The sequence below is a fragment of the Hordeum vulgare genome, chromosome 7H, assembly GCF_904849725.1.
Source record: "Hordeum vulgare subsp. vulgare chromosome 7H, MorexV3_pseudomolecules_assembly, whole genome shotgun sequence".
Lineage (NCBI taxonomy): Eukaryota > Viridiplantae > Streptophyta > Magnoliopsida > Poales > Poaceae > Hordeum > Hordeum vulgare.
The window spans coordinates 386,007,813-386,079,901 of NC_058524.1; the positions used below are offsets into that span (position 1 = coordinate 386,007,813).

The 72,089-nt window shown below is 42.4% G+C and overlaps 1 protein-coding gene across 1 annotated transcript; it reads right to left on the reverse strand.

Annotated features, from left to right (window-relative positions):
• Positions 1–28,693: 28,693 nt before the first annotated feature.
• LOC123410275 (DNA topoisomerase 1 beta-like) lies at positions 28,694–35,472 on the reverse strand. The gene is made up of 16 exons (XM_045103184.1): positions 35,210–35,472; positions 33,388–34,759; positions 33,062–33,256; positions 32,773–32,853; positions 32,424–32,483; positions 32,242–32,336; positions 31,995–32,151; positions 31,785–31,910; positions 30,762–30,842; positions 30,586–30,676; positions 30,365–30,498; positions 29,940–30,008; positions 29,767–29,856; positions 29,567–29,670; positions 29,315–29,483; positions 28,694–29,113 (listed from the first exon to the last, which is right to left on the reverse strand). The coding sequence occupies exons 2-16, from the start codon at positions 34,705–34,707 to the stop codon at positions 29,045–29,047; spliced, it is 2,841 nt and encodes a 946-aa protein (XP_044959119.1). The 5' UTR covers positions 34,708–34,759; positions 35,210–35,472; the 3' UTR covers positions 28,694–29,044.
• Positions 35,473–72,089: the final 36,617 nt, after the last annotated feature.

Here is a 72,089-nt window from a genome sequence, read left to right on the forward strand (position 1 = left end):
TCTCTTATAGACAAAATAACTTCATCCTCTCTTATAGCTACTTCAGTTGCTTCATTCTCTAAAATTGCCGCATTCTCCTCTGCTGCTGCATTCTCCTCTGCTGCTACATGCTCCTCTGCATTTGCTATTCCCATTGCTCCTCTTCTCAAAATGATGCGTCAACTGGATTGTTACAACGCCTAGCAATATGCCCTAAGATACCACATATTTTGCACTTACGCTGTTTTTTACACGACCCTCTTCACCAGCTCTTATCCTGTTTTTCCTTGGTCTTCCTGGTGGTCTAGTCAGTACAGGAGAATGGAGTTTGAACCCTGGGTCTACTATGTTCCGTTGGTCTTTTCCCAAGAGTGCAGGCACATTTTCAGCATAAGCAACCCTAAATTTGGCAACAGAGAAATATTCAGAGCAATATTGATCAACTTCACCATCTTCACCTCCAATAACAGTCATGAGATGTAGGGCATGTATGCACGGCTTCCCATGGATCTGCCATTACCTAGAGCTGCATTCATTGGCTGCAAGGTTCACTGGATATCTCCATTCCCTATTTTTACTGTCAGTGTATGTCACCTTAGCCTCGTATGTCGACGGTCGAATGCATTTCATTCTTAGTCCTCTTGCCTTGGCATGCAATGCCTTAATCAGAGATGGGAGCATAAGATGGCCAACATATTGTGTTTCTGCAATTCTTTTACGAAGAGCCATCTTTACCATGATCATATGCCTGATCTTATCAAATGCTTGCCACAACAAAAGCCCTTTCACTGACTTGAACTTTGCATTGAATCACTCAGCGAGGTTATTGGTCACATAGTCTACTTGTTGGGGAATGTCGCATGGGAAACAAAAAATTTCCTACGCGCACGAAGACCTATCATGGTGATGTCCATCTACGAGAGGGGATGAGTGATCTACGTACCCTTGTAGATCGTACAGCAGAAGCGTTAGTGAACGCGATTGATGTAGTGGAACATCCTCACGTCCCTCGATCCGCCCCGCGAACAATCCCGCGATCAGTCCCACGATCTAGTACCGAACGGACGGCACCTCCGCGTTCAGCACACGTATAGCTCGACGATGATCTCGACCTTCTTGATCCAGCAAGAGAGACGGAGAGGTAGAAGAGTTCTCCGGCAGCGTGACGGTGCTCCGGAGGTTGGTGATGACCTTGTCTCAGCAGGGCTCCGCCCGAGCTCCGCAGAAACGCGATCTAGAGGAAAAACCGTGGAGGTATGTGGTCGGGCTGCCGTGGAAAAGTCGTCTCAAATCAGCCCTAAAACCTCCGTATATATAGGTGGGAGGGAGGGGACCTTGCCTTGGGGCTCAAGGAGCCCCAAGGGGGTCGGCCGAGTCCAAGGGGGGAGGACTCCCCCCCCCAAACCGAGTTGGACTTGGTTTGGTGGGAGGGAGTCCCCCTTCCTTCCCACCTCCTCCTTTTTTTCTCTTGATTTTTTCTTCTTGGCGCATAGAGCCCCTTTGGGCTGTCCCACCAGCCCACTAAGGGCTGGTGTGCCACCCTCAAGGCCTATGGGCTTCCCCGGGGTGGGTTGCCCCCCCCGGTGAACTCCCGGAACCCATTCGTCATTCCCGGTACATACCCGGTAACTCCGAAAACCTTCCGGTAATCAAATGAGGTCATCCTATATATCAATCTTCCGGTACGCCTGAATTTTAAACTCGAATGGAAATATATATGATTGGTTCTGAATTTTATACGACCTCTTGTAAACTTTTATTCCCTTTGTTGATCTGCTTCATCTGGTCGCTAGGACAAAAGTGACAATGGTGGCGAAAGCAACATCTTCTCCACCTTGGAGCTCCAAATCTGGTGCCTCGACATGAAAATATTTGGAACATGAGGATTAGATTTTGAATAGTATGCATTGGATGTGTCAGGAAGAGATGTCTCGCATTCACTATTGACCAGGAGGGTTGGTGGTGTGGCAGCTTAGGATGCTCTAAAGACTAATGTAGTTTCCACAGTTTCTTATACATTTTTGTTTTCACTCAGGGCACACTATAATTTAATTATAACTTTGATTTCATGTATCATGTAAATTGTACGATCAAATTATGAATCTTAATGTTTGCTTCATTTTCAACACTTTTTGTTGTTGTTTTGCTTGCAGGTTTTAAATGATTTAGTACAACGAAGATCTTAATTTATATTACTTTTTGTATTTTTGTCGTGATACGTCATTTAGGTTGGGATGGGACCGGGAAGGAGTGGGTGCTTGGTTGTTGCGGAAAGGGTAAACAGGGAGAATGACATCGGTATTCAGCGCGAGTAAATTGGATTTATGACATGTTATTTATGGGATCTATCATTAATGTCTAACATATTCATATTTTGTCTCGTGGCAACGCACGAGCATTTAACTAGTCTACTTAAAGGGTAGTCGAGGGGACCAGTTTTGAATGAGGTTATATGCAATTAAGTTTTTTGATTCACATGTTGAAAGACTTTTTGAATTATCTCATACTAGCGCATTGCATGTTCTATGTGTTTAAACTAGGGATGAAAAGCAATTTGTCCATTCTACTGAACTCTAAAACCGCTTCACTACTGAAATTCAGAAATTTGTCGTCTGCCATGGCAGACGGCAAAGGGGGCAACCACGGACGGCAAAGGATTTGTCGTCGGTCAGCAGACGGCAAACTAGATGGTAAAAAAATCCGGCAAAGAGGGGAACCTGCCCCATTTTAATTTATTTTTTATTATATCCAGCATTTTTAACAATAATCAGGATATATATATATTTGACATAAATAAATTTCTTTCCGTACTCATAACCATATTAAAATAACTCTCATCCATAGTGCATACATATTATGCAAGTTGCATCCGTACCAAACCATATATTACACCAGTTTCATCCACATGCATACAAAGTTTCATATATATCCATATACTACAATAGTTTCAATACAAGCCATGGTACAAGAAATCATATTCAAGCATTCCATCAATATAATCCAAGCTTCCCGTGAAGTGAAGGTAATCTGCAAAATGACACATAAGAAAGTTAGAAGAATAATACTAGATTAAGAAGTGTATATATAGGTTATTTCGGAGAGAAATTAGCTAAGTATAGACCATTTAGGAGCTAACTAAGCTAATTATGTCATTTAGGTGGAACCCTAGCTAACTATAGGTCGTTTCGGAGCTAACTTGGGTAAAATAGGTCATTCCGGAGCAAACTATGCTTATTAAGCCATTTTGGATCTAGCTAGGCTAATTATAGTCCATTTAATACCTAAGTTAGGGGGAATAGGTCATCTTGCAGCTACGTAAGTCTTATTATGTCATTTAGGAGAGAACTTAGCTAACTGTAGGTCATTTTTTTATTAAATAGGTTATTTTGGAGCTAACTAAGCTAATTATGTCATTTCGTAGGATAATTAGCCAATTTAGCCTTTCTTGGATGATTCTAAGCTACGTAGAAGAAGAGAAAGAGAAAAAGAAGTAAAAGAAGGAGGAGGAGGAGAAGAAGAAGAAAAGAAGAAGGACAACGAGAAGGAGGAAGAAGGAGGAAGAAGAAGGAGAAGGAGGAGCTCCTTCTGCTTCTTCTCCTCCTTCTTCTCCTTCTCCTTATCCTCCTCCTTGTCCTTCTTCTTCTTCTCTTCTTCTTCTTCTTCCTTCCTTTCATTTTTCCTCTTTCTTCTCCTCTTGTCCCCTTCTTTGGGCTAAATTGGCTAAGAATGCCTTTTTGGAGCTAATTATGTCATTTCGAGGATAATTAGCTAAGTATAGGTCATTTTTTATTAAATAGGTCATTTTGGAGCTAACTAAGCTAATTATGTCATTTTGTAGGATAATTAGCCAATTTTGCCTTTCTTGGATGAGTCTAAGCTACGTAGAAGAAGAGAAAGAGAAGAAGAAGTAAAAGAAGGAGGAGGAGGAGGAGAAGGAGAAGGAAGAGGAGAAGAAGAAGAAAAGAAGAAGGAGAAGGAGAAGGAGGAAGAAGGAGGAAGAAGGAGAAGGAGGACCTCCTTCTCCTTCTTCTCCTCCTTATTCTCCTTCTCCTTCTCCTCCTCCTTCTCCTTCTTCTTCTTCTCTTCTTCTTCTTCTTCCTTCCTTTCATTTTTCCTCTTTCTTCTCCTCTTGTCCCCTTCTTCGGGCTAAATTGGCTAAGAATGCCTTTTTGGAGCTAATTATGTCATTTCGAGGATAATTAGCTAAGTATAGGTCATGTTTTATTAAATAGACCATTTAGGAGCTAACTAAGCTAATTATGTCATCTAGGTGGAACCCTAGCTAACTATAGGTCGTTTCGGAGCTAACTTGGGTAAAATAGGTCATTCCGGAGCAAACTATGCTTATTAAGCCATTTTGGATCTAGCTAGGCTAATTATAGGCCATTTAATACCTAAGTTAGGGGGAATAGGTCATCTTGCAGCTACGTAAGCCTTATTATGTCATTTAGGAGAGAACTTAGCTAACTGTAGGTCATTTTTTATTAAATAGGTCATTTTGGAGCTAAATAAGCTAATTATATCATTTCGTAGGATAATTAGCCAATTTAGCCTTTCTTGGAGCTAACTAAGCTAATTATGTCATTTAGATGGAAGTCTAGCTACTTTTGATTAAAACACTAGAAATAACATACCATTATCGTCATCACAGCGGTGAAGCACGGTGGCTCTAGCTTGTTTCACCTGGAGAAGGCTCGACTGTAGAAGGGTCGTGCGATGCGTTTCGGGAGATATTCTGCACCAGACATCGTTTGCAATGTGTAGTTAGCATGAGGACACTCTTAAGATCACTTCACTAAAATGAAACTCACCGTCCCCGCCACGTTAATGACTGGCATCGGCGGAGGGACTTGGCCGTTCTTCTCGCACATAATTGTACATTTGGTTTCGACAAGTCAAACTTTTTATTTATTAATGAAACGGACATTCAAATGCAAGATTTGAAATAACATGAAGAAGAAACTTACCACGAAGAGCTCGTAAATGGCCCTGTTAGACGCATCATTTCGTGCCCTCTCCGCCTCCACCAATGCAGTCGTCCTCTCCTCCAGCTCCCTAATTTCCTTATCCTTCTCCGCCATAGCCGCCTGCATTGCCTCTCTCTCTTTCTGAATAGGAGCCTACAACACAACTCATTGTTAGCAATGTAATCATATTGGTTCCAACGCACAACATAATGTGGAAAGATAGTTGAGTCCATTAAACTAACCTCGATGGCGAGCTCGACTGGCCGTGGACGGCGTGTTATCTCCGGACAAGAGCTCGTTTGGTGTGCCTTTATCTGCCGAAGAGTGCTAGGACAACATATAAGGAGAAATTACCCAGAACTTTCGGATCACCATGTCCGTCCTGGTGTCGCACAAAACACCGTCGATCTCCACCTCCGGCGGGGCCGGGGCACCCAAGTAGTGCTCCCAGGTCATTCCTACCTCTCGCTCCCGACCGGGCAACGTAACAAACCCTGGGAAGTTTTTACGGCAAAGAACACCAAGGACGCTCTTGGGCTTGCGGACACCCTTGGCAACAATCCAACCCCTACAATATGACAAATTAAAGCCAAAACATTAGATATTTGAGAAAACGCGAAGGCAAAAGGTTAAATAAGAGTAAATTAACTTACTTGTCCCCATTTGTCCTAATCGACCACCTCTTCTCGGGGGTAGCTGGCACGAGCGGGAGCCCCGAACTACCACGCTGGTAGACGGTAGCCCCCTCACCCAGCTCCTCGTCGCTACCAGCATGGCCACTTGGCTCAGCCCAGGTATCCCACTGGGTCTCTTGGGACGTACCCTCATCCCTGCTTTGCTCCGGAGTTGCCTGGAATGAAGCCTTTGGGACACGAGTCTCGTGGGTCGAAGGCTCGTCGACCTGAGGCTCATCGACCCGAGGCTCGTGAACCGGAGACGTGTAGCCTCCACCTCAGACGAATCCACCCTAGAAGTCATGTGCTCAGGTGAATCAGCTTGGGGTGGTGGCGGAGACCGTGTAGCCGCCACCTCAGAAGGCGTGGCAGCCACCGCCCTACCTCTCCCGCGGCCACGTGTACCTTTAGTACAACATAAATACCAACATGAGTAATAAAATGCATATAAATACCAATATGCATACAACATGAGTACAACATAAATACCAACATGAATACAACGTGTACCTTTAGTGCCTCTCGGCTTCGCGGGGGGTCGACCTCCTCTCACGGGGGGCGCTCCTTGCATAGTAGAGAGCAACACTCTCCGAAGAGGCGAGGCAGGAATGGAAGTACCCATCCCATCACCCGCCGATGAAGAAGGAGCCGCGGAGTGCTTTCGACCCTTTCCCACCATCTTTCAACACCTGTCATGACAAAGAGGAAATGAAATTAGTACAACATAAATACCAACAGGACTAATAAAATGTATATAATTTAAGTGTATCATCGTCATAAATACCAACATGACTAATAAAAATTGAATACCTAACATGAACTCAAAATTTATATATAGTATAATAGTTGAATACCTCACATGAACTAATAACAATCGTGCTCGTCTATATATGCTTCGGGGTCAATAAATGCATCATGATCATCACTATCATCAATAAATGCATCATCATCATCACTATCACGAAGAACATGTGGAAGGCCACCATTATGTAATCGGTCAAGAAGTGACAGGTCATCCGCAGCAGTAACCTCTTCTTCTTCCAGCTCTTCCTGTTCGGGCTCAGGGGTTAAGACGGATTCACTGTCGCTGTCTACTTCAATGTTCTAGGGTGAAGTAGAGCGTTTCTTGAAACATTTCTTGGACATACGTGTTTCTTGGAAGAATTTTCCTTCATATGTGTCTGGGTTAATGTGAGGTTCGTAATCCTCTTCATTGAGGGTAGGTGGTCTAAAATGTGGTGGCACTTCATAAACGACATCCCAACCTTTGAGATTTGGATCAGTTTGGCAGGCCCACGGTAGATAGAAAACTTGTGTCGCCTGTTGAGCCGTAATATAGACATCGGGAACATCTAAGTGTGTGTTTTGGTTGATTTCGACTAGTCCTATATGTTCATGAGTCCTTCTAGTCTCCCTCGGCTCAAACCAATAACATTTGAAGACTACGACGATCGGTGGGTTTTCACCATAGAATAGAAGTTCATAAATTGCTTCAACTCTTCCATAATACTCGGTGTCTCCTTCGCCGATAGCAGAGACAGAACAATTTGTAGAATTTAGGTCGGGCATAGATAGCTCTTTGCCAAAGGTACGAAAGTGATACCCGTTGATGTTGTATTTGTCAAATGAACGGACCTTATAGTCAAAACCATTAGCGACTTGTCTCAACTCGGCGTCCATAGACTCTGCATCAGCCTACAAGTTTAATACGAAAGAATGGATGCATTAGCCGCAAATTAGACCAAGAAATCAAATGGGCCCTTAATGGTAATTAATTACCCTTTGTTTGAACCAAGAGATGAAACCGGGACAGTCGCCTCCATGCTTTGCGAGAAGCTCATACTCTTCGACGGAATCCTTTCCGATGACCACTCCATCCGAGAATTCGGCGACGTATCGAATATATCAAATATCCGGGAATAAGAGTAGTTCAAAGCAATTAGAAGTTGTGGAACAATAAATTACCGAGAACTTACTCGATGTACGACCGCACTTCTGTTAGGTTGGTGAAGATATACAATGAAATGGTCCGCCATTCTTCGACATCCAACAATTTCCCTTTTGAAGCACCAGATGGTGCGAGCTTACCTTTGAATAGGCTGAGGTTGGATCGAACTTTTTTTCGATCGCCATCATTGTACCGAGGCTTCGGGTTATGCAAATGATGATTTTTGGCTTCGTAGTGTGCTGTCACGAAGTTTGCCGCCTCCTCAGTAATGAATGCCTCGGCCATCGATGCTTCAAATCTACGTTTATTTTTACACTTAGCTCGAAGCGTCTTCTGCATCCTCTCAGTTGAGTAGCACCATCGATTTTGAACGGCCCCCCCATTCTTGCCTCGGTCGGGAGATGCAAAATGAAATGTTGCATTGGATTAAAGAAGCCCGGTGGAAAGATCTTTTATAATTTGCAGATCAACTCCGGCGCCAACTCTTCCATTTCATCTAGCACGCCAGGCGATAGTTCTTTCGCTCAAAGAGAACGAAAGAAATAGCTCAGCTCTGTCAGTACTAGCCATTCATCCTCAGGGATAAAGCCACGCAACATCACCGGCATTACCCGCTCAATCCATATGTGCCAATCATGACTCTTGCGCCCAAATATTTTCAATTTCTCCAGACTCCCTCCCCTCTTTAGATTCGCAGCATACCCATCGGGGAACATCAACCGCATTTTCACCCACAATAGCATTTCCCTCATAGCTGGCCTTTCAAGATTGAACCATGCCTTTGGCTTCGCTATGCTTTGCTTTCCTTTCCGTTGTCGCAAGTTTTGCAACGGTCTATCACATAGAGCCTCCAGGTCGATTCTAGCCTTAGGATTATCTTTTGACTTCCCCTCTATGCCGAACAATGTACCAAAAATGGCCTCCGCAATATTCTTTTCAGTGTGCATCACGTCAATGTTGTGTGGGCAAAGGAGGTCTTTGAAGTAAGGCAGATCCCATAAGCATGACTTGTGAGTCTAGGCGTGTTCCGTATTATACCCTTTGAAGTATCCTGGACGCAAAGGATCAGGCTCGAGAGCGTTGAACTGACCAAGGGTCTGTTGTCCTGTCAACGCAGCTAGTGCAGTGTTTTTGACAACTCTACCTTTGATGAAATTCTTCTTGTCTTTTCTGAACTTATGGTCAGGATCCAGGAATTGTCTATGCATGTCGAAGCAAGAATACTTGCGACCAACCTGCAGCCAACGGAACTGAAGAGCTGCCTTGCATGTGGTGCACGGGAACCTTCCATGCACACACCAGCCAGCGAATAGCGCAAACGCCGGATAATCATGCGTCGAGTACATGTACCACACATGCATGTTGAAATTTGTTTTGGTAGCCGCGTCATAGGTCTTGATCCCATTATCCCAGGCTTCTTGCAACTCATCCTTAAGCGGCTGCATGTACACATTCATATTCTTCCCCGGATAGTTCGGCCCTGGAATTATCAACGTCAGGAAAATGTTCTTTCTTTTCATAATCTCTCCGGGTGGCAAATTTAGTGGAATGACAAATACAGGCCAACAACTATATTGTGCTGCCGTCATACCATACACATTGAACCCATCCGTGCTGATGGCAACTCTAGGTTGCCTTGGATCTTCCGATTTAATGCATCGAAGTGCCTCCACGCAAAACCATCTGAAGTGTGTACCAGCATCTTGTTCCCATCCGCATCTAGTTCGGTTCTTTTGCCCAATTTGTGGCATGTCATCTGTCTGGCCGTCTCTTCGACCATGAAAAGACGTTGAAGTCTTGGTACGATTGGCAGATACCAAAGAACACTAATGGGGATTTTGGTCTGATTCTTCTCACCCATGTTGTTGTCTACCACAATATACCTGGAAGAATTGCAAATGGGGCAATAGTTCAAGGACGCATACTCAAGCCTAAATAAGGCACATCCATTCTCACAGGCATGTATCTTCTCATAGGGCATCTTAAGTACACGGAGGATTTTCTCTGACTGGTACAGGTTTGCACGCAGTAAATGGCCTTTGGGTAGAAAGCGTCCAAATATCGTCATCATCGCGTCGTAGCATTCTCTGCCTAGGTTGAATTGAGCCTTCACAGCCATTACTTGCGCGATGGCATCCAGCTGACAAAGCTCAGTCTGCTCGTGGAGAGGACGTTTTGAAGACTCCAACATTTCATAGAAGGCCTTTGCAGATTCCTCCATCTCATCGTCCGAATCCCGAGCATCATCAAAGTCTTGCACCATGTCTTCAATCCCGGTACCATGCTCGTCGGTGCGACGAAGAATCACCTCAGCTCTGGCACGTTGGTCAGACTCACCATGAAAAGTCCACACCGTATAATTAGGGGTAAAACCCCACTTCTGCAGGTGTTTACCCATTTCAAACTCTGTCTGCTTTTTCCAGTTGTCGCAGTTGGGACACGGGCACCATGTTTTTTGCTGGCCATTTGCAAATGCGGCTCTCACAAACCCCCTGGTTTTTGTTAACCATTCATGGGTCATGTCTTTCTGACTAGGGTGACCAGTGTACATCCAAGCACAATCACTCATGTTGCCTAGCTATCTATGGGGGCACAAAACACAAATATATAATTCATCATCTATATTCATACGCTAATCAAGTTTGTCAGTTTTATTACGTCCATGCAACCTACACGCTAATAGGTAAAGATAGGTCCTAATCCCACCCGAGTATGTGTAGATTGGGTTCGTTTTCCCATGCTCTGCTCCAGATGCAACGCAAAATTTCGGCAGCACCTCCCCGCTGTTCTCCTGATACACGTCTCTGCAATAAGCAGAGAGGATGTGTACCCGGAGAACAACAGGGGAGGCACTGATGAAATTCCGCATCGGATCCGGAGCACAGCATACGGGAAAACAAACCCAATCTACACATACTCAGGTTGTCCATGGATAATGTTGGACAATTCAAAAGGATGGCGGTTATAAATATGCAAAGAAATGCATATTTATAGATGTCGCCCTTTCGAACGGGAGAATACTGGTCACGCATACTCAGGATTGAAGAAACCTATAGCTAGCAAGTTTCATCGGCACGAAGATCGGGACAGAGCAAATTAAGGGGTAGGAGGAGAAGTCATTTGTGCTCACCAACAAACGCAAGGGCGGAGCTCGTCCAACGCACGTGGAGGTCGTCGAACAACCGCACATTGAAATTCACACGATCAACACAAATACGATGTTTTTATAATTAACATAATCGGGAAATATGTGGCCTAACTCATAATTTACAAAACTATGACCTCGTGGGCCTCTGGAATGCCGAAAAGCACCTTCTCGTTCAAAATAAGGCAGAAGAGGTGTCGGGGGTTGGGGCTTAGTGGCGTCGGGAGTCAGTGTCGTCGAGGGTCGGTGGTGTCGGGTGTCGGTGGCATCGGGGGTCGGGGGGTTAGTGGCGTCGATTGTGGGGGGTCAGTGGCGTCGGGGGTCCACGGTCAGTGACGTCGGGTGTCAGTGGCGTCGGGGGTCGAGGGTTGGTGGCGTCGGGGGTCGAGGGTTAGTGGCGTCGGGGGTCGGGGGTCGGGAGTCGTGGGCCGAGGGTCTGGGTCGGGGGTCAGTGGCGTCGGGGGTCGAGGGTTAGTGGCGTCGGGGGTCAGTGGCGTCGGGGATCGGGGGTCGGGGGTCAGTGGCGTCGGGGGTCGATGGTCGGGGGTCAGTGGCGTCGGGCGTCAGGGGTCGGGGGTCGAGGGTCAGTTTCGGGGTGTCGGGGTTCCCTTTTCCTCTTCTTTCTTCTTCTCCTCTCTCCTCTTTTTCTTCTTCTTCTTTTCTTCTTCTTCTTCTTCTTCTTCTTCTTCTTTCTCCTCCTACTTCCCCTCCTCTTTTTCTCCTCCTATTTTTCTTCTTCTTCTTCTTCTTCTTCTTCTTCTTCTTCTTCTTCTTCTTTCTCCTCTTCCTCCTCCTCCTCCTCCTCCTCCTCTTCTTCTTCTTCTTCTTCTTCTTCTTCTTCTTCTTTCTCCTCCTCCTCCTCCTCCTCTTCTTCTTCTTCTTCTTCTTCTCCTTCTTCTTTTCGTTCTTCTTCTAATTATTTTCTTCTTTTCCTTTTTTCTTTTTCATTTTTTTCCTTCTGCTTTTCCTCTTTTTTCTTCTAACCTAACTAACTAACCTAATTAGCCTAATAATCTAACCAAATAAACTAACTAAATGACCCTATATATAATAAAAAACTAACCTAATAAACTAACTAAAGTAATTAACTTTTTTAGAAAGAAAAAGAAGAAGCAGAACTCACCGCGGTGGACGACGGCAGGGGGCGGCGGCGGCGGCGGTGGACGACGGCAGGGGGAGCAGGGGGCGCGCGGCAGGGGGCTCGCCGCGGGGACGGGCTGGCCGCGGTGGACGGCGGTAGGGGGCGGCGGCGGCGGTGGACGACGGCAGGGGGAGCAGGGGGCGCGCGGCAGGGGGCTCGCCGCGGGGGTGGGTTGCCGCGGGGAGGGGCTCGCCGCGGGGGGGGGGGGGGGGCTCGCCTTGGAGAGAGACGTACAGTGAGCGAGTGGCCAGGGGGAGAGAGAGACAGTGAGGACGAGGGGGTTAATGGCCATTATAGGGCGGCCCCTTTGCCGTCCGCCCCCGATGGCAAAGGGCCCCACGGCAGACGGCAAAGGCCCGCGGACGGCAAAGGACCCCGGATTTCGGACATGGCAGGCATGGGACCCACCCGTCCTCTTTGCCGTGTGCCCTGGGTCTCTTTGCCGTCCGCTGGCATACGACAAAGGGCCGACACATGGCAAATAGTATTTTTGCCATGTGTCAGTCCTTTGCCGTCTGCCTTGTGTCAACTGATGGCAAAGAGGTTCTTTGCCGTCAACCAGCCGACGGCAAAGAACTGGCTGACGGCAAAGAACTGGATTCCAGTAGTGCTTGTTTAAACCATTGTAAGATGCACCGTGATGATGACATGGACAATATATGGAGCAGGGCGTCACGGAGGTCACTTGTCACGAAGTGCCTTATTTGCTTTGAGCTGCTTGATAGCGACGGAACAACGTAGGACCCATGATGACATGGACCCATGATGCCCATGATCCATGCCTCCATGGTGTTTTTCGAGATGTCATAAGCTCGGGGAGATATGTTGTAGATAAGTTGAGTAGAAGTATGATATTTCCATGAAAGCTTCATCTTCTTATTCTCTATTTGTGTTTTTGGAAATGGCAATCATTTCATCTTTAAATTATGCAGCTACCTATCTAAAAACCTTAATTAGCTTGTGAGGTTCTGATGCAATGCAAAAAAGATTGTCATTGAAACAAAGTAACGGTACTATTTTATTCCAATAGTTTTTATACTCATTATAGGATTTGTCCCTAATTCTCTTTCCATCATTTCTACATGTTTTGTTGTGTCTCAAAGTTGATCTTTTTACAAGTCATCTATTCTATATGTTGATGCTTTTATTTTTCAGATGTATTCTCAAGTGATACTCATATCTTTGCCTCTATGCAATGAAAGGAATGGAAATATATATGATTGGTTCTGAATTTTATACGACCTTTTGTAAACTTTTATTCCCTTTGTTGATCTGCTTCATCTGGTCGCTAGGACAAAAGTGACAATGGTGGCGAAAGCAACATCTTCCCCACCTTGGAGCTCCAAATCTGGTGCCTCGACATGAAAATATTGGGAACATGAGGATTAGATTTTGAATGGTATGCATTCGATGTGTCACGAAGAGATGTCTCGCATTCACTATTGACTAGGAGGGTTGGTGGTGTGGCAGCTTAGGATGCTCTAAAGACTAATGTAGTTTCCACAGTTTCTTATACATTTTTGTTTTTACTCAGGGCACATTATAATTTAATTACAACATTGATTTCACGTATCATGTAAATTGTACGATCAAATTATGAATCTTAATGTTTGCTTGATTTTCATCACTTTTTGTTGTTGTTTTGCTTGCAGGTTTTAAATGATTTAGTACAACGAAGATCTTAATTTACATTATTTTTTATATTTTTGTTGTGATACGTCATTTAGGTTGGGATGGGACCGGGAAGGAGTGGGCGCTTGGTTGTTGCGGAAAGGGTAAACAGGGAGAATAACATCGATATTCAACGCGAGTAAATTGGATGTATGACATGTTCTTTGTGGGAGCTATCATTAATGTCTACCATATCCATATTTTGTCTCGTGGCAATGCACGAACATTTAACTAGTATCGCCAAATTGGACCTATTCCAAGCACTACATTTGCAAGGACTATGTTTATTTGTGTTTAGTGGACCTAGTTATGTAATATGTATTGTTGTCCTATTTTGTTTTTCATTATACAAGGATTCAAAGTTAAGTAATCAAGATAACACATTTGTCCAATATTGTTTTTGTGTCGACTATAGCATATTTTAGTGTTGGGAACCTGGATTTGCAACAAAAAAAGCCTGATTATTAGTCGACCAATAAAATCAATTAATTTCTCGATTCGTAATTAATCTCTAATCCTCACCAGATGAAAATGCTAACTATACGAGATATCCTCAACATTGAATAATTGTGAGCATCTTTTTGGGAGAACATGGATATTATTTAGAGAATTGTGAACATATATGAAATTTGTGAATTCTTTCTAAACATGAACATTTTTAAAACAGATTTTTTATATTCCATTTTTATAAAATAAATAAATATTTTACGTGATTTGTGAACATATTCAAGTTCTAGAAAACAAATTGGGAAAGATGAGAATAGAAAAAATAAATAAGTTAATTACAAAATCCTGATAAATAAAGCAATAGGAGACCAGACTGGAAAGGTTTCAAAACCAGATTCCAATATACGATAATTGGTCTAGCCCACTCGTGGGTCGTTCTGTGGGAAATGTTGACACCTTGTCACATATGGATATAAATAGATATTTCCTTTTTATATGCAGTTATTTTAATTTAGATAACCTATTGAGTAGGTCACAGTCACATCATCAATAAATTCACTGAAGGTTGTTGCAAGTCCTATTTTGTAAAATTAACGATAAATAAAATTTTACCTGTTTTTACCAACGCAAGCATGGTTGAGGCGCTTGCAATGCAACATGATCCAGCTCGGGCTCTTCAAGTTTGGTGCCACAACCGTGTAAACTAAATCGGACTCTTTGAAGGTTATTAATGCATGTATGGAGAAGGTAGATTTTTTTCGAAACGAAGGCAAAAAATTTGCCTAGTCACATTAATAAAGAAGAAGAGAATTGACTAGTTAATTAACGAAAAACCGAACAAAAACCGCTGAAGAGGAGAAGATAGATGGTGGAGTATAGTTTTTTTCTAGAAAAATAACAATCTAATTATCATCTATCATGGCAACAGTACACACAGGAGGGCAGAAGTAACAAAAAATACAACTATATCAGTGACTATAAGCATTGGATGTATGACATCGATATTCAGTGCGAGTAAATTGGATGTATGACATGTTCTTTGTGAGAGCTATCATTAATGTCTAGCATATTCATATTTTGTCTCGTGGCAACGCACGAGCATTTAACTAGTATCGCTAAATTGGACCTATTCCAAGCACTACATTTGCAAGAACTATGTTTATTTGTGTTTACTCGACCTAGTTATGTAATATGTATTGTTGTCCTATTTTGTTTTTCATTATACAAGGATTCAAAGTTAAGTAATCAAGATAACACATTTATCCAATATTGTTTTTGTGTTGACTATAGCATATTTTAGTGTTGGGAACCTGGATTTGCAACAAAAAAAAAGGCTGATTATTAGTCGACCAATGAAATCAATTAATCTGTCGATTCACAATTAATCTCTAATCCTCACCAGATGAAAATGCTAACTATACGAGATATCCTCAACATTGAATAATTGTGAGCATCTTTTTGGGAGAACATGGATATTATTTAGAGAATTGTGAACATATATGAAATTTGTGAATTCTTTCTAAACATGAACATTTTTAAAACAGATTTTTTATATTTCATTTTTATAAAATAAATAAATATTTTATGTGATTTGTGAATATATTCAAGTTCTAGGGACATTTTTTTAGAAAAATCTGAAAACAAATTGGGAAAGATGAGAATAGAAAAAATAAATAAGTTAATTACAAAATCCTGATAAATAAAGCAACAGGAGACGAGACTGGAACCTTTCAGAAAGGTTCCAAAACCAGATTCCAATATACTATAATTGGTCTAGCCCACTCGTGGGTCGCTCTGTGGGAAATGTTGACACCTTGTCACAGATGGATATAAATAGATATTTCCTTTTTATATGCAATTATTTTAATTCAGATTACCAACGCAAGGATGGTTGAGGCGCTTGCAATACAACATGATCTAGCTCGGGCTCTTCAAGTTTGGTGCCACAACCGTGTAAACTAAATCGGACTCTTTGAAGTTTATTAATGCATGCATGGAGAAGTTAGAATTTTTTCAAAACGAAGGCAAAAAATTTGCCTAGTCACATTAATAAAGAAGAAGAGAATTGCCCGGTCAATTAACGAAATTAACGAAAAAACGGACGAAAACCGCTCGAGAGGGGAAGGTAGATGGTGGAGTATAGTTTTTTCTAGAAAAATACCAATCTAATTATCATCTATCATGGCAGCAGTACACATGAGAGCAGAAGTAACAAAAAATACAACTATAGCAGTGACTATAAGCATTGGACTGTCTTGATTCCTGTGGGTCAAATTTAATGAAGAAAAGCATAGATCAAAAGTATCAAACCCACGAACAAGCAACCTAAGAGACTCTCAATCATGAAGATCATGGTGCTTAATATGCACAAGTGTGGAAAAAGTGGTAGCATTGTCCCTTCTCTTTTTTTCTCTCATTTTATTATTATTATTATTATTGGTGGGCTCTTTGGACTCTTTTTTTATTTTGGTGGGCTTCTTTGACCTCATTTATTTCCTCACATGGGACAATGCTCCATTAATGATGATCATCACACTTTCAACTCAAATCCTAGAGCAACTATGACTCCATATGGAATGCCTTCGGTAGTGTACCGTGGCAATGATCTAGCATGGCATAGACATCAATGGAAACATCATGCTAGCTATCTTACGATCATGCAATGGCAATGTAGACGTGGTGGCACATGTCATGGTGGTAGTTGCATGGCAATATATCTTGGAATGACTTTGAAAAAGCCATAGTAGGTAGGTATGGTGGCTGTTTTGAGGGAGGCTAATGGTGGGTTTTGTGCACCGGCGAAAGTTGCACGGCACTAAGAAGATAGTGATGGTAGAAGGTGAAAGTTCATCTAAACCATGGACTCAACATTAGTCATGAAGAACTCATATACTTGTTGCAGAAGTTTTATTAGTAATCGAAACAAAGCATTCAACGCATACTCCTAGGGGAAGGGTTGGTAGGTATAAACCATCGCGTGATCCCGACCGCCACGCAAAGGATGACAATCAATATACTAATCATGCTCAGATTTCATCACATAGCGGTTCACTATACGTGCATGCTACGGGAATCACTAACTTCGACACAAGTATTTCTAGATCCACAACACCTTACTAGCATGACTTCAAAATTACCATAACCACAACTCAAAACTAACTGAGATGAATCAAACTTCTCTAACTATTCAATGCACATGAAGGTGGAAGTTTTCGTATCCCTTTTGATACTACTTTCAAAGCATAGATCAACTACCAAGCCACGCACCGATGTGCTCTAAAAGATATAAGTGAAGCACATAGAGCAAAAATATCTAGCTCAAAAGATATAAGTGAAGCACATGTGAGCTGAATTGTCTACCAAAAGATATAAGTGAAGCTCGACAAAATCACGGTGAGTTCATTTCTCTCTCTCTAGGTGTGCAGCAAGGATTATTGTGACACAACAACAAAAAATAAAAGACTCCTACGATACAAGACACTCCAAGCAAAAACACATAACATGTGGTGAATAAAAATATAGCCCCAAGTAACGTTACCGATGGATTGAAGACGAGAGAGGGGATGCCTTCCCGGGGCATCCCCAAGCTTAGGATTTTACGGTATCCTTGAATCTCTTGGGGTGCCTTGGGCATCCCCAAGCTTGAGCTCTTTCCACTCTTTATCTCTTTGTCCATAAGGACTTCACCCAAAACTTGAAAACTTCACAACACGAAACTAAAACAGAAACTCGTGATAACATTAGTACAAGAAAGCAAACCACCACTTCCTTAGGTACTGTAGCAAACTTAAATTCTACTTATGCTGATGTTGGGTTACTATATTTTCAATTTTCCATGGCTAATACCCCCCGATATTATCCATAGTTTCATCAAAATAAGCAACCAACACAACAAAAACAGAATCTGTTAACAACAGACCAGTCTGTAGCAATCTGTATATTTCGTATACCTCTGGTACTTCAAAAATTCAGAACAATTATGACAGTCTGAAAAATTTGCGTAGCAATCAGCAGCAAAAAGAATCAACTCAAAAGCTCTTACAGAAAAGAAATGAAAATTCTTTTCGTGAGCAGAAAGTTTCAGTCTTTTCCAGCATGACCAAACGATCATCCCCAAGACTAATCATAACGGTTTTGCTTGGCACAAACGCAAAAAGAAACACAAAAAACACAATCATAACAGAATTATGAAAGTGTGGAAAACACAAAACAGAAAGAAAAAGGATAGATTCGTTGGGTTGCCTCCCAACAAGCGCTTTTGTTTAACGCCTTTAGCTAGGCAAAAAGTGACGCTCTCACAGAAGACAAGAATTGAAGCACAACGAGAGCATCCTAAAGCATGTGCAAATCACGTCTAAGTCTAACATACTTCCTATGCATAGGCATTTTATAGGAAAACAGATTGTCAAGACAACCAATAACTGCCAAATGCAAGGAAGAAGAAAGAGACAAGGGCAGTCTCAACATAACGAGAGGTGATTGGGTAACATGAAAGTTTCTACCACAATATTTTCCTCTCTCATAGCAATTACATGTGGGGTCATATTAAAATTCAACAATATAGTTATCCCATAGGATATTCTTTTCATGATCCACATGCATGCAAATTTGACGCTCTTCAAAAATAGTGGGGTTATCATCTAAAGTCATGACTTCTCCAAACCCACTTTCAATAATATTGCAAATATCATATTCATCTTGAGGCTTGAACAAATTTTCAAGATCAAAAGAAAAATCATCACCCCAATCATGATCTTTGCAACAAGTAGTGGTCATAGCAAGACTAGCATCCCCAAGCTTAGGGTTTTGCATAATTTTAGCATGATCGTCACTAATAGAATTTATAGTGAAACCATTGCAATCATGCTTTTCATTCAAGGAGCCCTCGTGAATCACTTCATGAATTTCTTCCTCACAGTTTTGAGATTCACGCATCTCAAGCAAAACTCCATAAAGATAATCAAGTGCCCTCAACTCACTAGCAATTCGTTCCACGATAGTGGGTCTCTTAAAGAGATTAACAAACGAAGATGCAAGCATATTGAAGGCACATGGCACACAAGCGAACAGAAAGCAAGCGAGAGAAAAGGGCAAACGGAAAAAGGCAAAGGAGAAAGGCAAATGAAAATGGCAAATGTGAAGTGGGGAAGAGGAAAACGAGAGGCAACTAGCAACAAAAGTAAATGCAAAAGATGAGTTTGTGAGACCTACTTGGATAGATCTTGATTTCTCCTCCCCGGCAACGGCGCGAGAAATGCTTCTGATGTCAGTTGTGCTTCCCCTTGCAACGGCGCCAAGAATAGTTGTGTAGACGGCACCACGAATCCTTCAGCTACGGCTACGCCTTAAGGGACTTCCTAGGCAAGTATGCAAAGGATTTCCCCCGTGGCCTTGGAGCCTTGCGTTGGTGTTCCCTCGAAGCGGAAAGGGTGATGTAGCACAGCGACGGTAAGTATTTCCCTCAGTTTGAGAACCAAGGTATCAATCCGGTGGAGGAGTATCACAAGATCCTGCACAAACACAAAAGCTTGCTCCCAACGCTATGAAGGGGTTGTCAATCCCTTATAGATTTTTTGACAAGTGAGAACTGAAAGCAACAAAGTACCAAAGCAAAGTAAAAGCGGAGGTGTAAACGATGGATGTGAATAGACCTGGGGGCCGTAGTGTTTATTAGTGGCTTCTCTCATGAAAGCAAGTAGACGGTGGGTGAACAAATTACTGTCGAGCAATTGATAGAACCGCGCAAAGTCGTGACGATATCTATGCAATGATTATATCTATAGGCATCACGTCCAAAACAAGTAGACCGATACTTTATGCATCTGCTACTATTACTCCACACGTCGACCGCTATCCAGCATGCATCTAGTGTATTAAGTCCATAAGAATAGAGTAACGCCTTAAGCAAGATGACATGATATAGAGGGATAATCTCAAACCAATGATAAAACCCCATATTTTTACCCTTGATGGCAACTACTGGATGTGTGCCTTGCTGCCCCTACTGTCACTAGGAAAGGTCACCACATGGTAGAACCCAAAACCAAGCACTTCTCCCATTGCAAGAATCATAGATCTAGTTGGCCAAACAAAACCCAAGACTCGGAGAGACTTACAAGGATATCAAATCATGCATATAAGAAATCAACAAAGACTCAAATATATATCATAGATAATCTGATCACAAATCTACAATTCATCGGATCTCGACAAACACACTGCCAAAGAAGATTACATCGGATAGATCTCCATGAAGATCATGGAGAACTTTGTATTGAAGATCCAAGAGAGAGAAGAAGCCATCTAGCTACTAACTACGGACCCGTAGGTCTGAAGTGAACTACTCACGAGTCATTGGAGGGGCGATGATGATGATGAAGAAGCCCTCCAACTCCAAAGTCCCCTCCGGCAGGGCGCCGGGAAGGGTCTCCAGATGAGATCTCGCGGAAACGGAAGCTTGCGGCGGTGAAAAGTATTTTCGAGGCTCCCCTGGTTTTTTGCTGAATATTTGAGAATATATAGGCCAAGGATCTAGGTCAGGGGCGGCCAGGGAGGCCACAAGTCCTAACACCGCCGCCTCCCCCTGGTGGCGGAGTGGGGGCTTGTGGGATCCCTGGAGCCCACCTGGCTTGGCCCAAAGGCCCCGTGATCTTCTTCCGTTCGGGAAAAATCATTTCGGCGTTTGTATTCCGTTTGGACTCCGTTCCAAAATCAGATCTGAAAAGAGTCAAAAACACAGAAAAAACAGGAACTGACACTTGGCACTAAATTAATAAGTTAGTCCCAAAAAAGATATAAAAGGTACATAAAACATCCAAAGAAGACAAGATAACAGCGTGAAACCATTAAAAATTATAGATATGTTTGATACGTATCAGTGTCACGCCCCAAGGGGCCTCATGGTCTGTCGGAAGAGATAAACCAGCCCCTAGTGGTCTGGAATAAGTTCCCACTAAGGCCCATGAGGTTTGAGAAGGAAAAAAACACAAGGTGGAAAGAGTTTCCAAGTGGGAAGGAGGAATCCTACTCTAAATAGGATTGGAGGAGGACTCCTCCTCTCCTCCTTGCGCAAGGGAAGAAAGGGCTGCCCTAGGGCGCAGCCCTCTCCCTCCTCTCCTCCTATATATACTAAGGGTTTTGACGGTTTTAGACACAACAGAAAACAGCCACGTGCTTCCCTCTCTCTCTCTCTAGATATGTTTCTCCTCTAGTTTCAGCGGTGCTTAGGCGAAGCCCTGCTGGAATAGCACCACCACCACCACCACTACGCCGCCGTGCTGGAGAACTCATCTACCTCTCACCCCCCTCTTGCTGGATCAAGAAGGTGGAGATCTTCATCGAGTTGTACGTGTGCTGAACGAGGAGGTGTCGTCCGTTCGGCACTAGATCGGGACGGATCGTGATGGGATCGCGGGACGGGTCGCGATGAGATCGCGGGACGGGATGCGATTTGGATCGCGAAGATGTTCCACTACATCAACCGCGTTATATACGCTTCCGCTTAGCGATCTACAAGGGTATGTAGATCCGATCCCCCTCTCGTAGATGATCATCACCATGATAGGTCTTCGTGTGCGTAGGAATTTTTTTTGTTTCCCATGCAACGTTCCCCAAGAGTGGCATCATGAGCTAGGTTCATGCGTAGATGATATCTCGAGTACAACACAAAAGAGTTTGTGGACGTTGATGTTCAATTTGTTGCCCTCCTTAGTCTTTTCTTTATTCGACGGTATTGTTGGATTGAAGCGGCCCGGACCAACTATACTCGTACGCTTACGAGAGACCGGTTTCATCGACAGACATACAACTTGTTGTATAAAGATGACTGGCGGGTGTCTGTTTCTTCAACTTTAGTTGAATCGGATTTGACCGAGGCGGTCCTAGGAGAAGATTAAATAGAAATTTGCATATCACCGTTGTGGCTTTGTGTAAGTAAGATGTGATCATACTAGATACCCATAGCAGCCACATAAAACACGCAACAACAAATTAGAGGATGTCTAACTTGTTTTTGCAAGGTATGCATGTGATGTGATATGGCCAAAGACATGATATGATATATTGGATGTATGAGATGATCATGTTGTAATAGTTAAATATCGACTTGCACGTCGATGCTACGGCAACCGGCAGGAGCCATAGGGTTGTCTTTAAACTAACATTTGTGCTTGCATATGCGTTTACTATATTGCTAGGTAGTAGCTTTAGTAGTAATAGCATAGATAGCACGACAACCTCGATGGCGGCACAATGATGGAGATCATGGTGTGGCGCTGGTGACGATGAAGATCATGCCGGTGCTTTGGTGATGGAGATCAAGAAGCACAAGATCATGGCCATATCATGTCAGTTATGATTTGCATGTGATGTTAATCCTTTTATGCACCTTGTTTTTCTTGGAACGATGGTAGCATTATAAGGTGATCCCTCATTAAAATTTCAAGATAAAATTGTGTTCTCCCCGACTGGTCACCGTTGCGACAGTTCGTCGTTTCGAGACACCACGTGATGATCGGGTGTGATAGACTCAACGTTCACATACAACGGGTGCAAAACAGTTGCACATGCGGAACACTCGAGTTAAACTTGATGAGCCTATCATGTACAGACATGGCCTCGGAACACAAGAGACCGAAAGGTCGAGCATGAATCATATAGTTGATATGATCAACATGGAGATGTTCACCACTGAAACTATACTCAACTCACGTGATGATCAGACTTGAGTTAGTGGATTTGGATCATGCGCCACTCGAATGACTAGAGGGATGTCTATTTGAGTGGGAGTTATTAGTAATATGATTAGCTAAACTCAATTATCATGAACATAGTCAAAAGGTCTTTTGCAAATTATGTTGTATCTTGCGTTGTAGCTCTACTATTTTTGATATGTTTCTAGAGAATATTTAGTTGAAATATGATAGTAGCAATTATGCGGACTAGATCCGTAAACTGAGGAATGTCCTCATTGCTACGCAAAAGGCTTATGTCCTTAATGCACTGCCGGTGTGTTGAACCTCGAGCGTCGTCTGTGGATGTTGCGAACATCTGACATACACGTTTTTTATGACTACGTGATAGTTCGGTGCATAATGCTTAACGACTTAGAATCAAGGTACCAAAGACATTTTGAACGTCACGGAACATATGTGATGTTCCAAGAGATGAAATTAGGATTTCATGCTCGTGCCCTTGTTGAGGGGTATGAGACCTCCGACAAGATTCTTTGTCTACAAAGTAAGGGAGAAAAGCTCAATCGTTGAGCATGTGCTCAGATTGTCTGAGTGCTACAATCACTTGAATCGGGTGGGAGTTAATCTTCCAGATGAGATAGTGATGGTTCTCCAAATTCACTGCCACCAAGCTACTAGGGCTTCGTGATGAACTATAACATATCAAGGATTGATATGATGATCCTTAAGCTATTCACGATGTTTGACATAGCAAAAGTAGAAATCAAATAGGAGCATCAATTGTTGATGGCTAGTAAAACCACTAGTTTCAAGAAGGGCAAGGGCAAGAAGGGATACTTCATGAAACGGCAAACCAGTTGTTGCTCTAGTGAAGAAACCCAAGGTTGAACCCAAACCCGAGACTAAGTGCTTCTGTTATGAGGGGAACGGTCACTGAGGCGGAACTACCCTAGATACTTGGTAGATGAGAAGGTTCGCAAAGTCGACAAACGTATATTGGATATACCTGATATTGATGTGTACCTTACTAGTACTCCTAGTAGCACCAGGGTATTAGATACCCGTTCAGTTGCTAAGTGTTAGTAACTCGAAATTATAGCTACGGGTTAAATTGATACTAGCAAGGCTGAGGTGACGATGTGTGTTTGAAGTAATTCTAAGGTTGATGTGATCAAACATCGCACGCTCCCTCTACCATAGGGATTAGTGTTAAACCTAAATAATTGTTATTTGGTGTTTGCATTGAGCATGAACATGATTAGATCATGTTTATTGCAATACGATTATTCATTTAAAGATAAAAATGGTTATTCTATTTGCTTGAATAAATACCTTCAATGGTGTTAGAGCATATATCTCCATATGTGGTTTTGGTAATTGATGACAATTCCTATGGACTAATGGTTGCCTTAAGTTACATTTATAGGATTTGTCCATATGCACTTCTTGAAGTCCATCTGTTGGGTTCAAGGAGTTTATATGATGACCAAGATGGTATTCAAGGTATTATCCGAAGAATGGTCATAGAGACTCATGGTTGATCAAGATCTCAGACAAAGAGTAAATCAAGATGATCAACACACAAAGCGTACAAGATGTACCGAGAGGGATCAAGTGATCCCATGGTATGGTAAGAATTGTCCATTACGTGTTTGTGTACTAACCCATGGTCCTCGTGAGAGTTCTATGTGGGGGTTAGGTGTGTTTCCATGGGCTTGCGTCAAAGGGAAGATCTCATACAACCCATGAAGTATGACGTCAAGTTGTGGTCGTCATCAAGATTGCTATGTGCAAGTTCAAGTGGATCAGCACAAAGATATCATGCTTGAAGCTTGCCGTCCATTGTGGTGGCAATGGACTTGTGAAGATATGCTGAAGAGTGGCTCACCCATAGTGAGTATGGGGGAGCAATCAACTAATCTTCATCAAGCCAACGCAATCAAGAAAGGTGGTCCATCTTGAGGAAGCCAAGATCATCATCATCTAGCTCAAGAGGACGAGGTGCAAGGTATAGGTTTGCCCTTGATAGGTTTTCTGTTTAGGATAGATTGTTGTACTATCAAGGGGGGATCTCAAGTGAGTAGCTTGATCGTATCGTTCGTTGAGAGCTCAAACCATTTGCATCCTTGCATCATACTTCTTGGTTCTTGTTTGGTGTTTCTCTTTGTGAGTTTTAAGAGCTTATGGTCATCTTCGTGACAAGCTCGAGTTCATCGAAAGCGGAGTCCATATGCATCTACTATGATGTTTTCGATGCTGGAGTTTTTGCCGGTTCTTCAGTCATAGAGGACTCACATCTCTATATCATTGGCATTTTCATATATGTTTGGATAGCTCTTGTCTTCCTGAATCCGACAAGCTTGGGTTTGCTCGATTCGGAGCTCGTATGCGAAAGTTATGGCTGTTTCAGTGGCGAGCGGTAGTACCGCTCGACCTAGCGGTAGTACCGCTAGAGTTGGCAGTATTACCGCTGGCCCTAGCGGTAGTACCGCTAGAGCTGGCGGTAGTACCGCTGTCCCAGCGGTAGTACCGCTGTCCCAGCGGTAGTACCGCCCCTGGTCAGCGGTAGTACCAAGATTTTAGTACCGTCATCTTTGCGGCTGTACTGCGTCGGACATTTTTGCGAAGACTTTCTTGGCGGTGGTTGGCCCGGTAGTATCTTTGCGCTACCATGGGCTCAGCGGTAGTACCGCTGCAGCCAGCGGTAGTACCTCCACAGGGTCAGCGGTAGTACCGCTGCAGCCACCGGTAGTACCGTCGGAGGGTTAGCGGTAGTACCGCCGAAGGGTCAGCGGTAGTACCGCTGGGCTCGGGCTGTAAGTGGGGGTAACGGTCTAATTCCTTCCCCCACTATATAAAGGGGGTCTTCTTCCCCCTTGGTCTTATCTATCCATCGAGCTCTTGTTCTACCTCCATTGTTGACATTCTTAGAGCTTGCTTACTCTCAATCCCTCCAATGATTCTTGCTTGTTCTTGAGGGAAAAGAGAGAGGAGATCTAGATCCACATCTCCACCAATCACTTTCTCCTCTATGTGAGGGGAACCCCTTGGATCTAGATCTTGGAGTTCTTTGTGAGCTCCTTTGTTCTTCCTCTCATATTTCTCCATAGCTTTCGTTGCTGTGGAGGGATTTGAGTGTGAGGGACTTGACCACTTCGTGTGTTCTTGCCATTGCATTAGTTTCATCGGTTTGAGTTCTCCACGGTGATACGTGGAAGTGAGAAGTTGAGAAGCTTACTACCTTTGGTACTTAGTATCCTAGATATTGTTCTTCGTGGATGCTTTGGCGTCCTAGAAGCTTGTTGGTGCCTCACAGCTCAATCATTGTGGTGTGAAGCTCCGGGAAGCGTCGGGGTCTCCAATTAGGTTGTGGAGATTGCCCCGAGCAATCTGTACGGGTTCGGTGACCGCCCTCAAGGGTCCCTTAGTGAATTATGAGATTATGTTCATATTGTTATGAGTTATATATTTGATTATCCTTTTATTTTATGTTCCTTTGTGATTCATGCATGTTCTCTGTTGCTATTTATTGCTTTGGCTGAGTAGTAGACTGTAACTCCAAGAGAGAGCGTTATGCATGATTGTGGGTTCATGCCCCTCGATGTCTAGCTTGAGTGACACAAACATGAGACTAGGGAATGTGTTGTTGCAACTAGGGAGAAAACAACGATGCTTGTGACCACGATTGCAAGGATTGTTTACCTTACGCATAGTTCGTTAATGCAGTTGTCCGTTGCTTTGAGTTTACACTTTGGGTGGGGCTCGCAACTTAATACCGGCGAGATGTTCTGGATAGATATCTCAAGGTGGATGATTAGTAAGTAGATGCTGATGAATAAACGGTCTACTTGTCTTGGCGTACTGCCCATTACTATTGGACCTCTAACTATCAAGTAGCATAATTAGCATTGCGGTGCGTTCATAATTCTATCAATTGCCCAACTGTAATTTGTTTACCCAAGCATAGTTGTTTATCGTCTTTTGGGAGAGAGACATCACTAGTGAACATCATGTGACTCCGGTCCATATCACCATCATTGTTTACACCTCCATCATTTATCGTTTTCATTTACTTTTCCGTTGCAATCACTATTACTTTTCCCGCTTGTGTTTTGATCCTTTGCAAACTACAAGGTCGGAGAGATTGACAACCTCTCTGTACTCGTTGGGAGCAAAGTTATTTGTTGTGTGTGCAGGTCCACGTCTTCTGCTAGCCAGAACAGTAGACACCTACTTGTTGATCCTAGGAGTCCTCCTAGTTCGATAAACCTTATAGTCTTCGTGTGAGGGAAAACTTGCTGGTGACTACATCTCAACCTTCCACTTGGGGTAACCAACGAGGTGCGAGAAGTATATACATCATCTCGTCATCACCATGTAGGAGCTCGGAGCTCGAGCTCCATTCCTGCATCGCATGGCCGGACGCGGGCGCTGCTCGTTCACCCGGCCCTTCCACTATGCTGCCGGAGCTCCGCCGCTCGGCGAGTTCTCTACCTCAAACGCCACTACATGTTGTTGCTCCCCGGGGCTGTTGTTGCTCGTCGTTGCTCCCTGCGGTGTCTCCTCGCCACTGCTCCCTGCGACTGCTGCTGCTGTTCCTCAGTGCTTTCCGCTACTCCCTACGGTTGCCGTTGCTCCGCGCTGCTCGCCGCTGCCCGCGGCTGCTACTGCTCACCACCTCCTCTTCTTCTTTGTGTCCGCCCTGCCGAGGCTCATGCTCCCTGCCACGGCACCCCGACGGTCAGCAAGGTCAGGGCGTCGTTGTGTCGGCCGAGCTCGCATTGCTTCACTAGTGCCCCACGGGGGAGGGGCTGATTGCTTTTCTTTTTCAAATATAGGGGTGTATGTGTTAATTGTTTGTTGAGTCGGCTTCTTACAATTGGGTCCCACTTGCCAGAAAGTGATCAAACATGCCAAATCACTTTATCATTGCTATCTGCAAAAAGTTTACTGAATGTGCGATGATTTTTGCAAATGATTAGAGATGAGGTGGTTTTCTGCAGAAGAAGCCCGAAATGTGGTGGTTTTATGCAATTAACTCCGTTGGAAGCAGAACTTCATGCTCTCATGCAGGGAATGGCCCTCACGGGTCAACACACTATGATGGTGCAATTCAATTCTTCTCAAGCTTTATCAAGTCTCATCAATGATCGCTTATGTATATCTAAATATGGACACTTAGTGGGTGAGATCAATGCTCTAATGCAGAATTGGGAGTTTATTCCTCATCAGATTAAACGTGAACAAAACAGGGTAGCGGATCTACTCACTCTTTATAGTCGTACGGAACAGGCCACTTCTGTGTGGCTTAACCGTGATCCTCCATGTATCGAGGAATTATTGCCTCTGGATTGTAACCCTTTACCAATGGAATAAGCTCTTTTATCCTTGCAAAAAAAATGTGGACCCGAGAAAATATGAACAACAACAGCTTTCATGGGGCTACTCTGTGACTCCTCGACTGAAATAACCGGCCTGGAGTTTATGCAAGCAAATGAATGGTAGAGTGTTTGGCAGGACCATGGTTCGAAACAAATGGGATACGATCGACGAGTAACGTTGGGTGCGTGGAGTGGGGGCTGGATTAAGATCGACTCGTGACTCCCAACTAACAATATATGTAACCTCGTATACATATATTCTGCCTTCTATAAAACTATTGATATTATCATTGACGTACCCTCAAAAAGAGAAATAACCGGCCTGGAGTCAGATGAGCAGCCCCATGTGTTTTGGCATGCGGCCGTCGCCGACGTAATCTTGGTGTGCCGCCAAGATGAACGTTGAATCTGCCCGGCTAATTTACAGCTTATAGCCAGGGACGGGAACTAGGATTACTACGATGGGAATTGATATTTGCTTTGAGATTGTAGGTGCCACATGGCGTTCGTCGGGGTGGGTCGAGCCCCCACCCTCCCCCCCCCCCCCCCCCCCCCCCAAACACTTAACGATTAAAACTTACACCTCAGCATGCACTTAACTTGGTTCACACAACCAGTTCTCCACTACATCAAACAACACAGTTTGCTTCCTCGTCCAAACGAATCCACAACCATCACTCTGAGAGGTCATCTATATTTGAGATTAATCCGGTATAAAATGAATGTCCATCAGTTCTCAACAAGCTAAAATTTGTCGGCCCAAATGCAAACACGAGTTTAGGCAATCGGACCATAGCAAGTACGGAAGAGAAGATGGGTAGAAAAAAAGCCTACAAAGAGAATGCCGGGTGCTTCCTTCTTCCAGGAGCAGGGAGACTTCAAAAAACAAACACCGAGCTCTTCCTTTACTACTAGTTGCAGTTAGGTGTCCGGGAGAAGGCCTGGAAGCTGAATCGAATTTACCAAGGGGGCATTGGCTCATCCAGAATCCAATACTCTTAGAATCTGAAATCCGGCTCGACATCCATTGCCCATCCAAACTTTGCAAGAATCGTCTTGCTGAAAATCTGTCAGCAAAAATTGCCAAGCCAAGCAAGTACAAAATGAGATATTAGCATAGGAAAGCAACAGAGTGGGCCACCAACTACGAAATGCTATAATTTGGTGTAGACATGTAATATGATCACTGAGCTAACAAAAGAAGCAGCTATGCAATGAATTTGTAGAACCTAGAAAAGAAACAAGTAGTGGTCCTTAAACTATGATACCTTCTCAATAGGGACTTCATGGGTTTTGCACCATGCTACCGTAATTCTAGGATCAAGGTAGTTGATCTTTGATGTCCCTAATGCCACCGTCTTCAAATCCTCTTTCGTCTTCTTATCCATCTCCATTTTCTCTATCTTGGTTTCTATCTGAGAGATCTTCTTCTCAATCCTGCAAGTAGATTTGTTGAGACTGTTTGCTCCACTCTTTGTTCAAATGTACAAAAATATGATATATCTGTGTTAAGATATTACGCTTCAGGTGCCAAAGTTCTCTTTGGCTTCCCATCTGCACCGTTGCCTAGAGGCTTTCCTCTCTTCATTTTACCCAAATCTTTGTTCAGCTCATCCACCTGGGCCTGGAGAAAATAAGCAAATGATGACATCAGAGCTTACAGGGCAAAGAAGTAGCAATAATTTAAGTTCCGACCTAATCATTTGCAACCACGACCAACCTTTAATTCATCAATCTTTTCATTCAGCTTAGTCATCTGGGTATCGTGTGACTTTGACACAGCACGCTGATGGTTACAGATTATAGCAACCTGGGTAAACAAAAGGCACCTTAGAGAGTTGAAAAAGATGATAATGCATGATTTTTCTTCTTCTTAAGAGTAACAGACTCTACCTCTTTATTTGCTCGTTGATAGACAGCAATCTTTTCAAGAAGGGTTCCATCTTCTGTTTCTTCGTGCAACTGCAATATCAGCACATGTAAATTTTTATTTGGACCAATAAAATACATAACATGGTAATCACATGAAACATGGTAATGCTAAGCGTTCTTTTGGGAATAAGAAGAAAAAATCAGGTAACTGCAGCAACTGAAGATACAATGGTGACTGTTAAATTGATAGACCAAATATTTAGTGCAGTTACCATATTAAAGTACAATAGCAAAACATTACAAAAAATGCTCTTGATTGTCTTAATAGCGGCAAAGGACAAATAATCACTTCACTGAGCCCCGAGTCAGTGCGATCCCAAACAAATCAACAAAATAGTAGAGAACAGAGTCCTGGTAAGAAATGGTGAGTTCTACTTTGAACTTACGATAGCATCCAAGGTAATCGAAGCATTATAAGTACGGAACACTTTTGCAGTAAGGCCAGGCATCAAGTCCTTCAGGTGATGATTTAGTTTTGTTGTATCAAGCTTGTCAAAGACGGCATCTCCGTCCTTTTTGCCTATAAAGACAAGAGGAACACATGTGAACAAATTTTCCAGGGCAGCAAGAGAGGGACAGACGGAGGGAGAGGGAGCACAGGAGGTACCAGTACGGAATTCCTCAATCGCATTGTACACAGGTAATTCAACCTCTACAGTGTTGAAATATCTTATAGAATCTTTACCAAGGAAGTCAAACTGCAAGTCACCAAACATCAGATTAACATCAAAATTGCTTTATCACAGTGAGTAACCATCATACAAAAATGATGAATATCAAGACCTGAAGCTTATTTGGAGGCACACAGGTAACATTATCAACCTTCAACGTACAACAACCAACAGTATCAGCCTCATCATCATCCTGAAAAGGGAATCAAGTAGCATGAAATATATGTGAATGAAGCTCGAAGTTAAATACTCCCTCTGTCCCAAAATTCTTGTCTTAGTTTTGTTTAGAAATGGATGTATCCAAATACTAAAACTTGACTAGACACATTCATATCTAAACAAATCTAAGACAAGAATTTTGACGGAGGGAGTATAAGTCTTTCTAGAGATCCCACTACGGACTACATACGAAGCAAAATGAGTGAATCCACATTCTAAAGTATGTCTACATACATCCGTATGCAGTCCATAGGGAAATCTCTAAAAAGACTTATACTCCCTCCGTCCGGAAATACTTGTCCTAAAATTAAATATAATGAATGTATCTATAACTAAAATAAGTCTAGATACATTTATCTCTAGGACAAGTATTTCCGGACGGAGGGAGTATTTAGGAACGGAGGGAGTACAAATGAAAAATAATGCTGAAAGAAAGAATTTTTTGGTAGAAGATTAGCTTATCATGTAAATAGTTGGTGGCAACTAATCTTTATAGTCTTGCCACAAAAAAGCAAAAAAAAAATCCTTTATAGTTTGACGGGAAAAGAGTAATTTATTGTGCTGATGTTAATGATGCTGATGAGATATATTCTCTCCGTTCACAAATATAAGATGTTTTGGATATTTCAATATGGAGTAAATAAGTGAACAAACACACTCAAATGTGACTATGTACATCCATTCAGAAAAAAGTTAGAACATCTTATATTGTGAACAGAGGGAGTACCACATAAAAGCAAGCATAGTTGTGCATTAACAGAAAAAATATATTTTGTGCATGCTGTTTGAATGTGTTCTTTGGCAACAAGCATAGTTGTGAATGCTACATTGCCAACACAAATAACATGCCAACCATCCCAAATAAAATTGAGCGTCAGTACATAACTACAAGCAATTAGGTCCAGTAGGAAAATACCTTCTCATTACCAGCTCTAAGGGCTAGTTTATCTATGAGGTATGTTGCCACTGCAATTTGCTTCTTTGAGACATCTTTGCTCTTGAAATCCTTTGTGTAATTTACACGTATATTGTGTATGTGATCCTGCCAATGCCATGCAGAAAGATGGTTATCTGTACTTGTCGACTTAAATTAACATGACACACACACTGAACTGAACCTCCTCACCTTCAACTTTCGGGACTTCTCATATTTCTCCTTGTCACTCTGTCCCTTTAGTGAGCTGCTTGCTGCCAAGAAAACATACTTGAAATCTTTTTGGCTAATCGGGTCATTCCAAAAGGCCAACCATGTAACAGTATTGTCATGTTTGACTTCTTTCCAGCTGCATAACATGAGCAATCAAGAGTTTATACATGCTACCAGCTCCTTCACAAATACATAATTTACTAACAGAGAAAAAAAATTAGGGTACCTTTCTCCCTCTATTGGACACTCTGGGACTGGAGTGTCTTTTCCAATGTTTATTGTAATATCACTTGGACGAATACGTCTCTTCAGTTTTCCCATCTGAAACGATGTAACAAAAAGCCTTAAACTGAAGGCTCTCCCTTAAAGAGGGTAAAATGTATCGATTAAACATTTTCATATGTGCACCTTGGGATGCTCTCCTCGTCCCCTGAACAGGCCTGGTGGTTCTACTCTGAAATTGCCAACCTGAATTGAACAAACAGTTTAGTCCAGAAGACAACTGTTACGCATGTACAAGAAATCGGGAACAGGAAGAGCAGTGCAAGATAAGGAGATCATCATTTAATAATAACAGTAACATGCCATTCTTTGCATCCAATGTAAAGATCTTGATTGATTAACTAGCATGGTCAGCCTCTCAATTGCTGACTGAGAATGTGTATCTAGCAGAGTACGTTAACAAATTAACAAAGGAATTATATATGATTCAAGAAGGCAACAAGTGAGTAAGAAAATCACAGTACAGAAACAGAACCTTCTCTCTAACACCATCAACAACAGCCCACATATACTTCTCCTCTTGCTTCAGTTTCTCTTCCCGCAATGCTTTCTTCTCCTGTAAGCAAAAATCAAGATTAATCACTCGAGACGAAGAAGGCACAATAAACATGCATTCTCCAACCTACTAACATTTGGACACAATATCTAGTCATGAACTCATAATCAACCAACTTGGCAAGATTACAACAGTATGAACAAAAATTTCATTCCATGGAATAATTCCGCCATGCAGAGCTATGCTATAACAAGTCGGTAAAATCTACCTCCGATGTCATCTGTTTCTTCTTCTCCTTCTCTCTGAGGTGCCATTCAAAAATAGGGGTGAAGTCACAAAGCTCAAATTTCTTGATGATATGGTTTTTACCAAGAATTTTTTTCCAGTCACCAAAGAAGTTGTCGATAAATGTTTTCTTTGTCGCATACTCCGTGTCTTTCATCACAGCAAACATGGTTGCAACCTGCAACGCAGAGAATTAGCAAAGGAACAATTTATTCGTATTCAAAGCGCCCTGGACACTACATCATTCTCATTGCGATGAATCCAGACTTGCAAAACAAAATGACAAATAGCAAATGCTTTAGAGATCACCTCCTCCTCATCTGGAGTCAGCTCAACAGGTTGCCCGTTGTAAAGCATTTTGACGCCATGGGGATTGTATAGAGGGGGGAAAATAACACCATTGTGCTCCAAAGTAGACCATTTCTTTCCACCGCCAGATCCTGGAGGCTCCCTCAGTGATTTTGAGAACTGGGAACTTTTCATTGCTTTCTTTGTTTTTGTTTTGAATTTCTTATTGTCCTTCTTAACAGATAAAGGACTCTTCTTTACAATATTCTTTACAGGTAGCTTGCTTTTTGAAGACTCCCCCAGTGTCAGTTTTCGTTCAACAGGTATGCTGTTACTGTCATCGTCCTTGGATTCTCTTTTGACACTTCCTGAGACAGAAACATCAGAATATTTGATCTTCTTAAGAGCTGAACTTGTTTGATTATTGTTATCACCTGGCCTTTTAACTGAATTCCGTGGAGCACTCGAATTATTATTTAGCCCCTTGTTGTTAGACGGGAGCTTGTCCTTAGAATTTGAGATACTCACAGATGTACCTGCAGTACCTCTCGAAAATCGAGCAGACAGAGGCTTCTCATCCTCTGAATCAGATGCGCTACCTCTACTTTTTGAAGCAGCATTAGTGGGTAACCTGCTGGCAAGTGGTTTCTCATCCTCTGAATCATCATCAGATTGCACAATCTTAGGTTCAGACTTCAATAAAACGGGCTTATTTGTGCTATTACTAGAAGCCCCTTTTGCTGAGTTGAACCTCTGACCAAGTGGCTTATGATCATCATCTGAATCATCATCAGGTTGCACTGTCTTAGGTGCAGTCTTCACCAAAACAGTCTTACTTGTGCTATTATTAGAAGCCACTTTTGCTGAGTTGATATTCATACCAAGTGGCTTATGATCATCATCTGAATCATATGCGTTCTCACCTCCTGCGACGACTTTCTTTAATTTCGTGTCAGGCTTTTTCCTAAACGCAAGTGGCTTGTCATCATCTGAATCATCTGACTTGTTACCTTCGGCATGAGGTCTTTTCATTTTACTCTTATCCACTGTGTTGCTCTTTTGACTCCGTTCTACAGAACTGTTTGGCTGAACATACCCTGAAGGCCGAGGGTTTGAGTTGGTAAACTGTGGCTTCAGTGGCAGCGGCGACCTAGAAGCGCCATTAATCCCATTCCTCTGGTGATTCGAGGCCGCAGCTTTAGGGCTCCTAACATAAGTGATATTTGCCGATGCGCCTTCCTGCTTCGAGGGGGCTGGCCTGCTGGTTGACGACCTCTTGAAGGATAGTGGGGTATCATCATCGTCATTGTCGTCGTAGAATGGAGGATTGACAACAGACATTGCTTCCCCGCGGTGGCGGGATGCCCGATGGAATAGACCAATTCAGCCGCACCTGCAAGCACAGTTCACCCGTGTAAGAAAACTGCAGGTGATGAACGAGTGGAAGAATGAACTATGCGCAAATCGCGGCATCTTGAGAGCTAAACCGTGCTCCAAATTTTGGATTGCCGTCATCCCATTTCTGTCAAGGTCAGCAGAGATACTAGCGGTCTAGAGATAGCTGTTCAATATTATCCTACTAACATCATTAGACACGACGCAACAAGACGCCAACCCGGGCCACAGCTCTGCCACGCAAGCGCCCCCTCCCAGATCGACAGCCCCGCGCCGAGAAACAGAAGGAAGCAGCCTCTCTCATATGGCGCGAACACGTCGACGCCCCCGATCCGCGGGGCGCGGCCCCGTCGGGCCTCCACCACGGCGCGCGGACCCCGAGCCCAGCTCGCGCGAGAGACGGAGAAGGTGCAGGGACGGAGGGAGGGAGGGAGAGAGCGAGACGCACCTCGTCGCGTGTCCGGCGCGTCGGCCGGCGGGCGCGGAGCGAGGAGACGGAGTCGCCGGACGGATCTCGACGCGGTCCGCCCTCCGTCAAGGCGGCAGCGGCAGCGGCGGCGGTGGGGGGACGGGACGGAGTTTAGGGTTAGGGCTGGCGCGGCTTATCTGTGTCCTCTCCTCCCGCTGCTCGCTCGTATTTCTATCTCTCCCCCGCCCTCTCTCTTCTTCTCTGTCTGGTCTCGGTTTTTTTCTCTCTCCCTCTCGCGCTCACGCTCACGCTCACGCCAGAGAGATGGGTGGGGAGGAGAGAGAGAGGGGGGGGGGGGCAGCGGGAGGATACACTTGACCAGTGGGGCCCGACCGCAGTGACAAATACGGCGGGGAGGAGAGATTAGCGTCAGGGCATAGGTGGGGCACACCGGAGAGAGATAGGGGCCCGTGCGCAGACAGAGAGCTGGCGGTGCGTGCGATGTGTGCTCCCCGTTGGGTGCATCAGAACTGCCCGAAAGCCTGAAGAAGGGCACCGTCGGGTGGGGCCGTCGTGTCAGCGGGGGCCTTCGCGTCCCCCTTGTGTGGATATAGACGGCTAGCGTGGTGGAAAGCGACACGTACATGAACCCGTCATCACGTTTCCGGTATGGAAACACGAAAAGCTTGGATGGATAGTTTTTTTTTAATGCGTGCTTGGATGGATGGTTGATGTGTGCATTACATTCCCTAGCTTTTCTTTCTTGCCACTAGTTTTTTTTTTCTGCGTGGTAATACGTGTCTCATTCATATGATAAAATATAAAATACAACTTACGTAAAGACCGATATGTTAAAATTAAAAAGATAGCAGAACATCGCTAAGCTTCACACTCACGTCCGTCTAGCCAACAAGGGGAAAAAAATAACAGATCACCTCCTCATCCGAGCTTGACGCGGCTCCATCAATGATATGCAGCTTTACAGACCTCCAAGGTGGCTCACAAAAAGTGAAGTCATTGTCGTTAAACGAATGAAACCGGAGCAACACCCCGGACATGCCATCGATCTCTAGATCTGGCACCCCACCACGACTAAGACGTCGAAGGAGGAAACCACACCTGTCATCCATCAACCACGAACCCAGCACACGTTCCGTCTTCCAAATATCGTCGATACAGACCACGATTCACATCCGCTCATGAACTAACTCCCAAGCTCCACAACGGCGTTGGAGCAAACACCATCGCAACGACGGAGCCCGAGGACACAGGTCCACCGCAAAGATGTCGCCGCCACACCATCCTTACTTGAACAGACATATTTCCAAATTCATCCTAGCTTTTCTTTCTTGCCACTAGTTAGCATGCACGTGTAATGCACATATTTCTTAAAAAATAAACATTCATTTTAGTTTTTTTTAATACAGTATACACGTGCATACACTTACCTCTATGAACCCACGCACGCACACTTTATCCTTATGAGCATCTTCAATAGACTGAGCCGGCATATCATCTTCAAATTTACAAAGTTTTCGTACGCGCCTCGTCGTCGACGGGACTTTCATCCTAGTTAATAGGTAAATGTTTAAATAAAAATAAGCAAAACAATTCTAGTAGTGCAATACTAATGAATATTACAAAATTAATAGTTGATAATAATGTACTCAAATGTCCATCTAAAAAACATGAGGCTTCTCATGTGAGGATTATATATTTTGCTTTACCAGCTAATAATTAGCATGTAATCTAAGAGCTAGGAAGGAAAGTGATCAAACGTGGTCATTTTATTAGTATGGATAAAACAAAGCAACTGCATGGTCTCACAACTCTTCCACTACGAAAGTGAAATCATAGACGTGAATCTTGTTGCCCTATTTCTGCAGAATGCCGATAACTGGACAACATATACAAATAAAAATGAAAAAACACGCAAATAAGTTCATATAGTGATAACACTACAGGAAAATCGAATTCCACACTAACTAACAGACTTTGGTGTGGGAATAGCTTGAATGCATAGTATAAACATGCACTCTACAATCTCAGAAGTAGAAACCAAAACTTCACTCGAAAACTAAAGATTGTGAGATACAAAAAGGTTACATACCTCTATCTTCCTGCATATTCACTTCCTTGTCCAACTTCACATATTTAGAGGCAATTGATAATTGAATATCAATGAGATACAATGAGATAATTTCTCAATAGCAACTTAAAGGAAAACCATGTCCATCCATTAATACCGCACTAATAACACTATATAGAACAAAAATATATCAATTTCCCATGATGTGCAATAGGAATTGCACATACCAAGCAACCAAAAAAAGCCAGTTTACCTGCTCATTTGCTCAACAACCTCACGATAATATGAGGATTACTGGCTTCAATAGTAAGGTCAAGACTCAACCCAGGACGCGTGTTAACATTTGAAAGCATATCAAACGCAATAAATACAAGCCTAAAATCATTGAACTCCACATCGGCGAGAGCTCCATCCCTGTCGTGGTCACACAGAATGAGTATTTCCTTCTGAACCCTCACACGGTATGGCTTTAAAGATTGGGTCTATTAATAAAGGAGTAGTCAGGTGAAGCTTTGTCTTCTCAGCATGGTAGAATAAGTTCGGCATGTGTGGTTCATAAACAATATGTTTTAGTAAAACTACTCGAGCATAGTATCTACAATTCTAATGAACAATCAAAATTACAACAAAAAATACAATGTTGGAACATTATGTGAGGTTGAGCAATCGCGCGTATCAACATTTTGAACATTCCAATTCCATGGCGAACAATCGACGATTTGACATAATTAAGTGTTACCTACGCAAATTGATATGATGGGGGTCTTTTTGACCTCGATCTATGAAGCGCATAGCACTCTAATCTCAATGCAGGTCTTGATCTCGCGGAACGACTCCATGATGGGTGCCTGATACGTCCATTTTGCGTCATGCTTTTATGTTGATATTTATCGCTTTATGTGTTGTTATTACACTTTACGGTACAATACTTATGCCTTTTCTCTCTTATTTTATAAGGTTTACATGAAGAGGGAGAATGCCCGCAACTGGAATTCTGATCTGAAAAGGGAGCAAGTTTGAGATACCTATTGTGCGCAACTCCTAAAGCCGTGAAAATCAACGAGGAATTATTTTGGATTTTACAAAAAAATACTGGGCGGAAGAAGTACCGGAGGGGAGCCACCAGGAGGCCACAAGCCTGCTAGGCACGGTCAACCCTCCTGGTCGCGCCTGGGTGGCCTGTGGGGCCCCTGTTGCCCCTCCTGCTCCCATCTTTTGCTATAAGGAGGGTTTCGTCCTAGAAAAAATCAAGAGGAGGCTTTCGGGAGGAGACGCCGCCGCCACGAGGCGGAACTTGAGCAGAACCAATCTGGAGCTCCGGTAGGGTCATCCTGCCGGGGAAACTTCCCTCCCGGAGGGGGAAATCATCGCCATCTCATCACCAACACTCCTCTCATCGGAGGGGACTCATCTCCATCAGCATATTCATCAGCACCATCTCATCTCCAAACCCTAGTTCATCTCTTGTAACCAATCTCCGTCGCGCGACTCCGATTGATACTTGTAAGGTTGCTAGTAGTGTTAATTACTCTTTGTAGTTGATGCTAGTTGGATTACTCGGTGGAAGATTATATGTTCAGATCCTTAATGCTATTCAATACCTCTCTGGTCATGAACATGATTATGCTTTGTGAGTAGTCAGTTTTGTTCCTGAGGACATGGGATAAGTCTTGCTATAAGTAGTCATGTGAATTTGGTATTCGTTCGATATTTTGATGCGTTGTATATTGTCTTTCCTTTAGTGGTGTTATGTGAACGTCGACTACATAACACTTCACCATTATTTGGGCCTAGATGAAGGATTTGGAAAGTAATAAGTAGATGATGGGTTGCTAGAGTGATAGAATCTTAAACCCTAGTTTATGCGTTGCTTCGTAAGGGGTTAATCATAAGTGGGATGTTTGTCCAAGTAAGGACAGCACCCAAGCACCGGTCCACCCACGTATCAAACTATCAAAGTAGCGAACGTGAATCATATGAACATGATGAAAACCAACTTGACAGAAATCCCCATGTGTCCTCGGGAGCGTTTTACCTCATATAAGAGTTTGTCGAGGCTTGCCCTTGCTACAAAAGGGATTGGGCCATCTTGCTGCACCTTTGTTACTATTGTTACGTGCTACTCGCTACGAATTATCTTATCACACAACTATCTGTCACCGATAATTTCAGTGCCTGCAGAGAATACCTTGCTGAAAACCACTTGTCAGTTCCTTCTGCTCCTCGTTAGGTTCGACACTCTTACTTATCGAAAGGACTACGATAGATCCCCTACACTTGTGGGTCATCGAGACTCTTTTCTCGCGTCGTTGCCGGGGAGTTTGCCCGAGGATGAGGTCAAGAAGAAGGTCTTTCCCTTATCTTTGAGGGGTAAAGCATTGACATGGTATAGGCTATGTGATGATACTGGATCATGGAACTACAACCGATTGAAATTGGAATTTCATCAAAAGTTTTACCTATGCATTTGGTACATCGTGATCGGAATTATATCTATAATTTTTGGCCTCGTGATAGAGAAAGTATTGCTCAAGCTTGGGGAGGCTTAAGTCAATGTTATATTCATGCCCCAACCATGAGCTCTCGAGAGAAATTATTATTCAGAACTTTTATGCTCGGCTTTCTCATGATAATCGCACCATGCTTGACACTTCTTGTACCGGTTCTTTTATGAAGAGAGATATTGACTTCAAATGGAATTTATTGGAAAGAATTAAACGCAACTCTGAAGATTGGGAGTTTGATGAAGGTAAGGAGTAAGGTATGAATCTTAAGTTCGACTGCGTTAAATCCTTCGTTGAAACAAATACTTTTTGTGATTTTAGCGCTAAACATGGACTTGACTCTGAGATAGTAGCTTCATTATGTGAATCATTTGTTGCTCATATTAATCTCCCTAAAGAGAAGTGGTTTAAATATCATCCTCCCATAGAAGTCAATGTAGTTAAACCCAATCCAGTTGAAGAGGAAGTCATTGCTTATAATGATCCTATTGTCCCTAGTGCTTACATTGAGAAACCACCTTTCCCTGTTAGAATAAAGCATCATGCTAAAGCTCCAACTGTGATACGTAAGGGCTACATTAGAACACCTACACCCCCTAAGCAAATTAGAGTTGAACCTAGCATTGATATTATCAAAGATCTCCTGTCCGACAATGTTGATGGACATGATATTCACTTCTATGAAGATGCTGCTAGAATTGCTAAACCTCATACTAGAGACAAACATAGGCATGTTGTTGGCATGCCTGTTGTTTCTGTTAAGATAGGAGATCATTGTTATCATGGTTTATGTGACGTGGGTGCTAGTGTTAGTGCAATACCTCGATCTTTATATGATGAAATTAAAGACGAGATTGCACCTGTTGAGATGGAACCTATTGATGTTACTATTCATCTTACCAATAGAGATACTATCTGCCCTTTGGGAATTGTTAGAGATGTTGAAGTCTTGTGTGGTAAAACTAAGTATCCTGCTGATTTTCTCGTTCTTGCTACCACACAAGATAGCTTTTGTCCCATCATATTTGGCAGACCTTTCCTCAATACTGTCAATGCTCATATTGACTTTGAGAAGCAAATTGTCACTGTTGGCTTTGAAGGTGTGTCACATGAATTAATTTTCTCCAAGTTTGGTAAACAACTTGATGAAAAAGAATTGTCTAGTAAGGATGAAATTATTGCCCTAGCTTCTATTGTTGTGCCTCCTACTGATCCTTTCGAGCAATACTTGCTTGAGCATGAAAATGATATGCATATGGATGAAAGGAATGAGATAGATAGAGTTATCTTTGAACAACATCCTATCCTTAAATAATTTGCCTGTTGAACTGCTTGGAGATCCACCCCCACAAAAGGGTGATCCTGTGTTCGAGCTTAAACAGTTACCTGATACTCTTAAGTATGCTTATCTTGATGAAAAAGAGATATATCCTGTTATTATTAGTGCTAGCCTTTCAGAGCATGAAGAAAAGAAATTATTGAAAACTCTGAGGAAGCACCGTGCTGCTATTGGATATACTCTTGATGATCTTAAGGGCATTAGTCCCACTCTATGCCAACATAAAATTAAAACCGATCGAGATTCCAAACCAGTTGCTGATCATCAATGGAGATTAAATCCTAAGATGAAAGAGGTAGTAAGAAAAGAAATATTAAAGCTCCTGGAAGCAGGTATTATCTATCTTGTTGCTCATAATGATTGGGTAAGTCCAGTGCATTGCGTCCCTAGGAAGGGAGGTATTACCGTTGTCCCTAATGATAAAGATGAATTGATCCCATAGAGAATTATTACTGGCTATAGGATGGTAATTGATTTTAGGGAATTGAATAAAGCCACCAGGAAAGATCATTACCCTGTGCCTTTTATTGACCAAATGCTAGAAAGATTGTCTAAACACACACACTTCTGCTTTCTAGATGGTTATTCTGGTTTCTCTCAAATACCTGTTGCGCAATCTGATCAGGAGAAAACCACTTTTACCTACTGATGTCTACTACGCAACCTTCTCCTTGTAGACGTTGTTGGGCCTCCAAGTGCAGAGGTTTGTAGGACAGTAGCAATTTTCCCTCAAGTGGGTGACCTAAGGTTTATCAATCCGTGGGAGGTGTAGGATGAAGATGGTCTCTCTCAAGCAACCCTGCAACCAAATAACAAAGAGTCTCTTGTGTCCCCAACACACCCAATACAATGGTAAATTGTATAGGTGCACTAGTTCGGCGAAGAGATGGTGATACAAGTGCAATATGGATGGTAGATATAGGTTTTTGTAATCTGAAATTACAAAAACAGCAAGGTAACTAGTAACAAAAGTGAGCACCAACGGTATTGCAATGCGTGGAAACAAGGCCTAGGGTTCATACTTTCACTAGTGAAGTTCTCTCAACAATGATAACATAATTGGATAATATAACTAGCCCTCAACATGCGACAAAGAGTCACTCCAAAGTCACTAATAGCGGAGAACAAACGAAGAGATTATTGTCTGGTACGAAACCACCACAAAGTTATTCTTTCTGATCGATCTATTCAAGAGTCCGTAGTAAAATAGCATGAAGCTATTCTTTCCGTTCAATCTTTCATAGAGTTTGTACTAGAATAACACCTTAAGATACTTATCAACCAAGACCCTAATGTCACCTAGATACTCCATTGTCACCTCAAGTATCTGTGGGTATGATTATACGATATGCATCACACAATCTCAGAATCATCTATTCAACCAACACATAGAACTTCAAAGAGTGCCCCAAAGTTTCTACCGGAGAGTCAAAACGTGTGCCAACCCCTGTGCATAGGTTCCCAATGTCACGAACCCGCAAGTTGATCACCAAAACATACATCAAGTACTCACATGAATCCACGTGTGCCAACCCATATGCATAGGTTCCCAATGTCACGAACCCGCAAGTTGATCAGAGCAGATAGACACGTGCAAGACATACATCAAGTGTTCTCAAAGACTCAATCCGATAAGATAACTCCAAAGGGGAAACTCAATTCATTACAAGAAGGGAGAGGGGGAAGAACATCATAAGATCCAACTATAGTAGCAAAGCCCACGGTACATCGAGATCAAGACATCTCAAGAACACGAGAGAGAGAGAGATCAAACACATAGCTACTGGTACATACCCTCAGCCCCGAGGGAGAACTACTCCCTCCTCGTCATGGAGATCACCTCGATGATGAAGATGGCCACCGGAGATGGATTCCCCCTCCGGCACGGTGCCGGAACGGGCTCCAGATTGGTTTTTGGTGGCTATAGAGGCTTGCGGCGGCGGAACTCCCGATCTAGGTTTCTTTCTGGAGGTTTCTGGATTTATAGGACCAAATGGCGGTGGAGTTGCGTCAAGTGGGCCCCTGAGGGCCCCACAAGCTTGGTTGGTGCGGCCTGGGGGGGGCTGCGCCGACAGGGCTTGTGGCTTCCTCGGGACCCCTCTCCGGTATCTCTTTTCTTCCGGTATTTTTGATATTTTCCATAAAAATCATCGAGAAAGAATTATTCCGTTTGGACTCCGCGTGAAAAAGGGTCAAAAACACGGAAAGAACAGGAACTGACACTTGGCACTGAATTAATAGGTTAGTCTCAAAAAAGATATAAAAGGAATATAAAACATCCAAAGTTTGACAAGATAACAACATGAAACCATCAAAAATTATAGATACGTTGGAGACGTATCAAGCATCCCCAAGCTTAACTCCTGCTCGTCCTCGAGTAGGGAAGTGATAAAGAATGATTTTTTGATGCTTTCATGCTACCTAGCATAGATGTCCTTTGTAACTCCTCTTATGTGACATGAATGTTCAGATCCGTTAGATTCAAAACAATAGTTTGCTATTGATGTGGAGACAATAATACTTCAAGCAAACTAGCAAGGTAATCATGAACTTTCAAAATAACAAGGCCAAAAGAAAGTTATCCCTACAAAATCATATAGTCTGGCTATGCTCTATCATCCTTGCACAACGAATTTAAATCATGCACAACCTCGGTATTGGCCAAGTAATTGTTTTCACACCTTTACTTTCTCAAACTTTTTCAACTCTCACGCAATACATGAGCGTGAGCCATGGTTATAACACTATAGGTGGAATGGAGTGGTGGAGGTTGTGAGACAAAAAGGGAGAAGATGGTCACATTGACTAGGCATATTAAAAAGTCTATGTAGATGCCCCTTAATAGATATCAATGTGAATGAGTAGGGAATGCCATACAAAAGATGCACTAGAGCTATAAGTATGTGAAAGCTCTAAAGGAGAACTAGTGGGTGTGCATCCAATTTGCTTGCTCACGAAGACCTAGGGCCATTTTGAGGAAGCCCATCATTGGAATATACAAGCCAAGTTATATAACAAAAATTCCCACTAGTTATATGGTGGTGACAAAACGAGAGGCTCTCAATCATGAAGAACATGGTGCTTATTATGAAGCACAAGTGTGGAAAGGAGATAGTAGCATTGTCCCTTCTCTCTTTTTCTCTTACTTTTTTGGGCTCTTTGGCCTCTTTTTTTTGGTGGGTATCTTTGGCCTCTTTTTTTTGTTTCCTCACATGGGACAATGCTCTAATAATGATGATCATCACACTTTTATTTACTCAAAGCTCAAAGCTTAGAACAATGATGACTCTATATGAAATGCCTTCGGTAGTGTATCATGACAATGATCTAGCATGACATAGACATCAATAGAAACATCATGCTAGCTATCTTATGATCATGCAATGGCAATGTAGAAGTGGTGGCACATGTCATGGTGGTAGTTGCATGGTAATATATCTCGGAATGGCTTTGAAAATGCCATAGTAGGTAGGTATGGTGGCTGTTTTGAGGGAGGCTATATGGTAGGTTTATGTACCGGCGAAAGTTGCACGGTACTAAAGAAGATAGTGATGGTGGAAGGTGAAAGTGCATCTAAACCATGGACTCAACATTAGTCAAGAAGAACTCATATACTTGTTGCAAAAGTTTTATTAGTAATCGAAACAAAGCATTCAACGCATACTCCTAGGGGAAGGGTTGGTAGGTATAAACCATCGCGCGATCCCGACCGCTACACAAAGGATGGCAATCAATAAACTAATCATGCTCAAACTTCATCACATAGCGGTTCACCGAAACAGAAGACGATCGGGGGACTTGAGAACCAAGGCACAGGGTCGCCACGGACCCCACAAGCCCCCTAGCCGCGACCAGTGGGGGCCCGCGCCTCCCAGGCTTGTGGGCTCCCTAGGCCTCTTCTTCCCTAGGTCCTTCGCCTATATATTCCCTAAAATCCCAGAAAAAATCAAGAGATCATCGAAAGTACTTTTCCGCCGCCGCAAGCTTCTGTCTCCGCAAGATCCCATGTGGGGCACGTTCTGGTGCCCTGCCGGAGGGGGATTCGGATACAGAGGGCTTCTTCATCAACACCATGACCTCTCCGATGATGCGTGAGTAGTTCACCATAGACCTACGGGTCCATAGCTAGTAGCTAGATGTCTTCTTCTCTCTCTTGGATCTTCAATACAAAGTTGTCCATGATCTTCATGGAGATCTATCCGATGTAATCCTGTTTTGCGGTGTGTTTGTCGAGATCCGAAGAATTGTGGATTTATGATCAGATTATCTATGAATCTTATTTGAGTTTCTTCCGATCTCTTATATGCATGATTTCATATCCTTGTAATTCTCTTCGAGTTGTGGGTTTTGTTTGGCCAACTTGATCTATGATTCTTGCAATGGGAGAAGTGCTTGGTTTTGGGTTCATACCGTGCAGTGACCTCACCCAGTGACAGAAGGGGTAGCGAGGCACGCATCGTGTTGTTGCCATCAAGGGTAAAAATATGGGGTTTTCATCATTGGTTTGAGTTTATCCCTCTACATCATGTCATCTTGCTTAAGGCGTTACTCTGTTCGTCATGAACTCAATACACTAGATGCATGCTGGATAGCGGTCGATGTGTGGAGTAATAGTAGTAGATGCAGAAAGTATCTGTCTACTTGTCTCGGACGTGATGCCTATATGTATGATCATTGCCTTAGATATCGTCATGACTTTGCGCGGTTCTATCAATTGTTCGACAGTAATTTGTTCACCCACCGTATTATTTGCTATTTTGAGAGAATCCTCTAGTGAACACTATGGCCCCCGGGTCTACTTCACACCATATTTTCAGCCTTACTCTTTTACTTCGTTGCACTTTCCGCCTTCAGATCTCACTTTGCAATCAATCTTAAAGGGATTGACAACCCCTTTATAGCGTTGGGTGCAAGCTCGTTTGTGTTTGCGTAGGTACTCTGGACTTAAGAGATTCTCCTACTGGATTGATACCTTGGTTCTAAAACTAAGGGAAATACTTACTGCTCCTGTGCTGCACCACCCTTTCCTCTTCAAGGGAAAAACCAACGCAATCCCAGTCTCCGTCAACGTGCCATTTTCTGGCGTCGTTGTTTGTTGCCGTAGCAGAAGGATTTCTGGTGCCGTTTCCGGGGAGGATCAAGTCAAGAACTCATCCAAGTAAGTGTCACAAACTCATCTCTTGCATTTACTTTTTTTGCCTCTCGTTTTCCTCTCCCCCACTTCTGAAAAACAAAAATTTACCAAAATATTTGCCTTTTTCTTTCGCCCTTTTCTCTCACTTGCCTTTCCTTTGCTTGAGTGCTATGTGCCTTCAATATGCTTGCATCTTCGCTTGCTGAAAATCTATTGATATGGATCCTCACCTAGTTGCTAATCTCTTTAAGAGATCCACTTACGTGGAACCAATTGCTAGTGAGTTGAGTGCACTTGACTTTTTCTATGGAGTTTTGCTTGAGATGCGTGAATCTAAAAATCGTGATGAAGAAATTTATGAAGTGATTCATGAGGGCTCCTTGAATGAAAAGCATGATTGCAATGGTTTCACTAAGTTCTATTAATGACAATCGTGCTAAAAATATGCAAAACCCTAAGCTTAGGGATGCTAGTTTTGCTTTGTCCACTACTTGTTGCAATGATCGTGATTGGGGTGATGATTTTTCTTATGATCTTGAAAATTTGTTTAAGCCTCATGATGTATTTGATATTTGCAATAATATTGAAAGTGGGTTTGGAGAAGTCATGACTTTAGTTGATGATAACCCCACTATTTTTGAAGAGCGTCAACTTTGCATGCATGTGGATCATTAAAAGAATATCCTTTGTGATAGCTATTTTGTTGAATTTGATTATGATCCCACATGTAATTTTTGTGAGAGAGGAAAATATTGTGGTAGAAACTTTCATGTTACCAAATTACCTCTCGTTATGTTGAGATTGCTATTGTCTCTTTCTTCTTCCTTGCATTTGGTAACTATTGGTTGTCTTGCCAATTTGTTCTCCTATGAAATGCCTATGCATAGGAAGTATGTTAGACTTATATGTGATTTTCACATGCTTTATGATGCTCTCGTTGTGCTTCAATTCTTGTCTTTTGTGTGAGCATCATTGATTTATCAATGCCTAGCTAAGGGCGTTAAACAATAGCGCTTGTTGGGAGGCAACCCAATGAATTTATCTTTTTTCTTTCTATTTTGTTGCATCCACACCATCATAATTCTGTTATGATTGTGTTTTTTTGGTTCTTTTTTGTGTTTGAGCCAAGCAAAACCTTTATAACTAGTCTTGGTGATGGTTGTTTGATCCTGCTGGAAAAAGACAAAAACTTTTCGCTCACGAGATTATTTGTCATTTTTATTTAGAAAGAGCTTTTGAGTTGATTCTTTTTGCTGCTGGTTGATATGCCTTTTGCCCAGGCAGTCGTAATGTTTCAGAATTTTTGAGGTACTAGAAGTATACGAAGTATACATATTGCTACAGAGTGGTCTGTTTTTGACAGATTCAATTTTTGTTGAGTTGGATGCTTGTTTTGATGAAACTATGGATAGTATCGGGGGGGGGGGGGTACTAGCCATCGAAAAGTCCGAATACAGTAGCCTAACACCAATATGAATAGAAATCAAGATTGCTACACTACCTAAAGAAGTGGTAGTTTGTTTTCTTGTGCTAATGATATCACGAGTTTCTGTTTAAGTTTTGTGTTGTGAAGTTTTCAAGTTTTGGTTGATGTTCTCATGGACAAAGGGATAAAGAGTGGAAAGACCTCAAGCTTGGGGATGCCCAAGGCATCCCAAGCCAAATTCAAGGACACCAAAAAGCCTAAGCTTGGGGATGCCCCGGGAAGGCATCCCCTCTTTCGTCTTCAATCCATCGGTAACATTACTTGGAGCTATATTTTTATTCACCACATGATATGCGCTTTGCTTGGAGTGTCTTGTATCGTAGGAGTCTTTTCTTTTTGTTGTGTCACAATCATCCTTGTTGCACACCTTTTGAGAGAGACATGCCCTCATCGTGATTTTGCTAGAATGCTCATCGTGCTTCACTTATATCTTTTGAGCTAGATAATTTTGCTCTGTGTGCTTCACTTAGATATTTTAGAGCATGGCGGTGCATGACTTGGTAGTTGTCTTGTGCTATGAAAGTAGTCCCAAACGTGTTAGGTACCCAAAGAGGATACAAAAACCTCCATCTTCATGTGCATTGAGTAGAAAGAAAAGTTTTGATTCCTCTCAATTAGTTTTGAGACGTGGATTTGGTAATATTAAGAGTTATGTTAGTAGGGTGTTGTGAATCTAGAAATACTTGTGTTGAAGCTAGTGATTCCCGTAACATGCACGTATGGTGAACCGCTATGTTAGGAAGTCGGAGCATAATTGATCTATTGATTGTCATCCTTTGCGTTGAGGTCGGGATCGCGCGATGGTTAACACCTACCAACCCTTCCCCTAGGAGTATGCGTTTAGCACTTTGTTTCGATTACTGATATAAACTTTCGCAACAAGTATGTGAGTTCTTCATGACTAATGTGAGTCCATGGTATAGATGCACTTTCACCTTCCACCATTGCTAGCCTCTCTAGTGCCGCGCAACTTTCGCCGGTGCACAAACCCACCATATGCCTTCCTCAAAAGAGCCACCATACCTACCTACTATGACATTTTCATAGCCATTTCGAGATATATTGCCATGCAACTCCCACCGTTCCGTCTCATGACTTGTGCTGTCACTCTCATATTGCCATTGCATGATCGTAAGATAGCTAGAGAGATGTTTCAATTTCATACGCCAAGCTAGATCGTTGCACATCCCGGTACACTGCCGGAGGCATTTCCTATAGAGTCATCATCGTTCTGAGCTTTGAGCTGTGAGTAAATAAAAGTGTGATGATCATAATTATTAGAGCATTGTCCCATGTGAGGGGAAAAAAGAGAGGCCAAAGAGCCCAAACAAAAAAAAGAGGCCAAAGAGCCCAAATAATAATAAAAAAGAGAAGGGACAGTGCTACTATCTTTTTCCACACTTGTGCTTCATAATAGCACCATGTTCTTCATGACTCAGAGCTTCTTGCTTCATCACCACCGTATACTAGTGGGAATCTTTATTATATAACTTGGCTTGTATATTCCGATGATGGGCTTCCTCAAATTGCCCCGGGTCTTCGTGAGCAAGCAAGTTGGTGCACACCCACTAGTTCTCCTTTTGAGCTTTCACATACTTATGGATCTAGTGCATCCTTTGTATGGAAATCCCTACTCATTCACATTGATATCTATTAATGGGCATATCCATAGACCTTTGATAAGCTGAGTCAATGTGACCATCTCCTCCTTTTTTGTCTCACAACCACCACCACACTCTATTCCACCTATAGTGCTATATCCATGGCTCACGCTCATGTATTGCGTGATAGTTGTAAAAGGTTTGAGAAAGTAAGAGTGTAAAAACAATTACTAATTGGCCAATACCGGGGTTGTGCATGATTTAAATTAGTTGTGTGGGGATGATGGAGCATAGCCAGACTATATGATTTTGTAGGGATAACTTTCTTTGGCCTTGTTATTTCGAAAGTTCATGATTACCTTGCTAGTTTGCTTGAAGTATTATTGTTTTCATGTCAATAGCAAACTATTGTTTTGAATCTTACGGATCTGAACATTCATGTCACATGAAAGAAGTTACAAAGGACAACTATACTAGGTAGCATTCCACATCAAAAATTCAGTCTTTATCACTTCCCTGCTCGAGGACGAGCATGAGTTAAGCTTGGGGATGCTTGATACGTCTCCAACGTATCTATAATTTTTTATGGTTTCATGCTATTATCTTGTCAAACTTTGGATGTTTTGTATGCCTTTTATATCTTTTTGGGACTAACTTATTAACTCAGTGCCAAGTGCCAGTTCCTGTTTTTTCCGTGTTTTTGATCCTTTTCACAGGAGGATTTTAAACGGAGTCCAAACGGAACGAAACTTCCAAAAAGATTTTTTTCCGAAACAGAAGACGATCGGGGGACTTGAGAACCAAGGCAGAGGGTCGCCAGGGACCCCACTAGCCCCTAGCCACGGCCAGGGGGGCCGCGCCTCGCAGGCTTGTGGGCTCCCTGGGCCTCCTCCGCCCTAGGTCTTTCGCCTATATATTCCCTAAAATCCCAGAAAAAATAAAGAGATCATTGAAAGTACTTTTCCGCTGCCGCAAGCTTCTGTCTCCGCAAGATCCCATCTGGGACACATTCTGGTGCCCTGCCGGAGGGGAGATTCAGATACGGAGGGCTTCTTCATCAACACCATGACCTCTCCGATGATGCGTGAGTAGTTCACCATAGACCTACGAGTCCATAGCTAGTAGCTAGATGGCTTCTTCTCTCTCTTAGATCTTCAATACAAAGTTCTCCATGATCTTCATGGAGATCTATCTGATGTAATCTTCTTTTGCGGTGTGTTTGTCGAGATTCGATGAATTGTGGATTTATGATCAGATTATCTATGAATCTTATTTGAGTTTCTTCTGATCTCTTATATGCATGATTTCATATCCTTGTAATTGTCTTCGAGTTGTGGGTTTTGTTTGGCCAACTTGATCTATGATTCTTGCAATGGGAGAAGTGCTTGGTTTTGGGTTCGTACCGTGCAGTGACCTCACCCAGTGACAGAAGGGGTAGCGAGGCACACATCATGTTGTTGCCATCAAGGGTAAAAAGATGGGGTTTTCATCATTGGTTTGAGTTTATCCCTCTACATCATGTCATCTTGCTTAAGGCGTTACTCTGTTCGTCATGAACTCAATACACTAGATGCATGTTGGATAGCGGTCGATGTGTGGAGTAATAGTAGTAGATGCAAAAAGTATCGGTCTACTTGTCTCGGACATGATGCCTATATGTATGATCATTGCCTTAGATATCGTCATGACTTTGCGCGGTTCTATCAATTGCTCGACAGTAATTTGTTCACCCACCGTAATATTTGCTATTTTGAGAGAATCCTCTAGTGAACACTATGGCCCCCGGGTCTACTTCACACCATATTTCCAGCCTTACTCTTTTACTTCGTTGCACTTTCCGCCTTCAGATCTCACTTTGCAATCAATCTTGAAGGGATTGACAACCCCTTTATAGCGTTGGGTGCAAGCTCGTTTGTGTTTGTGCAGGTACTCTGGACTTGATGAGATTCTCCTACTGGATTGATACCTTGGTTCTCAGACTGAGAGAAATACTTACTGCTCCTGTGCTGCACCACCCTTTCCTCTTGAAGGGCAAAACCAACGCAAGCCCAGTCTCCGTCAACATGCCAATTTCTAGTGCCGTTGTTTGTTGCCTTAGCACCTACCCTCTTCAAGGATGCTCGTAAGTTTGTCTTGTCTTGTAATGAATGTCAAAGAATAGGTAATATCAGTAAACGTCAGGAAATGCCTATGAATTATTCACTTGTCATTGAACCATTTGATGTTTGGGGTTTTGATTACATGGGACCTTTTCCAAAGTCCAACGGGTATACTCATATCCTAGTTGCTGTTGATTACGTTACTAAGTGGGTAGAAGCTATCCCAACTAGTAGTGCTGATCATAACACCTCTATTAGGATGCCTAAAGAAGTTATTTTCCCTAGATTTGGAGTCCCTAGATATCTAATGACTGATGGTGGTTCACATTTTATTCATGGTGCTTTCCGTAAAACGCTTGCTAAGTATGATGTCAACCATAGAATTGCATCACCCTATCATCCTCAGTCCAGTGGTCAAGTAGAGCTAAGTAATAGAGAGATTAAACTAAATGTGCAAAAGACTACCAATAGGTCTAGAAAGAATTGGTCTAAGAAGCTTGATGATGCACTGTGGGCTTATAGATCTGCTTATAAGAATCACATGGGCATGTCTCCGTACAAAATGGTTTACGGTAAAGCATGTCATTTACCTCTTGAGCTAGAGCATAAGGCTTATTGGGCAATCAAAGAGCTCAACTTTGATTTCAAACTTGTTGGTGAGAAGAGGTTATTTGATATTAGCTCACCTGATGAATGGAGAGCTCACGCATATGAAAATGCCAAGTTGTTTAAAGAAAAAGTTAAGCAGTGGCATGATAAAAGGATACAAAAACATGAGTTCAATGTAGGTGATTATGTCTTGCTATACAATTCTCGTTTAAGATTTTTTGCAGGCAAGCTTCTCTCTAAATGGGAAGGTCCTTACATTGTTGAGGAAGTATGTCGTTCCGGTGCCATAAAGATCAACAACACGGAAGGTAATTTTCCGAGAGTTGTAAATGGGCAAAGAATCAAGCATTATATCTCAAGTACTCCCATAAATGTTGAAAGCAATATTATTAATACCATAACTCCGGAGGAGTACATAAGGGATATTTATCAGCCTGTTTCATACTCCAAAAATGAAGAGGTACGTGATTCGGTAAGTAAACCGACTCCAAAAAAATTCTAGTAGCAATTTGTCTTCGTTTTGGAATTTTTAGAAAAATAGAAAAATTTAAAGTAGTCCGGAAAGCGCACGAGGAGGCAACAAGCCTGCCAGGCGCGGCCTATCCCCCTAGCTGCGCCTGGGTGGCTTGTGGGCACCTCGTGTGCCTCCCGGACTCCATTTTCTTGTGGAATACTCCTTTTGGTCGGGAAAAAATCATTATATATTCTCCCGAAAGGTCTGACCCTCGTATCGCGCAAATATCCCGTGTTTTCTTTTCGAGCCTGTTTCTGCCACAAATTTAGGGCAAGGATGTCTCTCAAGATTCAGAGGGGGAGAGCTATGTGGCCTATTACCTTGCTAACCCCAAGGTCTATGGGGACTTGGATCATTATGGTTGGACCACTGATGAGGAAGAATATTGTGATCCCAAGGGGAAAGAAGGAACAAGTTCCGATGAAGAGGAGGCTCCTCTACCCCAATCTGGAAACACACATGTGGAGTTCAAGAAGTCAAGCCTCCCTGACTCAAGGAAGAAGCCTAAAATTTTGTTTACCCCTTCTCGTCTTTTGCATGAGAGTAAGAAAGAACTATGCCAAAGGGTGTTGAGGCTTGAAGAGGAAATTAACGATCCAAAGGAGCAGAATTTTGTGCTCAAGAGGAGATTAAACAAGTTCAAGAACTCTGCAACAACTCCACCACCATCACCTTCGAAGGAAGATAACTAAGCACGGGTATGGGCACTCTTCTTGGCTTGTGCCAAGCTTGGGGGAGTTGCCCCGGTATCGTATCACCTTCACATCTTTTGCCTTTACCTTTTTCTTAGTTTGATCATTTTTGGTTTTATCTTTTTCTAGTAGAATAAAGTTCTTAGTATGTTCTAGGCTTGAGTTTTGCTTTGTGTTACCCCCCTTTTGTATTCGAGCTTGTGAGTCATATAATAAAGAGTGTTTTAGTTAAGGTCCTTGCTTCATGCCATGATATAAAGAAAATAATAATAAAAGAACAAAAGCATGAAAGATCATGTAATGATCTTACGGGAAGTGAGGACTTCGCATATAAAAAGAATGTTGATTGAAACTTGTTGTGGGTGGACAAACATAAACCTTGGTCATTGTTGCAATTAATAGGAAGTAATAAAGAAAGAGAGTTCACATATAAATATATCATCTTGGGCACCATCTATGATTGTGAACACTCATTAAACTATTACATGCTTAGAAGTAGATGTTGGACAAGGAACACAACATAATGAATTATGTTTGCTTGGTTCCGAACAATGTTATATGATTAGAGATCCCTTAGCATGTGACGATTGCTTCCACCTCATATTAGCCAAAACTCCCGCACCAAGTAGAGATACTACTTGTGCATCCATAAACCTTGAAACCAGTTTTGCCATGAGTGTCCACCATACCTACCTATGGATTGAATAAGATCCCTCAAGTAAGTTGTCATCGGTGCAAGCAATAAAAATTGCTCCCTAAATATGTATGATCTATTAGTGTGTGGAAAATAAGCTTTGTACGAACTTGTGATGAGGAAGACATAAAAGCGACATACTGCATAATAAAGTTCTTTATCACAGGAGGCAATATAAAGTGACGTTCCTCCACAGTAAGAGATCACACATACAAAACTCAAAAGCGCATGATAACCTCTACTTCCCTCTGCGAAGGGCCTATCTTGTACCTTTACTTTTTATCCTTAAAAGAGTCATGGTGATCGACACCAATTCCTTATTTTGCCTTTATCTTGGCTTACGTCATGTGCTAGGGAAAGATCTATATTCATATGTCAACTGGGAAGTAAGTATTCATGAATTATTATTGTTGACATTACCCTTGAGGTAAGTAGTTGGGAGGCAAAACTATAAGCCCCTATCTTTCTCTGTGTCCAACTGAAACTTTGATCTCATGAGTACCACGTGAGTTTTAGCAATTGTAGAAGATGAAAGGATGATTGAGTATGTGGATTTGATTTAGAAGCTCCTGTTTGACTCTTTCCAATGTTATGATAAATTGCAATTGCTTCAATGACTAAAGGCTATTGGTCGTTAATTCTCAATAAGGTTCTTGATCCATACTTTACTTTGTGAAGGAGTTGTCACTTTAGCATAAGAGATTATATGACGATATTGCTGTTTTAATTATGATCATGATGCATGCATGTTCGTATTTTGTTTTTTCGACACCTCTATCTCTAAACATGTGGGCATATTTATTGATCTCGGCTTCTGCTAGAGGACAAGCGAGGTCTAAGCTTGGGGGAGTTGATACGTCCATTTTGCATCATGCTTTTATGTTGATATTTATCGCTTTATGGGCTGTTATTACACTTTACAGTACAATACTTATGCCTTTTCTCTCTTATTTTAAAAGGTTTACATGAAGAGGGAGAATGCTGGCAGCTAGAATTCTGGTATGAAAAAGGAGCAAGTTTGAGATACCAATCCTGCGCAACTCCAAAAGCCGTGAAAATAAACGAGGAATTATTTTGGATTTTATAAAAAATACTGGGCGGAAGAAGTACCGGAGGGGAGCCACCAGGAGGCCACAAGCCTGCCAGGTGCGGCCAACCCCCCTAGCCGCGCCTGGGTGGCTTGTGGGCCCCCTGTTGCCCCTCCGGCTCCCATCTTTTGCTATAAGGAGGGTTTCGTCCGAGAAAAAATTAAAACGAGGCTTTTGGGAGGAGACGCCGCCGCCACGGGGCGGAACTTGAGCAGAACCAATCTAGAGCTCCGACAGGGTCGTCCTGCCGGGGAAACTTCCCTCCCAGAGGGGGAAATCGTCGCCATCGTCATCACCAACACTCCTCTCATCGGAGGGGGCTCATCTCCATCAACATCTTCATCAACACCATCTCATCTCCAAACCCTAGTTCATCTCTTGTAACCAATCTCCATCCGCGACTCTGATTGGTACTTGTAAGGTTGCTAGTAGTGTTAATTACTCTTTGTAGTTGATGCTAGTTGGATGACTCGGTGGAAGATTATATGTTCAAATCCTTAATGCTATTCAATACCTCTCTGGTCATGAACATAATTATGCTGTGTGAGTAGTCACTTTTGTTCCTGAGGACATGGGATAAGTCTTGCTATAAGTAGGCATGTGAATTTGGTATTCCTTCGATATTTTTATGCGTTGCATGTTGTCTTTCCTTTAGTGGTGTTATGTGAACGTCGACTACATAACACTTCACCATTATTTGGGCCTAGGGGAATGCATTGGGAAGTAATAAGTAGATGATGGGTTGCTAGAGTGACAGAAGCTTAAACCCTAGTTTATGCGTTGCTTCGTAAGGGGCTGATTTGATCCATTAGTTTAATGATATGGTTAGACTTAGTCTTAATTCTTCTTTCGTAGTTGCGGATGCTTGCGGGAGGGGTTAATCATAAGTGGTATGTTTGTACAAGTAAGGGTAGCACCCAAGCACCGGTCCACCCATGTATCAAACTATCAAACTAGCGAACGCGAATCAAATGAACATCATGAAAACCAGCTTGATAGAAATTCCCATGTGTCCTCGGGAGCACTTTACCTCATATAAGAGTTTGTCCAGGCTTGTCCCTTGCTACAAAAGGGATTGAGACATCTTGCTACACCTTTGTTACCATTGTTACTTGCTACTCGCTATGAATTATCTTATCACACAACTATCTATCACCGATAATTTCAGTGCGTGCAGAGAATACCTTGCTGAAAACCACTTGTGAGTTCCTTTTGCTCCTCATTGGGTTCGACACTTTTACTTATCAAAAGGACTACGATAGATCCCCTACACTTGTGGGTCATCAGTGCCCACGTTTGTTCAAGCATGTTATGTTGGTCGTCCCCCATGCCCACGTTGCACCCCACCCTCATTACATTCATCTTCAACCTCAAACACAAAAACATTGGACATTACAGATCAAGACAGACAACCTTGGGAATCGCCAACAATGCCCGAACCAAACATGAAACAACCAGAAACCAGGCCATATAGCGCAAGATTACCCGAATGCGGGTTAGCTCTAGGAGACAGTAGGAGTTGGCCCTGTCGAGCATGGAGAACATGTCGCATACGCGAGCACTACCACGTTCACCGCTTGACATTCAGCGCTCAGTTTAGGCTTTTGCCCCGGGCTACAAGCCTTCAAGGCTGCAACACACAGACATACAAACCATGAGGACGTGGTCAACATCGGTGCGAAAACCAAATCAATATGCGAAGTAATTAGGGGTGAAGCTAGCTCCAACCATTCTCCATTAAACACTACGTAAACATCATGGTTAGATTGCTAATTGTTGTAGCAAATTGCTCGAAAGTATCATGATTCGAAGGCTTTTCCGATCTCATGTAAGAGTGCCCTTACCTTCTCCATAGATCATGTTGGCCCTTGGCGGGGATGGCGCGCTAGATCCGGTCCATCAGCACGCACACGCACTAGATCCACACCATCTCCCTCCGCACCTGTCGGCTCCCGTCGGGTCCACTGCGCCGACGAGGAGTATGAGGACGACATTGGTGTCGAGGCGAGCCGCTCTACACGGGCCGATATCAGCAACCTCACAAGTATAGGCGATTCGCTATGCCCCTATCCCGCAGGCCCAGCCGGATAAATCCATCGTTCTGACGATCGATCGAGATGGAAGAATCCTTCTCCTCCAGTGGGTTGTTTGAGTGATCGCTTATACTTGTGATCTGCGTTGGGTTTTTTGTGAAGAGGAACGGGTCATCGCAGCACAATGTGGGTAAGTATTTTCCTTACTTATGAAACCATGGTTTTTTCAAACCAATAGGAATATCAACCACAACCGTATTCAGCGGTTGCACATAAAGAACAAACAACTTGCACCTAACGCGGGCAAGAGGGTTGCCAATCCTCTTATCTTGTTATTTGCAAGCAGGTGAGGTGTGTAGATGAAAGAACAATTGCTCCATAAGGTGGTTTTGGTAATTAATAACAACATATGTATCATTGAACTAATTATTTTATCCAAGTATATTCCAGAAAATTTCAAAGATGCATTGGCTAAAGGATTGTGAGGTGAAACCCCTTAATGCAAGGAAAGGAATAGGATTGGCTCAAGATTCAAGCAAGAGGACTCTATATTTTACATTTGTGAGAAATCACTTTTGGGTTCATAGGAAAGCCCATATTATTAAAAGGGACTGAGGTATTATGATGAATCGGTTGATCAAGTTCTTATAGATAGCCACCAAAAATACTCAACATTCCTCTCACAGATATCACTGTCCCAAGCCAAAACGGTAAAATCGGTGCCACCAAGTTTCCCACACTCGGCCCTACCGATTTTCCCAAAGACAGGTCCTTTGCCAAACCCTAATCTCTGGGTACCACCAAGTTTCACATCGGTGCCATCGAAAGACAGTGACCAACTTTCTGTTGTCTCCATTTCAAGAATCGAAATTTCCGAGATTGAAATCGGTACCACCAGATTTGGAAATTGCCCTAGGTCATCATATCGGTACCACCAAGATTCATATATCGGTCTCACCGAGAATTCAAAATTTGCCACATTTTGTGCAAATCGGTACCACCGAGATTCTTTTCGGTGTCTTCGAGTTAGGCAAAAATGTTGTAATGGTTGGATTTTGGGGGATCCCTATATATACACCTCTGATAACCCACAAGTATATGGGATCGCAATAGTCTTCGAGGGTAAATTATTCAACCCAAATTTATAGATTCAACACAAGGGGAGCCAAAAAATATTTGCAGGTGTTAGCAGCTGAGTTGTCAATTCAACCACACTTGAAGATTCAGTATCTGAAGCATAGTGATCAGTAGCACACTAATATGATGGTTTTGATAGCAGTGGTAACAATAGCAGCAATACGGTAATAGTGATTGCAGCTTTGTAACACTTGTAACAATAGTAGCAACAGTAGTAACTTAGCAAGCAAAAAATGTGGAAAACTTGTAGGCACCGGATCAGTGATATGCTGGATAATATTCATCATATAACAGTCACAACATAGGGTGACAAGCTCCCGTTCATTGACATAATGTAGGCAAGTATTTCGTAAATAGACATACGTGCTTATGGAACAAACTTTCATGACATCTTTTGTCCTACACTCCCATGGCAGTGGGGTCCATAAGGAAACTAAGGGATATTAAGGCCTCCTTTTAATAGAGAACCGGAACAAGGCATTAACACATAGTGAATACATGAACTCGTCATACTACAGTAATCATCGGAAAGAATCCCAATTATTGTCACTTTGGGGTATGCGGATCCTAAGACGTAGTAGGTGCATATAACTTGCAAGATCGGATCAAGAACATAGATATAACAGTGAAAACATAAACGGTTCAGATTTAAAATCATGGTACTCGGGCCCTAATGACAAGCATTAAGCATAGCAAAGTCATAGCAACATCTATCTCCGAACAAAGTGGATAGTAGGGATCAAGCCCCAACAAAACTAACTCGATTACATGACGAATCTCATCCAGATCTTCACCAAACAGCAAGCCTATGAAGGGATTACTCACTCCCGCTAGAGAGCATCATGGAATTGGTGATGGAGGAGGGTTGGTGATGAGAAAGACCGAAGATTCCCCTCTCCGGAGCCCCAAACGGACTCCGGATTAGGCCTCTCGATGAAGAATAGGAGGTGCCGGCGGCACCATATCGTGAAACGCGATGAAACTTCCTCTCTCATTTTTTCCTCCAAAAATAGGATTTTATAGCACTCGAATTAGGGTCACCGGAGCCACGTGGGCCCCACTAGGCACCAGGCCACGCTAGAGGGGCCTGGCATGCTGTGATGTCTAGTGAGCTCATGTGGCCTCCCCTCTTATGGGTCTTGGTTCCAGTATTTTTCATTTATTCCAGGAAAAAATCTCTAAAAAGTTTTGTTCCATTCCGAGAACTTTTATTTCTGCACAAAAACAACCCATGGTAGTTGTGCTGAAAATAGCGTCAGTCCGGGTTAGTTTCAAATCATGCAAATTAGAGTCCAAAACACGAGCAAAAGCGTTAGGGAAAGTAGATACGATGGAGACGTATCAACTCCCCCAAGCTTAACCCATTGCTTGTCCTGAAGCAATTTAGTTGACAAATTGAAAGTGATAAAGAAAAACTTTTACGAACTCTTTTGTTCTTGTTTACATATACATGCTTGGAGAGCACCGAGGTTTTCAGCATAAATCATGGCTAATCATATCAACAATAACCCTTAGAAACTATATTAGCTCATATCAATGTCGTAATCAGCTAGCGAGCAATAAGAAGATAACTCAAAAGTCAACACTTGGTCAAAACAATCATGATATAATATGACAACAATGATATCTCACTAGCCCTTTCTGAGACCGCAAAACATAAATGCAGAGCACCTCCAAAGTTCAAGAAGCGACTAGACATTGTAATTCATGGTAAATGAGATCCAGTCATGCTGCAAACAACGACTAACTAGACACAAAGCATGAGGATGACATCAATGCTCTAAGGTATGGTGGTTATTTGAGAAGCTGATGACTCAAAGTAAAAATAAAATAACATGAAAGTAAGTAGAAAGTCCCTTCGCAGAGGGAAGAAGGGATTTGCAGTGGTGCCAGAGCTCATAGCAAAAATAAGAGATAATTTTTTTGGGAGGTGCACCCTTCCTGTCAGTGTTACAACCAAGAGTCATCGATATATTACATGCTAAACAAATTAGAGGCGGTTCCGAGGCGGTAAAAGTAAAGGTTTACTCCCCCTCCACCAACAAACACACTCCACGACTAGCCGAATCCACGGGTGTCGTCCATACCAGCAACAATCCAGGGGGAGTTTTGTTTAATTATTTGCGATCTATGATTCGGTATTGGGAGTCGCTTTTTACCAGCCCCTCTCGTGCAAGGACGAGTGAATAAACACTCATCATGAGAATAACCCGCTTAGCATGGAAGATAATGAATTCCCCTTGTTGCTCCATGAGCAGTCTAGGCACACAAAACCAAAGTTCATTTGAAATATTAGAGGTGGCACATGCAAATTTACTTGGAATGACGGGGTAATACCGCATATAGGTAGGTATAGTGGACTCATGTGGAATAACTTTGTTTCAAGGATTTTGATGCACATGAAGTATCCCCTCTTAGTATAGGCGAAGGCTAGCAAATAGGTTGGGAAGCGACCACCTAGAGAGCAAAGATGGTCATGAACATGCTTTATGAATAATTATCGTTGCATACTAGCATGAGTAGGATATAAACACAATGAACATAAATATCGTGGAGGCTATGTTGGTTTTGATTCAACTACATGCATGAACATGTGCCAAGTCAAGCCACTCTAACATTCATAGGAGGATACCATATCATCATACTACATCACAACCGTTTTAATGCATGTTGACACCCAAGATAAATCATTATCCACTCCTAGCTACTTAAGCATGGCATGAACAACTATAATCTCTAATTGATATTGCAAACTTGTTTGGTCATAATACGCCGAATCATGGAGACTGGTCTAAACATATTTACAAAAACAAAAACAAGTTTGGTTCATACCCGTCTCTCTTTGCCAGAGTCACTTCGTTAGATATCGTCATTATTGCCTTTCACTTGCACGACTGAACGATATGAAAATAATAATAGTGCAAGAGTGCCATGAACTAAGCCGAATTTTCAGCATTTCATTCAAAGGGAGAAGACAAAATAATATGGGCTCTTCATTAGATCAATAACAATGCATATGAGAGCCAATCAACATTTTCATTGTGGTCTTCCCCTTGGGTATAACTCAAATAAGGGAAAAGAAATTCATAGAAAAACACTAAAATATTTTTGGAGTTTTTACTTTTTCAAGAGGAAAGGAAATTAAAGAAGGAAAAACTAAAATGAGAAAAACTATTTACATGGGAAAGCTCCCAACAAGTAAAAGAAGAAAAGAGAAATGTTTTTGGGTTTTCTGCAAGTTTTTCAAACACACAAGAAGGAAGCAAGAATATAAATCTAACATGGATAATACAGTGCAAGAGTGTGAACACCGACAACTAGAGTATGTAAGCATGAATGTAAAGTCGGTGGAAACACATACTCCCCCAAGCTTAGGATTTTGGCCTAGCTTGGTAATCACCACCCGTAATGGCTAGGTAATAGTCAGTGTGGTAACTCCTGGAAGCCCTTGGTGGAGCCTCTGTGGCCTGACGGACAGCCTCCACTGTCGTGTTGTACTCATGCGCCCCCTCTCATAGACATAATATCTTCCTTTTACCTTATAATCAAAGAGGGAAGGTGTAGGCAAAATAACACACACAATACATTTCTTATTAAACATTAGTTTGTAGTTATAATCAGTACTGGTGGCCTTTATGAACTTGTGGTGCTCCGAGGCCTCAAAATCTAAATATTGAGTAGGAAGAATAGGGCCACTAGACCGCGGTAACATGCCACACTTCTTAGCTAAATGGGAGGCATAAATTCTGCCATAAAAATCTCCACTATCAGAATTGCATTGCAATCTGCGTGCTACAATTGCTCCAAGATCATAGCATTTAATTCGAGTTAACACAGTATGCAGGAGACTCAAGTCCGGGGCACATAAAGTACTACAATCTTGCTTGCCCACTATGAATTTTACATTAAAGAGTGCTAGGTAAGGAACTGAAGGAAAATGTATACTATTTATTCTACCTTGAGTTACTCCCCTATCTTTGCCAAAGCAAAGACTAGTTAAAATGCCTCATATTCAGATTTTGGTGGTTCGTCTAGTGAACCAAACGTGGAATTTTACATGCATTATAGAAATCATCTAGAGACATAGTGAATGCATTTTCGTAGAGGTTAAAGGAGACTCTGAATTCTCGAGGATAAAACTTAAATCCCTTAGTGAAAGTTTCTATAAGATGATAATGTTGTGTGCACTTATCTCATATGAAGGGTGCTAGCTCAGCATTATGAATGTATCGCTCAAACTCTTCCTTAATGCGTGCACCCAACATGATGTCATCACTTGGCCAAAGGAACAATTTGGCATCGGCTTCTCGCACCAAACTTTCACTTGGCATAATATAAGACAGTCATATCGGAGTCTCACTCGATGATGCCTCCAGGGACTTCCTCCTCGAAGAACTCCCCTTGAACCAGCTCATTATTCCTACCTATAAATTTCAAGGAGCTATCCCCCTAAATAGTTTTAGAAATGGAGTTTCAAGCAAAGAGATCGAAATCCACAGGTTTGAGAGCAAGTACGCGAGAAAGAGAGATACATGGATTTTTTTTGGAGGTAGGTGACAAAGTGAGCTGAAGGACACCTGGCTGCGCAACTAGGGGCTCGCGCACCCTCATGTCTAGTGGCCACTGATGACCCACAAGTATAGGGGATCAATCGTAGTCCTTTCGATAACTAAGAGTGTCGAACCCAACAAGGAGCAAAAGGATCTGACAAGTGGATTTCAGCAAGGTAAAATCTGCAGGCACTGAAATTGTCGGTAACAAGTGATTGTGTGGTGAGATGATTCGTAGAAAGCAACAAGTAACAAAAGTAGCAACGGTGCAGCAAAGTGGCCCAATCCCTTTTGTAGCAAGGGACAAGCCTGGACAAAGTCTTATAGGAAGAAAAACGCTCCCGAGGACACATGGAATTTCTGTCATGCTAGTTTTCATCATGTTCATATGATTCGCGTTCGTTACTTTGATAGTTTGATATGTGGGTGGACCGGAACTTGGGTACTTCCCTTACATGGACAAGCATCCCACTTATGATTAACCCCTCTCGCAAGCATCCGCAACTACGAAAGAAGAATTAAGACAAAGTCTAACCATAGCATTAAACTAGTGGATCCAAATCAGCCCCTTACGAAGCAACACATAAACTGGGGTTTAAGCTTCTGTCACTCTAGCAACCCATCATCTACTTACTACTTCCCAATGCCTTCCTCTAGGCCCAAATAATGGTGAAGTATTATGTAGTCGACGTTCACATAACAACACTAGAGGAAAAACAATATACAACACATCAAAATACCAAACGAATACCAAATTCACATGACTACTATTAGCATGACTTATCCCATGTCCTCAGGAACAAAAGTAACTACTCACAAAGCATAATCATATTCATGACCAGAGAGGTAATGAGTAGCATCATGGATCTGAACATAAGCTCTTCCACCAAATAATCCAACTAGCATCAACTACAAAGAGTAATCAACACTACTAGCAACCTTACAAGTACCAATCAGAGTCGCGAGACGGAGATTGGTTACAAGTGATGAACTAGGGTTTGGAGATGAGATGGTGCTGATGAAGATGTTGATGGTGACGAGTCCCCTCCGATGAGAGGAGTGTTGGTGATGACGATGGCGACGATTTCCCCCTCCGGGAGGGAAGTTTCCCCGACAGGATCGTCGTGCCGGAGCTCTAGATTGGTTCTGCTCAAGTTCCGCCTCGTGGCGGCGCAAGCCCTCATGGCGAGGCCTGGGGGCGGGGGGGGGGGGGGGGGGGGGGGGGGTGGCTGCGCCATGCAGGCTTGTGGCCACCTGCACGCCCCCCTCTGGCACTTCTTCGGCCCAGTATTTTTGATAAATCGGGAAAAAAATCCTCGTTGATTTTTTCGGCGTTTGGAGTTGCGCAGAATAGGTATCTCAACTTTGCTCCACTTTCAGGCCAGAATTCCAGTTGCCGGTATTCTCCCTCTTCATGTAAACCTTGCAAAATAAGAGAGAAAAGGCATAAGAATTGTACCGTGAAGTGAAATAACAGCCCAAGAAGCGATAAATAACAACATGAAAACATGATGCAAAATGGACGTATCAACTCCCCCAAGCTTAGACCTCGCTTGTCCTCAAGCGAAAGCCTAGCTCAATAAATATGTCCACATGTTTAGGGAGAGAGGTGTTGACAAAACAAGATACGGACATGCATGCATCATGATCAAGATCAGAACAACAATACCAACATATAATCTCTCTTGCTAAAGTGATAATTCCTTCACAAAGTAAAGCATGGATCAAGAACCTTACCGAGAAGTAACAACCGATAGCCTTTAGTCATTGAACCAATTGCAATTTATCACAACATCAGAAAGAGTCAAATAAGAGCTTGCAAAGCAAATCCACATACTCAATCATTCTTTCGCTCTCTACAATTGCTACAACTCACGTGGTACTCATGAGATCAAAGTTTCAGCTGGACATAGAGAAAGATAGGGGCTTATAGTTTTGCCTCCCAACTGCTTACCTCGAGGGTAATGTCAACAATAATAATACATGAATACTTACCTCCAAGTTGACATATGAATATAGATCTTTCCCAAGCATGTGATGGTAGCCAAGACAAAGGCAAAATAAGGAATTGGTGAAGATCACCAGGACTCTTTCAATGGCAAAAAGTAAAGGTACAAGATAGGCCCTTCGCAGAGGGAAGCAGAGGTTGTCATGCGCTTTTGAGGTTTGGATGTGTGTCCTATTAGTGCGGAGGAACGTCACTTTATATTGCCCCGTGTGATAGAGAACTTTATTATGCAGTTTGTCGCTTTTATGTCTTCCTCATCACAGGTTCGTATAAAGCTTGTTGTCCACACACTAATAGATCATACATATTAGAGAGCATTTTTTATTGCTTGCACCGATGACAACTTACTTGAGGGATCTTATTCAATCCATAGGTAGGTATGGTGGACACTCATGGCAAAACTGGTTTGAAGGTTTATGGATGCACAAGTAGCATCTCTACTTGGTGCGGGAGGTTTTGGCTAATATGAGGTGGAAGAAATCGTCACATGCTAATGGATCTCTAATCATATAACACTGTTCAGAGCCAAGCAAACACAATTCATTATGTTGTCTTCCTTGTCCAACATCTACTTCTAGGCATGTAATAGTTTAGTGAGTGTTCACAATCGTAGATGGTGTCAGAGGTGATATATTTATATGTGAACCTCTCCTTCTTTATCACTTCCTATTAATTGCAACAATGACCAAGGTCTACGTTTGCCTACCCTCAACAAGTTTCAATCCTCATTCTTTTTATATGTGAAGCCATCACTTCCCATAAGATCATTACATGATCTTTCATGCTTTTGTTCTATTCTCACTCTTTTGATCATGGCACGAGGCAAAGCCCTTCAACTAAGACACTCTTTATTATATGGCTCACGAGCAAGAATACATCAGGGGTGACACAAAGCAAAGCTCAAGACTAAAACGCTAAGAATTTTAAACTACTAGAGAAAAAATAAACTGAAAAGGAAAACTAAAACAAAGGTAAAGGCAAAAGATATGATGGTGATATGATACCGGGGCAACTCCCCCAAGCCTGGCACAAGCCAAGGGGATTGCCCATACCAATTCTGAGTTGTCTTCCTTTGGTGGTGATGGTGGAGGAGTTGTTGTAGAGGTCTTGAGAAGACATCTTGCTCTAAATCTGCGGCAGAAAACAGGCTCGAAACGAAAAACAGAAGAAATCTGCGTGATGCAGAGGTCAGGCCAAATGGGAGTATATATAATGATTTTTTCAGACCAGAAGGAGTACCCCGCACGAAAACGGAGTCCGGGAGGCGCACGAGGTGGCCACAAGCCCTCACGGCGCGGCTAGGGGGTGGGCCCGCTCCGTGCAGGCTTGTCGCCTCCTCGCACACTTTCCGGACTACTTCCAATTTTTGTATTTTTTCAAATATTCCAAAACGGAGAAAATTTCCTACTGGAAAAGTTTTGGACTCTGTTTTCTTACCGAATCACATACCTCTTCATTTTCGGAGTCTGAAATAGGCTGATAAATGTCCCTTAGGTATTCTTCCGGAGTTATGGTATTGATGATATTGCTTTCAACATTTATGGGAGTACTTGAGATATAATGCTTGATTCTCTGCCCATTTACCACTCTCGGACAATTAGCTGTTGATCTTGATAACACCGGAATGATATACTTCCTCAACAACATAGGGACCTTCCCATTTAGAGAGAAGCTTGCCTGCAAAGAATCTTAAATGAGAGTTATATAGTAAGACATAATCACCTACATTGAACTCACGCTTTTGTCTCCTCTTATCATGCCACCTCTTAACCTCCTCTTTGAACAGCTTGGCATTCTCATATGCCTGAGTTCTCCACTGATCAAGCGAGCTAATATCAAATAACCTCTTCTCACTGGCAAGTTTGAAATCAAAGTTGAGCTCTTTGATTGCCCAATAATCTTTATGCTCTAGCTCAAGAGGTAAATGACATGCTTTACCGTACACCATTTTGTACGGAGACATGCCCATGGGATTCTTATAGGCAGTTCTATAAGCCCACAATGCATCATCGAGCTTCTTAGACCAGTTCTTTCTATACCCGTTGACAGTCTTTTGCAGAATTAGTTTAATCTCTCTATTACTTAGCTCTACTTGACCACTGAACTGAGGGTGATAGGGAGACGCAATTCTATGGTTGACATCGTACTTAGCGAGCGTTTTACGGAAAGCACCATGAATGAAGTGTGAACCACCGTCGGTCATTAGATATCTAGGGACTCCAAATCTAGGGAAGATAACTTCTTTCAGCATCTTGATAGAGGTGTTGTGATCAACACTACTAGTGGGAATAGCTTCTACCCACTTAGTGACGTAATCAACAACAACTAAGATGTGAGTATACCCATTGGATTTCGGAAAAGGTCCCATATAATCAAAGCCCCAGACATCAAATGGTTCAATGACAAGCGAATAGTTCATAGGCATTTCCTGACGTTTGCTAATATTACCTATTCTCTGACATCTGTCACAAAAGAATACAAACATACGGGCATCCTTGAAGAGAGTGGGCCAATAGAAACCTGATTGCAATACCTTGTGTGCAGTTCTATCTCCCGCATGGTGTCCTCCGTAGGCCTTGGAGTGACACTTCTGTAGGATCTGTCCCTGTTCATGTTCAGGTACACAACGTCTAATAACACCATCTACTCCTTCCTTATAAAGGTGAGGATCATCCCAAAAGTAATGTCTCAAGTCAAAGAAGAATTTCTTCTTTTGCTGGTACGTGAAACTAGGTGGTATGTATTTGGCAACGATATAGTTTGCATAATCAGCATACCACGGTGCACTACATGAAGCATTGATGACATTCAATTGCTCATCGGGAAAGCTATCATCAATAGGTTGTGGGTCATCAAGAACGTTCTCCAACCTAGACAAGTTATCTACTACTGGGTTATCTGCACCCTTTCTGTCGACAACGTGCAAATCAAATTCCTGTAGCAAGAGAACCCATTTGATAAGTCTAGGTTTAGCGTCCTTCTTCTCCATGTGGTACTTAATAGCAGCGTGATCAGTGTGAATAATGACTTCGGAATCAACTATGTAAGACCTGAACTTTTCACATGCAAACACGACTGCTAAAAATTCCTTCTCCGTAGTGGCATAGTTTCTTTGGGCACTGTCTAGAGTTTTACTAGCATAGTGAATAACATTCAACTTCTTATCGACTCTTTGCCCTAGAACAGCACCAACAACATAATCGCTAGCATCACACATGATATCAAAAGGCAAGTTCCAATCATGTGGTTGAACAATAGGTGCGGTTATCAAAGCCCTCTTAAGTATTTCGATGGCTTCCTCACAATCATCGTCAAAAACTAAAGGAATATCCTTTTGCAAGAGATTAGTAAGAGGCCTAGAAATCTTAGAGAAGTCTTTGATGAACCTTCTATAGAAACCAACATGACCAAGGAAACTTCTTATACCTTTGATATCTGTGGGGTATGGCATTTTCTCGATTGCATCAACCTTAGCCTTAGCGACTTCAATACCTCTTTCAGAAATTTTATGTCCTAAGACGATGCCTTCATTAACCATAAAGTGACACTTCTCCCAATTCAAGACAAGATTGGTGTCTTTACATCTCTGTAAGACTCGATCAAGGTTGCTGAGGCAATCATCAAAAGAAGACCCGTAAACTGAAAAGTCATCCATGAAAACCTCAACAATCTTTTCACAAAAGTCAGAGAATATAGCCATCATACATCTATGAAAGGTGGCAAGTGCATTACATAAGCCAAAAGGCATACGTCTATAAGCAAAGGTACCGAAAGGGCAGGTGAAAGTGGTTTTCTCCTGATCAGATTGTGCAACTGGTATTTGGGAGAAACCAGAATAACCGTCTAGAAAGCAGAAGTGTGTGTGTTTAGACAGACTTTCTAGCATTTGGTCGATAAAAGGTAAAGGGTAATGATCTTTCCTAGTGGCTTTATTCAATTTCCTAAAATCGATCACCATCCTATAGCCAGTAATAATCCTCTGTGGGATCAATTCATCCTTATCATTAGGGATAACGGTAATGCCTCCCTTCTTAGGGACGCAATGCACCGGACTCACCCAATCGCTATGAGCAACATGATAGATAATACCCGCTTCCAGGAGCTTTAGTATTTCTTTTCTTACTACTTATTTCATCTTAGGATTTAATCTCCTTTGATGATCAACAACTGGTTTGAAATCAGTATCGGTTTTAATCTTGTGTTGGCATAGAGTAGGACTAATGCCCTTAAGACCATCAAGAGTATATCCAATAGCAGCACGATGCTTCCTCAAAGTTTTTAGTAGCTTATTTTCTTCATGCTTCGAGAGGCTAGCACTAATAATAACATGATATATCTCCTTTTCATCAAGATAGGCATACTTAAGAGTATCAGGCAACTGTTTAAGCTCGAACACATGATCACCCTTTGGTGGGGGTGGATCCCCAAGTAGTTCAACAGACAAGTTATTCTTAAGGATAGGATATTGTTCTAAGACAACTCTATCTATCTCATCCCTTTCGTCCATATGCATATCATTTTCATGCTCAAGCAAGTATTGCTCTAAGGGATCAGTAGGAGGCACGACAATAGAAGCTAAGGCAATAGTTTCATCCCTACTAGGCAACTCCTTTTCATGAGGTTGTCTACCAAACTTAGAGAAATTGAATTCATGTGACACACCTTCAAAGCCAACAGTGACAATTTGCTTCTCACAGTCAATATGAGCATTGACAGTATTGAGAAAAGGTCTACCAAATATGATGGGACAAAAGCTATCTTGTGCGGTAGCAAGAACGAGGAAATCAGCAGGATACTTCGTTTTACCACACAAGACTTCAACATCCCTAACAATTCCCACAGGGCAGATAGTATCTCTATTGGCAAGCTGAATAGTGACATCAATAGGCTCTATCTCAACAGGTGCAATCTCATCTTTGATTTCATCATATAAGGATTGAGGTATTGCACTAACACTAGCACCCATGTCACATAAACCATGATAACAATGATCTCCTATCTTAGCAGAAACCACAGGCATGCCAACAACAGGCCTATGTTTGTCTCTAGCGTGAGGTTTAGCAATTCTAGCAGCATCTTCACAGAAGTGAATATTATGTCCCTCAACTTCTTCAGGCAGAAGATTTTTGATGATAGCAATACTAGGTTCAACTCTAATTTGCTCAGGGGGTGTAGGTGTTCTAATATAGCCTCTACATATCATAGTTGAAGCTTTAGAATGATCCTTTATCCTAACACGGAAAGGTGGTTTCTCAATGTAAGCACTGGGAACCACATGATCATTATAGGCAATGACTTTCTATTCAACTGGAGTGGGTTTAACTACATGGACTTCTAAATGAGGATGAAATTTAAACCAATTCTCTTTGGGGAGATCAATATGGGAAACAAAGGATTCACACAATGAAGCTACTATCTCAGAGTCAAGTCCATACTTAGCGCTAAAATCACTAAAGGTATTTGTCTCAACAAAGGATTTAACGCAATCAAACGTGAAATTGATACGTGACTCCTTACCTTATTCAAGCTCCCAATCTTCAGAGTTGCATTTAATTCTCTCCAATAAATTCCATTTGAAGTCAATATCTCTCTTCATAAAAGAATCAGTACAAGAAGTGTCAAGCATGGTGCGATCATCATGAGAAAGCTGAGCATAGAAGTTCTGAATGATAATTTCTCCCGAGAGCTCATGATTGGGGCATGAATATAACATTGATTTAAGCCTCACCCAAGCTTGAGCGATGCTTTCTCTGTCACGAGGCCAAAAATTATAAATATAATTCCGATCACGATGTACTAAATGCATAGGATAAAACGTTTGATGAAATTCCAATTTCAACCGATTGTAGTCCCATGATCCAGTATCATCACATAGCCTATACCATGTCAACGCCTTATCCTTCAAAGATAAAGGAAAGACCTTCTTCTTGACCTCATCCTCGGGCACACCTGCAAGATTAAATAAACCACAAACTTCATCTACATAGATTAGATGCAACTCTGGATGTGATGTTCCATCTCGTGTAAAAGGATTAGCCAGCAGTTTCTCAAGCATACCCGAAGGAAATTCAAAGAAAATATTTTCAGTAGGTGTAGCAGGTTGAGGAGCAACTCTTTGTGCTTCTGTTCTAGGTGAAGATACTCCGAACAAGCCCCTCAATGGATTAGTATCCATAGTGACAAGTGACAACAAGTTTCAGCACACTTATGAATGTTTCCTTACCAAGTTCCACTTACCAAAGGCGCTTCACTCCCCGGCAACGGTGCCAGGAAAGAGTCTTGATGACCCACAAGTATAGGGGATCAATCGTAGTCCTTTCGATAAGTAAGAGTGTTGAACCCAACGAGGAGCAGAAGGATCTCACAAGTGGTTTTCAGCAAGGTAAAATCTGCAGGCACTGAAATTGTCGGTAACAAGTGATTGTGTGGTGAGATGATTCGTAGCAAGCAACAAGTAACAAAAGTAGAAACGGTGCAGCAAAGTGTCCCAATCCATTTTGTAGCAAGGGACAAGCCTGGACAAAGTCTTATAGGAAGAAAAATGCTCCTGAGGACACACAGGAATTTCTGTCATGCTAGTTTTCATCATGTTCATATGATTCGCGTTCGTTACTTTGATAGTTTGATATGTGGGTGGACCGGCGCTTGGGTACTTCCCTTACTTGGACAAGCATCCCACTTATTACTAACCTCTCTCGCAAGCATCCGCAACTACGAAAGAAGAATTAAGACAAAGTCTAACCATAGCATTAAACTACTGGATGCAAATCAGCCCCTTACGAAGCAACGCATAAACTGGGGTCTAAGCTTTTGTCACTCTAGCAACCCATCATCTACTTACTACTTCCCAATGCCTTCCTCTAGGCCCAAATAATGGTGAAGTGTTATGTAGTCGACATTCACATAACACCACTAGAGGAAATACAACATACAACACATCAAAATACCGAACGAATACCAAATTCACATGACTACGATTAGCATGACTTATCCCATGTCCTCAGGAACAAACGTAACTACTCACAAAGAATAATCATATTCATGACCAGAGAGGTAATGAGTAGCATCAAGGATCTGAACATAAACTCTTCCACCAAATAATCCAACTAGCATCAACTACAAAGAGTAATCAACACTACTAGCAACCTTACAAGTACCAATCTGAGTCGCGAGACGGAGATTGGTTGCAAGTGATGAACTAGGGTTTGGAGATGAGATGGTGCTGATGAAGATATTGATGGTGATGAGTCCCCTCCGATGAGAGGAGTGTTGGTGATGACGATGGCGATGATTTCCCCCTCCGGGAGGGAAGTTTCCCCGACAGGATCGTCCTGCCGGAGCT

Bases quoted from the DNA above. Each gene is read 5' to 3' on its own strand.
- LOC123410275 (XM_045103184.1), bottom strand. From the start codon at position 34,707: ATGTCTGTTGTCAATCCTCCATTCTACGACGACAATGACGATGATGAT. The intron at 30,009-30,364 runs GTAAGTTCAAAG...CTGATATTGCAG, and splicing joins CGATTACCTTGGATGCTATC to TTGCACGAAGAAACAGAAGA. The intron at 29,671-29,766 runs GTTGGTCGTGGT...TATTTTCTCCAG, and splicing joins AAAAGATTGATGAATTAAAG to GCCCAGGTGGATGAGCTGAA.